Raw genomic sequence first — 71,799 nt, forward strand, 5'->3', positions numbered from 1 at the left:
TATGTGTGTATCTCTGTATCTTTTTTTCTGTCTCAGAAGACGGCATTCAAGCCAATATTTTTTATGAACTGGATACACAGCTTATCTAACATGCCTAATAGATGTTTTCTCTCTTGCTTGCCATTAGACTTCAAACACTGCATTTTATCTTCATCAGCCTCAAAACCACATTCGCCAGGAGAGCTGTTATCATAGCACCTCTGTGTTCCTGTTTGCTACAGTATGATTACTTGAAGGCAGACTAGCTGAAAACAGGTTCAAAAAAGAGAGAATTATTTCAGGTAGCCTCAGTATTCTCTATTTCGCTTACGTGCATTCATTTCTTTTGTTCATGGAATTGTTTACTTACTTTTTAACGCACTTTGGGGCACTTGGTGTTGTATATCACATAAGAGAAAAAAGGTTTTGTGACTATAATCATGACAGCCCAACGTCAGTGCCAGAGGCTGAAAGAGATCTAGCTTGCCTTCTTAACTGAAGACGAAATAAATCGAACTAGGTATTTCTCCATGTGTTTAGCTCCCTTCTTCTACACCAAGACTGTGGAGGACCGAGGAATCATATGCTCTCCTAAAGCATGCAGAAAATGTTTATTTGCTGCTTTACAAGGCCTGAACCAAAGCCTGCTGGACTCTTTCCAGTCCATTGAATTTTTTTTTTTAATTAAAGATGAGAGAATGTTTTTGGCAAATAACAAGTCTATTAAAAAAATGTAGTTTTGAAGAAGCAACTTGCAGAATCGAGTCCAACTTGGTAAACAAATTTAGCTGGGAAAGAAATAGAAAACATTCATAAGAACATAACCAAGACTTTCCATGTTTTTCTTTGGAAAAAATATATTTGTTCGACGTGTAACACTATTTAAAAGCTACAAAAAAGGGTCTAGGCTGGCTAGACCCTGTAGAAAAATCTCTCCTTTTTCTTTGGTTTTCCAGATTGGCCACTGAACAGATGCGTCCTATGTGAATTTCTCTTTTCCATCACATCTTCTCTGTTCATATCACTTTGCTTGCTTCTTGCTGCCTGCCTTCATCATTTCCAGTGCTCCTGCCCGGCACGGATTCAGCTGAACAGATTCTAAATTACTAATCTCCAAATTAATTGCAAGAAAAAGATGCCTCCATTGGCTGGCAGCAACCTCTTGCATTACAGCTTGTGCAATATAGCAAAGAAAACACACTCTGAAGTAGACTAGAGGTAAAATCTGTAACCGGTGTGAGATTTGCCAACGGGCCAAGGCATTATTTCCTCCTCACTATGTATAGGGAACAGTGAAGAGCCCAGACGAGCTAGTCTCTCACCCATAAGAGAGCCTTCAAAGTGGAATCCTTCAACCCTTCAATATTGCTGCCAGCTAAACCCATAGGATAGTATCCCAAGCCTCCGTCAGGCAGAATTCCCTCTGATCAAAGCAAATCAAATCAGTGAAGATGGTGTTTTGCATTGCTGTGTTGGCCTGTTGCTGATCCTGGAGGATGTGCAAAGAATATTACAGCCTGAGACCAGCATCAGACCCCGAGTTCTTGGTTTTCCAGGACATCCCCTTTCTGAGGTCCCCGGTCCAGCACCCAGGTGAGCTTTGCAGGGGGCTGGATGTGCGTTTCAGGGCAAGAGTACAGCTTTTGCAGGTGGGAAGGCTGGCGTGAAGACTGGCATCCTTCTCCCAGTCCAGATGCCGCACTCCTGGCAAGATCTATTGGCGATGCCCGCTCGCTGCTCCAGTGCCACGTGGAAGATGAGAGCACCAGCACAGCTCCCCACAGGGCGGGATGGCTTGTGCCGCAAACCGGGAGCAAGCTCTGGAGCCGGCTGCCCTGCTGGTTTTGATTGACTGCAGCTGCCTGTTTGCTCTCAGTGAGGTTGGTTCTCGAAAGCCTGTCCGTTTGACCTGTCTGCCTCCTTCCTGACGCTGAGCTTCTTCTCTGCTGCCTCATTTCCTCCCTGTGAGCCTAACAGAGGCAGCCTGAAATCTCTCTGCCCGTTGGGCTTCCAAGTGACTTTCCATCTATTTAATCTATCATTAAAACTTAATACAAGGACTTCCTTTCAGAAAAAAAACATCAAGGAATGGAGCATTCCTTTCCTTTTATGATGTTGCCTGATTTTTAGCAACTATGTCCAGATACTTGTTTGACAGCTATAAATCAGGAACTCAATCAAGTGTCCGTAACAACCATGTACAGGAGTTTCGCCGGGACATTGCTCTCTCTTTCTTTCCTTTTTTTCCTTCCACACAGCAGGAGTGACTGGCATAATAGTGGATATTGGAAATAAACTCTTGAGAAGTGGAAGGGCCATCATTAGTGCTAACAAAAGCAGCTTTTGAGGCTGAGCCAAGATCAAATAAATGAGAACTGGTAGGAGAATCTGTCGTGTTTATGAACAGCTTATGAATGTGAGGTTCAAGTTATCACTTTTTTTGAATCAACTAACTTTTCTGGTACTCTATATGGATGGGCCTAAGCTGAGGGTTTACCTTTGATTTAAGCAGAGGTACCTTTGTCCTTAATTATTGATTATCTCTCCTTGGGTCAAGCAAGAGGCAACCCCTAATTTACTTCCAAGCTCTTTAACTCTGATCATCACTGTCCTTTCCCTCCCCTTTTTCACAGCTCTCCCACACCCAGACTTCCCCAATGAAAGCACCAGCTTCACCCTAGAAGGACAAGGGAACAGCTATTTTCCTGTGAAAACGCAAGAGGAAAGAGCCGGACTGCTCTTTTCAAAAGGGGATTTGTCATGATATCCCTGCCTCCACAGCCAAAATGTGCACTGACCACAAGGACCCTACCTTCACCTTCATCCACGGAAGAATTTAAACGATCTTTCCATATTGGCAGGCGAACAACATTTCCTGAAGAGAAAAATAAATGTTAATTTCCAGGGGTAATTAACAGTCACTGAATGAGACTAAAGGGCTTTCATCAAAATTACCAATCAGCTCAAATTTGAAGAGATTCTCTCCTCCTCATTGCTTCTTCATCTCATTCAGCCAGTCCTGCTGAATTACTGCCTAATAGAGTCTCAGACATATTCATATCCTGTCAAATTCCCATCCTCCCAAGGAACTGTCCCTTTCAAATGGTAATACAGAGGGCGTATGATGTGCACTCGTTGCTATTTCGGATTTAACAGCTGGCTGCGTTGCACCAAGGGTAGCTGTGCAAACTTAAATAAGGGATGTGCGCGTGCGTGCGTGTGTGCACATGTGTGTGTGTAAACACCTACTCTTTGGCAAATGATACCTTTTGTCTTAAATCATGCTCTCTTTATAACTCTTTGCAAGCTAATTCTCTTTTTAGACCGCCACAGCTGCTGAGGAGAGAGCGTTACAGTTTCACAGCAACCAAGAGCACGGTCTCACCCCAGGACTAAGCTGTGCAAATCCTTTCTCAAACAAGTTCCTGCTCAGCAGATGACTCGGGCCATCATCAGTACTATGGTGCTGGTGGCCCTCGTCAAGACCTAAGGGTTTAAGAAAGGCTCTTTTCAGGCTATCCTCACCTTGGCCAAGTGCAGGGCAGCTCTGGGGGGTTACTCATTATTACGTGACTTTGAATGCTCTCAACGCAGCTCAGCACACACACATTGGGGTGTCTAGGTGGAGGGATGAACGGTCTCAGGGCTGGTCTCCACAGAGCAGCGTGAGGACAGAAAGCAGGAGTCCTCCCCAGTTAGTATAATATAGAGGGTTCCCTCCTGCTTTGTTAAATATTTTGGTCCTGAACCAAAGACCCATGGTGTTTGCAGGGACATTTCCACTAACTCCAGCTGGATCTGGCCCTGTAATATGGAAATGTTGGGCAAGCCCACGGTGACAACCAACAAGGAGAATTTCTAGTGAAACCTTTTTGTGTGCTGCACCAGGGCACTTCTGGAGACAGCGCTAGATGGGCACAGAGCATGACCTCCATTAACAATATATACTACATGAAAGCTAATAATTCTGGCTAAAGCATATTCAAAATAGAATGCTTGAAGCAAAACTAATGCATTATTCACTGCTTGTTGGGAATACAAGAACATAGAGATAGACATCTAAGCCTTGGGCCTTTTCTGAGATGTACTGTACATGGGTTCAGTGGGCTTATGGCAGCACAGTGACTCTCACTGCCATAGATTTTTCATTACTAATAGTATTTAAAATCTTGCCCAGTGATGAAATAAAACCAAAAATGTGTGTATATTTAACTTTGCTTGCTAGTCATATACAGCGATAAGAGATGTCTCTAATATTGTATTCATTTCCTTGGTGTAAAATGTGCCCTTCTTCCACCTTTATATTAAATCAGACAAGTATTTGGTGGAAGTCACAGGGTGAAATAGTGCAAAAATTCCCAATTTCTCAGTAGGTGGCTGAAAACAATTCTGAACAGAGCACCAACATGATAAACTCCGACATAACATGCAGGCCCTGCTTATGTCATGCTTCTCAAAAATAAAGATTGTAAAAGAAGGAGAAAAATATATTCTTTTATATACTCATGATACAGAAATAAAAATCTATGTGAAGCACTTCAACAGCCATCGTGAGAGTAGCATTGTACAAAAATCGGTTTGGGAATCACCTAATTGCATGTAGGCAAGCCTGCAATATAGACACCTGCCTCTGAACCAGTCGCTCTCTGGTCCTTTTGTGGTCAACAGAGAAACACAGACACTGGAGGGAGTGATTTATCTCTTCCTAAAGTAGATGTCTAAGAAAGGTCAAATGAATTGCATCCTAAAAGTGCCTATTTCTCTCCACTGACCATAAAGGTTGAAGAGTGACTAGCTCAGATGTAAATTAATACACTGTAGACATGTGGGTTGTTGAGAAGGTGGGGGATGCCGAAGTGCACCCCTGTGCCCCTGTCTGCCACAATGGAAAGGTCTGTAGAACAAAGACAGAAAACACCTCCTCCTCTTCCCCAAAGAGAGATTTCCAGCTTTTCATCAGATGAGAGATTTTTTCGTTCAAAGTGTTTTGCTGCACATCATCTGAAATTATTTTGTATGCCCAGACCTGTCCCACAATATCATGCCAGACAGATAAACTTATTTTGCGGGTGCTGCTGCAAAGAATCTCAGGCAGTTCCAGTAAGCAGGCCTGATTTACAGTGCTGGTAAAGCCTTCTTGGAGCCAGAAGCAGCTTGACTGGATCCCAGTCACAGTTTTACAAGGTATGCAAAATGGTTTTGAGGCCAGCTTCTGATCCCAGCTGATCTTTAAGTGGGACTGCCAACTGACTTCAGTGGCACATCTTTTTTATTGTAAATTTTCTTTAAGATCTCTTGGGGGGCTCACATGGGACCCACTTTCTGCTAGAAGATAGATTGAACAATAAAAACCAACATATTTATATGCATTACCATTATCCAAAATTCTCGCTTCCCATTAGCTTCCCTGTGCCTTATCCTTTTTAAAAAGCCACATGGAAATGTACCTGACTTACCTGTGGTATCTTTGCTTTTCTCAATAACTGCTTTCAGGATAACCAAATTACAATATGATTTCTAATGAATGCTCCTACATTTAATTGAAAAGATAAACAATTGTGAGAAGAGCATTACCTTAAGTCACTGTGCTTGATTTCAATATACTTGAGTTTATATTTTTCATGTTTGATCCCAGAAACATTGTCCAAAAAGCCAGCACTTGAAGTTCAGACAACCTTAGCAAAAGGAAATTTTTAAGCATAAAAGAAGGGCCAAAATATATTCATATCTGTTAGCATGTGCTCTTATTAAAAGTAATTTTTAAAATACAACTAGATCAGGCTGACAATCATCGCACCAAAAATCAGTGGGTACTATGTTCACATTACAAGCAACAAAGCTGAGCTGGGTGATTTATGATAATATCGCTAAAACCTCTTGATACATTTAGCAAGTGGTAATGGTAAAGGTTATAATTCCTCTGAGGGACAATAGTGATGAAATAAACCACGAGGGTCAAGTGGATTATGACCTCGTGAAAACTCAAATAATGGAGATGGAGCTTTATAAACTTCCTTATAATAGATAATGCCTTAAAGAATTTTAAAGCTGCTTAGTACTCAACTCAGACTTGCCACAGGCTTCCTACTGCCTATATGTTATCAGAAGAAAAACTGAAAATTACTTCTGTCACTGCGAATCTTGCACCTGCTCAGAACCCCCATTTTAGGTGCGACAAGCATTCTTGCCATGCTCCAAAAGTTTACCACGGGTAGTGTGTGTGTTCACCTGTCTATAAGTTCTCCCCACCCAGCCTTTGTAGTGTGGGTGCTTATGTAGAATTTGTGATTGCAATTTAAAGCTTGCAATATATCCTGGATTGCTATGCTAATAATCACACCTGGCAGCACTAATTTTGCTACTGTACGGTATTGTCACGGGATCAAAGTGTTCCTACAAGATCAAGTAACAGGGCAAGATGAATGATATTGCCAACTACTTTACATGCTTCACAAAAGCAAAGAGTTACAGCCCATTGGGATGCTTACCAGCGCCGGCAATACATAAAGTTAATGCAAATCCCCTCTATATGGTTACCTTAGCCAACCGACTGTAGAGCAAATCTATGTGGGAGTTCAGAAGTGCCACATGCCTGAATTCGTGTAGAGATTCAGGTGGAGGTGGAGCAGCCTCACGGGCACATGGTGACTATCCTGATCTATCTGAACATGTTTTCCCACACAAACACTATGAAAACAGTATATGGAATCAGACCCATAAAAGATGATGTCCATGTGTCACTTGACTAAGTTTGGGCCCCTTCATTTTCATTCTTGCTGTAGTTTGCCTCCTGCATGTCAACCCACCTCACCAGAGCAAGTTTTTCTTCTGGCATTGTACCAAGATACAAACTATTGAACTGGTAAATTCTGGAGGAGCTACATGGATAAAGCAGCCATGCTAAGGCATATCTGTATGGCTTTAAAAACTAATGCACAGAAAAAATTCCTCTGTCAGAAACACAGAGAGGTGTTTGAGGCCATGTTATCTCAACTTCAAAGACATGGAGGAAAAAGAGAGGCAAGAAGATGGCACAATGCTCCCCCACTTGTGTAACAACACTGACGATGGCAAGCCTGGGAGAGCATCGGTCTGAGATGTGAACAGAGCGATCAGCTGCCATTGACAGAGGGATTTTTGATTGATTTTAAATTAAGGTCACTGTCCCCGGGCCACAGCTAGATTTGATTATTTCTGTCACATTGTAGAAGGGTGAGAGAAACTTGTTTGCAACCAGTGACTCTCCCTCTTCAGTGACTCTGTGCATAATGATGTTTTTTCCAGTGGGCTTTGATGCTCCCAGCTTCCATGACGTGTCGCACATTGGTACAGCATTGCCACTGTCCCACTGAAATGAGTAGACGCCTTCTTCAAGAACTGAATTTCAAATTATGGGCTTACACTATTAAGAGCTTATGACGTCAGCACCAATGTCATCCTCTCTACTCCTTCCCAAGAGCGTGAAACAACAGGCTCATAATTCCATACCTGTACATATTCCACTCCATATGTGCTGTCACACAGTCCACACATGCTTTAATGAATATGTTTGACAACATCTTTTCCAGTTCTTGATGGAAAGGTGGTAACATAATCCAAGCACTCATGTAACAGTTGACAGTCCTGAAACACTAACCCCTCCATTCTTCCAAACCAGAAACTTTTTCCACTCTCAAATATGAAGGTTTAAAACCAGTTTTGCTGTTGTGCATTTCAGTGACCACCTCCTCCTCATGTTCCTGACCACTGTCCCAAGCAGCCCACTTGGTTGACAGCATTTCCAGCTGCCTCTCCACTTGCTTACAAGACTCCTCCACCTTACTGGGCTGGTACCTTCCAGAAGGCCACTCATCTCATCCCTTTTAGTACTCAATTCTATGCAATACGCATGTTAGGAAAGCGGTGAGCAGCACAAAATTAACCCAGACATGACATTAAATCTGAGAGGTGTATTCACTGCTGACAGGTAAATGGTGGCTACCAATGGACAGCTATGGGAGAGTGGAAGAGCAGTGCAAGCCCTGCCTTGGGCCATTTGTGGTGGAGGGACCTTTCTGAGCCAGCTGTGATTTGGTTGCCCTCTGTGGATTTCTTTCTTGTAAATTCATCCATTCTCCTCTCAAAACAACATCAGCTGCCTGCTGTCAGACGGCAAGGGGCTATGCAGTTGTGTTTGTGTGAAGAATCACATCCGTATGGTCAGGCAAACGATCCATCACTACCTTAATTTAATGGCCTCTGCTTCTCGTACTGGGAGTCAGGGCCAGCAGCCCCTGCTCGCTCTTTCCATGCCACTCGAGAGCTGAGAAACCTCCGTCACGCGTCCCCTCGGGTGCCGCTTGCCAGGCTGCATGTACCTAACTGGAAAGCCATTTCAAACCAAGGATCATCACTGCTAGTCTCCACCAAAGCTTTTCCTACGCTGCCATGACCTTTTTGAGATGATGAGACCAGAGCTCCAGCAGTATTCAAGGCACAGATGCACCATGGATTTACAGACCGGTGTAAAATTTGTTTTCCTCTCCATTGCTTTCCTACCAGGTCCTGACATTTGACTCTCTCATCCCTGGGCTCTCAACCTGGGGAAAGTGATGGCCAAAACTTTTCCATGATGATGGGCAAGAAAGAAATGATTGACTGCAACTGCACGGTTGTGCTGTTTGGAAAAAAAACCCCAACCAAACAAACAAAAAAACCAAACAGAAAACCAAACAAAAACCAAACAAAACAAAACAAAAAATCCAACTTGGAATAACAGTAGTGGATGTTAAATCCCGAGATGATACAAAATTCACTCTCAGGCAGCTTGACCTAAATTCCTATGGGCGAAGAGGAAGCCACATATTTGAAGCATTTGAAAGAAAACTAGACAAATGCCCATAAATTATCCTATGGGGGACATTCCTACTCTCTCTCGGAAGATGGATTAGGCAGATGACCTACTAAGTATTTTTTTTTTCCTTCTTTCACTAATTCCTACGATGTCATGAGTGTGCGTGTTTTACCCTTTCTTAAATCATAATCTGTTTGATCCAGCACCAGTCAAAGGTTTTGAAACACCCATTAAACCGCAAAAGGAAATCTCGAGCGGTTTGCTAATATCAACAGAAATCCAGATGGAATTACAATCATCTTTTATGTACATTCGAGGGCATATTATGTAATACTAGCCATGGATTTAGTTTAATGCACCGCCACCTTCCAATAAGCTGCTGCTGACATTAATAGCGATTTGAAACCTCTGAAAAACTCTTTTGGCCTTCAACGGAATCATTTTAAAGCCCAGAGTCTGTGGGCAAGGGGCTTGGGATATTCGGAGTCTTATGGGAAAATGGGAAAAGTCTTATGGGAAAATGGGGACAAGGGAGATCAAGGGTGTAGAAGACAGGGAAAAAGATTTAGAAAGCGGGGAAAGGGTCCGGGGATTAGGAAAAAAAAAAAAAAAAATTAAAGAAAAGGAAATTAGAAACGTGGTCAATCTGAGACAGCGGCAGAGGAGACAAGGTCGAGACTTTACGCGAGGAGCAGGGAGCAAAAAAAAAAAAAAAAAAAAATCCATGAGATGTATTAAAAAGGATGACGACGCTGCCCGCTGCAGCATCCTCCCGGGCCTTGGGGTTGTTCCCGAAAAGGCTGGGGCTGCTACCTGGTCCGTACTCCATGCATCCCTCGCCGGTGCGCCACCCACCCCCCCCCCGCCCCACGCCCCCACGGAGCCTCCGGCTCCGTGGGGGCGTGGGGCCGGGGGGGGGTGGGTGGCGCACCGGCGGGAGGGTGGAGCCAGCGGTGGTGGGCGGGGTCTAGGGTGGGCCAGCCCCGCCCCCCCGTCGCCCCGCCCGGCGCGGGGGGGAGCGGGACGCGGTACCGGGCAGGGCAGGGCGGCGCGTCCCCGGCGGCAGCGGCCGGGGTTGACAGAGGCGGGCGGCTGCTGCGGTCCCCATGGAGCCCAGCTAGGGGACTGCCGCACCCTCCAACGGAGGTAGGTGCCGCGGAGCGGCTGCGCACCGACAACCCCCGGGCGGGCGGAGCGGTGACAGGTTGGCCGGGGCGGCGGCGTTTTGCGGGAATCTCCCCCCCTTTCCCCCACTCCCACCCCCCCCCCCCCCCCCCACCCCGCTCCTTCCTTCCCACCCGCGACCGGGTTCTGCGGTACCGTGGGGAGGGCGGCGGCGCTTCCGCGGTTCTCCGCTTCGGCCCGTGACTATTGTTTCTGGTGGCGCCGAGCGGGCGTAGCGAGACCCCGGCGACGGCGGCGGCTTTGTGCGGGTTGTCCCGGCAGTGGGGCTGCGGCGGTGGGGGGGGGCGCGGAGGACCGAGGCGGGGAGAGGGACGGGGCGAGACCGTGACCACACGGGCAGAACCACCCCCCCCCCCGCCCCGCTTCCCCTTCTTCTTCCTCCTCCTCCTCCTCTGCTGCTGCCTGCGCAACTTCTCCAAAATCACGCCCGTGGGTGCGCGGGGAGGAGCGGCGTGTGCCGAGCCGAGGCATCGTCCCCCCACTCCCATCCCTCCGCGGCTCGTGGGTGCTGCCCCGCGGGGAAACAAAACACGGCGGGTCACAGCGGCTTTAAGCACCCGGGGCCGCGCTCTGGAAGAAGTATATTAAAAATGTAGGGTGGGTTTCAAGATGGGCGGTAGCGGGGACGATTTGTGGTCCCTCTCGCAGCCGGTCACAAGCGAGGAGGAGGAGGATTTACCCTTCCGAAGTTGGGGCAGAAAATTCCTCCCGCTGCCGCCCCGGCGAAGGCAGCCAGGAGAATGGAGTGTCACCTGCATCCCCCTTAATGGCTTTTTCTGGATGAGGCTGTCACGGGGCGTGGGTCATCTGTGTTCCGGGCGTGCGTGGCGGTGGGTGCCTCGGTGAAGTGTCGTGCCAGAGAAGTTCTGCATCCCTGCGGGGAGATGCTGCAGGGTGAGAGCGCCCTGTGCAGCAGTTGCAGGGCAGTTGTTTGCCTTGCCTCATTTTCTTTTTTTTTTTTTTTTTTTAGAGATTGGTTTGGCTTTGATTTAGTCCCTGTTGTTGATGTTAGTTTTCTCGCACGCCATTCTCCATCAGGAGTCTTTTTGAAAAAATAATGCTTAAAATGCAGGATACAAAACATAGTCTAGTGGGGATGTATTGTTAAAGAGGAAGGAGTATTTGGCTGTCCATTAATTCTTCAGGTGTTTTCCGTTTAAACTTGATGAGGAAATATTCTTATTTTTTTGAAGTAACCCTTCATGTTATTTATCACTAGCAAATTGGCTTAACGTTTAAAGTAAAGATCTCATCACAAACATGGTACTGATTGGAGTGTTTCAGGCACAACTCTAGTATAGGATGGAAAATCAGCACACTTCCATTTTTTTAATATGTAAATTTGGAAAAGCCTTTCCTTCCTTTTCATAACTCTGTGAGTGGCCCTGGTTAATCAGATGTAGCTCCAGTAACTAGTCCAGGAGGCTGCTGGTAGCCTGCACATTTTCCTGCGCAGCTCTGTTAGAGCAGCCTGTTCAATTAATGCTCCCTCACTACTTTGTCCTTGGCATCTCTAATGAATTTTGTAGCATTTCTGTGATAGGCTCCAATGGGACTCTTGTGGAGATACTGAAATCTCTTTTACCTTAAGAGATGATTAAAGCCCTATTTTGAGAGCGGATACCTGCTCGAATCAGCTCAAGAGTGATGCTGAGTTTCTGTCTGTACATTAAATTTTGGAGGTGCTCCAGTAGCCAGAGCTGTCCAGGTCAGACTGGGAATCACCTCAGTGATGGATTTTGCAGGGTCCTGATGGCTTCCTACCAAAAATGCAAGTGATAAGCTTTTGCAAGGCGTGTGGATTGCGCTGCAAGTATGGGCTGGAGGACGGAGCTAGTCATGTAGTGGGCATGATGTGCGCGATGAACAGGTCATGCTGAACACGCTACAACTTCGGGAAGCTGATGTTTGCTGTGCAGAGCCTGCAGCGGTGTGAATTACAGGGAAAAAATGCATTTGCATGTAACAAAGGCAGCTGGCTCATCTCCTGCATGAGGAACTGATTTTTTTTTTTTTTTTTTTTTTTTTTTTTTTTTTTTTTTTTTTTAGAAAATAAAAATCTGGCTCCCGTTTCTGCCTCTGCCGCAAATTGCCGGTGTAGCTTTGGGCAAATCATTTAATGTTTCCCTGCCCCTACTCTCCTCTTCTTTGCCCCTGACCCGCCAAGGGCTTGCCTATACTGTGCTGTCGGTTCAGACCCTCACTCACACCCTTTACCTTCCCCACCTGCCTTGCGCACACCAGCCTGAATCCCACCATAGGTGGTACCTCGCCGCTGCGAGGGGCTGCGGGTCGACGCTCGGATGCTGCTGCTGGAGCCAATAATACAGACGTAGCAGGCTCTCGCCGCGATTCATCGGTCTCTAATCCTCTATCCCTCTTCTAATCCAGTCATTCTCTGCCGCTAATCAAATCGCCCGGCATCGCTCGAGCGATGCTTGGCTGCGCGCTCGCCCTCGTGTCGGCCGGCCGACGTCAGGGCAGGGAAGTGGTGGCAGCAAACACGGGCTGAGTATCGCCCGGGACAGAGACCGCCTGTCACTTGAGGTTTGTAAAAATCTGTGGCACGAGAGAGAGAGCCCGGCGTGATTTAGAAATACAAATCGTAGCTAGAGGGTAAATCGCAACAACATCACAGGAAAATGGCCAGAAAATGGCACCTCGGGCGTTCCTGCGCAGCCAGCTGTGTGCACGTCGGGAGGGAACGGAGGTGGAAGGGTACAGCTCCCTCGGCGTAACAACAGCATTCTTATTTTAGCATGGAAGACAGCCAAAGATAAGGAGTGGTTGTCATCCGGCTGCTTGGAGGATTGAAAAAAAAGAAAAAAGAAAAAAAAGAAAAAGAAAAGCTGTGTGGAAATAGAAATATTTTGATGTAGGTACTAAAGGGGCTGGAAAAAAAGGCAGATAACCTTGCAAGTGATGGACTAGCCACATAAAGCTGGCAGTACAAGATTTTTCCCATAAAATCCAGAATGGTCCTAATTAAGCCCAGACCCTGTTAAATGACACATGGCTTTATTTATTTCAGATGTTTCTAGGTCCTAGAGATGGGGCCAAATGTGAAGAGTTTGATGTGGCAGATAGTTTAACCCCAATTACTTCTACATAAATCACGTGATTGTTACAGGAGCTGAGTACCTCTGATGGGTGTCCCAGAGCTACAGATAAAAATATCTATGTATTAAAAATAACAAACCAAAACAAAAAAAACCCAACAAAACAGAATAGGAAAAATCTGTGGCAGTGCAGACCAGGGTTTAGGGGAGAGGGTTGGCCATCTTCTCTGTGGGCAGGAGGATGGGGATGCAGGAACCGTGGCGGTGCAGCGTGCCCACCGGTCTGTGTGCACAGGCGGCTGAAATGGTGGCTTTGTAGAGCGGGCAGCTGGAGAAAGGGAAGCAAAATGGGAGCCAACAAGTATTCTCGTTATGAAACTGGGATGGATAGATGATTTATGGGGGTTCTTGCCTTTTTTTTTTTTTTTTTAAATATTATTTTATTTTGAGCGGAAGAGATCATTTGGCAGTGTGCGGTTCTAGCCACGAATGGCTTTGTTTTGAGATAAGGCTGTGCTGGGTTACACCTCCAGAAACAGCATCTATAGAAAAACAGTACAGTAAAACACTTTTCAGCATTGCTTGGGTTTCATAGACTGTCTTCAGGAAGAAAAAGTTTACTTTTTTTTTTTTTTCCCCAAAGCCCTAAGCCTAAACTCTCCCAGCAGACTCTAGATTTTGAAAGGGCGGTGGCTGTATGAGAGGTCCTAGGCTCCAGAGGATCATTATTAACCTGTCTTGGTTCTCCTTGGGAATTTCTGTCCCTGGGTTTGCAATATTGCCATTCCCAGGGCACCAAGCAGCTCTGTAAGCAGGCCACTCTGTGGAGGAGCTGCTCCGCTGGGTGATTTGATGTTCCTTGTTAGTTTTGGCTTTCCTTTTTTCTTATATATGTATATATATATACACATATATCTTTTTTCCCCAACAGGTCTATCCATGCTATCCTTTAATGTGCAGAGCTGTAATGTGGGGGGGGGTGGGCGAGTCTGTGGGGTCACGTCTGTGGGATTTTGCCAGTCCCATGGGTGGCCGGGTGTCCTGGGGGACCGCCGTGGCAGCTGCCGCTCCACACTCAGGTGCTGGTTTTGAGTGTGAGTGACTGGACCTCTCTGAGCTGGAGCTCTGTCCAGTACCCTTTTAGTTTTTCTAGTTAATAGGGTATGTAGTTGTTCGGAAATGCTTCTTCGCGGCATCAGATGTGGGACTAAATATTCTGAAGAATTAACCAAAGACCCTCTGACAGATCTCCTGTCCCCTTCAGCCTCCTCATTAAAAAAAAAAGTCCTTCAGCTTAGTGGCTTCCAGGTCCCTGTATTGCTTGCATTACCCTCAAAGTGGGTAGGGAGCAGCAGCCACTGTAGGCAGAAGGAAGGTGGCTGCTGTTGGCTTGAAGAGCAAGCTGTGCTTGGGTTTGGGTTCCCCACCGTCTCCCCCATGGCAGGCGCAAAGATCTCAGAACAAGCCCCGGGACTGACCACGTCCATAAATGTCATCTTTTCTTGTTATCTTTGAGCCAGTGATTGGGGATGAGCTCTGACAGACAAGAGAGGTGAAGGAAGTTTGCTGCAACACCTCACTGAGCTTCACTGGGGCTGCTGAGGGCAGTCACCCCCCCGAACATCCCAGTTTGTAGCTCCAAATTCAGTTGGTCAGGCCAGTTCAGAAGAGCAATCTCTCCTCCAGCATCTGCATGTGTGTCAACCTTTTAATTATTTCTTTGCTTTTATTGTGGCATGGAAACAAAGGCCTGGAGGAAGTGCGGTGGCCACTGGGAGGGCCAAGAGGACAAGGGCTCTGGCAGACAGCAAGCTCCTCATGGCAAAGCCAGGTTATTTGGAGGAGCGCGGGTCTTGCATTCCAGTGAAAAATAATTCATTAATGGCCAGAGAATAATCACTTTACTCCAAAAAGCCTCTCCAGCTGCATTGCACCAACTGTTCTTTTTCAGCCTCTGAATCCTTAATGACAGTAGCAGCTAATTTCTTTTTCTGTGTTTTTCTAGCTGCAGTGTCCTATTTTCTCTGAGTTTATTGAGAAAATAATAGAAGTCATTACAGAGCTACTTGTCACCTTTCAGAGAAGAAAACCTCTTGGTTGAAGGGCCAAGTTAGTTACTTGGTGACTGACTCAGACAATAGAAACTTTTTGTAGCTCATCAGTTATTCATCTCTGCTTAGCGAATCAACTAATTAGCTAGAGGAGTGTTACTTATAGTCCATGAATATCAGAAGATGGTGAATAACACCAGTCACAAACAGTACGACAATGGCACATGTGCATTCTGTTGCATGCAAGCAAAAATGCCAAAATATGGGATCAGGAATGGCAAAGTGAGAAACGTATATTCATTTAATTTTTTTTTAATTAGTTGTCTTTGAAAACTTATGTGACAATTCTGCACAAAAAGATCCTTGTCTTAAAAGAGTAATTAGATGGTTCTTTGGTTAAAGAAAAGACATGGAAGAGCATTGGACTAGATGATGCAGAAGGGCAATGAGAATGGAAGATGTGGAAAACTAAAGTGAAACGTGAAGTATTTTTGTGTGTGTATGATATGCATCTTTCTGGTTATTGGTGATGGAGTCCTTGCTGTAGAGCTGGATCCACACAAGGCCATTGCAAAGCAAAGAGGAAGAGCAGTGTGTTGGGTTTTAGTCAGGATTTTCCTAACCGAGCAGTCAGGCTTCACCATCAGAATAATAGATGCCCTCGTCTCTTGGCCTTGGTGATGGGGCTGGGGATCAGGAGGCAGCTCTCAGCCAGAGGGCTCTCTCCCCCACGGAAAGGTGGGGGAAGAGGGCTGCTGCCCGGTGCTGCCTCAGCCCTTGCTCTCCAGGCTGTGGGATGCCTGGCCTGGGGGACGGTTTTCCCCAAGCTCCCTGGTTCAGAGGGTTTCACCCAGAAAATGAGTGGAAGCATGGGTCTGTAGCTCCAGAGGGTCTCCTGGTTTGACAGCAAAGGGTCCCTTTGGCACGGAATACTGGAGAGAGCATGTAGTGTGTAGACATAACTAATTACATATATATACACACATATATACAGAGACAGGCACATGCAGACATGTTTGTACAAATGTATCCTAGAAGGAGGAGGGCACAGAAAGCCTTGTTGTAGCTGTGACTTGCTCTTCATTCATCTCTGGATAGAGTTACCTCTCACCATTTTGCTACAGGAGGACCTTTGTATGGTTAGGATGGATTCACAAGGCTCCTGTGATGGAAGAAACTGGGCTCTGCATTACAGCTCTTCCATGTTGTGCATGCAGGATACGTGAAAGGGTGTTGTTCTCTGGTAGGCCTGGTGATGCCAAGCTCAGTGTGTCACCTCTCCCCGCACCATTGTACCTAAGCAGGTGTTTGGTTTGCAGAAGACTGCTTGGCCACGCTCCAGTTGTGCTGGAACCAAAGTGATGTTGGTAGGTGGAAGAAAGCAGTCACAAGGACTTATATTTCCCGACTCATTGAAGGAATGCATCTGCCTTTGGTTTGGGTTTGCCATTCAGGTCCTTGGATGGTGGAGGGTTTTGTATGTTTTTGGGGGTTTTGTGTGTGTGTGTGTGTTTTGTTGTTGTTTTGGGGAATTTTGTTTGTTTGTTTTGATGCTCAGGTAGTAGCTTTCCCATATGTGTTTAGCCATGAAACCCTCACTTGTCTCTTAGGACACATCCTGGCTGTCACCATAGCTTTCTGTCTTCTAAAGGGGGTTATTCAATTGATGGGCCTAGGCCTGGATGCCATCAGATACTACAGAGAAGAAAGTGAAAGCAACGTATGACTGTGTGCCATGGATCCCCACGTTCACAGCATGTAACTACAGAGCTGTGCAGTGACCATCCCACAAAGTCACAGAATGGTTGGGGTTGGAAGAGACCTCTGGAGATCATCTAGTCCAACCCACCTCCTAAAGCAGGTTCATGTGGAGCAGATCGCACAGGAATGTGTCCAGGTGGGTTTGAATGTCTCCAGAGAAGGAGACTCCACAACCTCTCTGGGCAGCCTGTTCCAGGGCTCTGGCACCCTCAGAGTAAAGAAGTTTCTCCTCATATTCAGATGGAACCTCCTGTGCTTCAGTCTCTGCCCGTTGCCCCTCACCCTGTTGTTAGGCACCACTGAAATGAGTCTGGTCCCATCCTCTTGACACCCACTCTTGAGATATTTATAAACATTGATGAGATCCCTTCTCAGCCTTCTCTTAAACTGGGGAGCCCAGAACTGGATGCAGTTCTTCAGATGTGGCCTCACCAGGGCGGAGTAGAGGGGGAGGAGAACCTCCCTCAACTTGCTGGTCACACTCTTCCTAATGCACCCCAGGATACTGTTGGCCTTCTTGGCCACAAGGGCACATTGCTGGCTCATGGTCAACCTGTTGTCAACCAGGACTCCCAGGTCCCTCTCCGCAATGCAGCTTTCCAGCAGGTCAGCCCCTAACCTGTACTGGTGCCTGGGGTTATTCGTCCCCGGATGCAAGACCCTACACTTGCCCTGTCCAGGTCTCGCTGAATGGCAGCACAGCCTTCTGCTGTATCAGCCTTTCCGCCCAGTTTCGTGTCATCAGCAAACTTGCTGAGGGTGCACTCAGTCTCTTCATCCAGGTCATTGATGAACAGGTTGAACAGGACTGGACCTAATACTGACCCCTGGGGAATCCCACTAACTACAGGCCTCCAAACAGGCTCTGCACCGTTGATCACAACCCTCTGAGCTCTGCCATCCATCCAGTTCATGATCCATCTCACCGTGCATTCATCCAGCCCGCAATTCCTGAACTTGCCTATGAGGAGGTTGTGAGAGATGGTGTCAAAAGCCTTGCTGAAGTCAAGGTGGACAACATCCACTGCTCTCCCCTCGTCTACCCAGCCAGTCATACCAGCATAGACGGCTATCACATTGGTCCCCCAGAGTACAGCCTCCACCTGAAATGGTTAAGTCGAAAGAAGAGGTGGATGCCATCGATCGTGAACAGGCTCCAGACATCTTAGATTTGCTTTGGTTATTGGAGAGGCTGGTGAACACTCTCACATTTGCTTTCTAGTGGAACTGAAGAGCTCTTTTCTTTGAAGTGTAAAGGCCCAAATATTTTGGGACCTGGTGCTTCTGAAACCAGTTTCATTGAGAAGAGGTGCCACTGCATTTCCAAGGAGCTGAAGTTTTCAAGCTAGCAACCTTTTATTTTTAAAAAGGAAGAAGGTGTTTTTATTAGAGTTTCCTGTTTTGAACTCTTTGGTTAAAGCGTATGAAGTGGTCAGAGGTGAGAGAGTTACCATTTAGGTCAGGGTTGTCTTTTTGTATTTTCATATTAGTGTACATAGCGCACACATGAATTATTTTCATATTCATATTATGGTTTTTATTTGTGTAATTTTTTCCAGTTTTATTTAAGGCTGCTACTTTAAGGAAGACTAAATAAGGTTTCCTGTCAGGAATGGTTTAGATATATCTGGTCCTGCCTGGGGCAGAGGGATGGGTTGGGCGAGTTCTCAAGGTCCTTTTCAAGACCTTTTCTGTGGTTTTAGGCAGTTACCCAGCAAAAGAAATTTGTAGTAGGTTGTGCTGGTTATGCTGATAGGATTTTGCTATAGCATTTATCGTGGATATTTGTTTGAAAAGGAAATAATAGCTAATTGTAGCATAGTTACTGGTGGTGTGTTGGACAAACGTTTCTTAAAATTAAAGAGGAAAACAACTGATGTTACATTTTTAGACTAGCATCGTGATATGGCTATGATTAATTTTTCCAGGAGCTTTGTGTTTTTTATATCTGCGTAAGTGTATTAACATTTTAAAAGGTCAAAGGTAAGCTCTAAAATGGATGCCAAATTAAGATGGATGGGAGGAAAATGACATTTACTTCTTGTTACTGCACATTGTTTGAATTTGACCAAAGGCAAAAACAAAACAAAGAACAGCCCCCTCTCCCCCGCCTCCCCTTACACACATATGAATGCATGCATGCATGTGTGCATGCACAGACAGACAGACATGTTCCCACCACCTGCCTTCACTGCACACCTGGTCCGGGAAAACCTTATTCATCTAAGCAAATCATCATCCTAACAAAATCAGTAGTCCGATGTCTTCATTTCCAGACAGCTTAAGTATCCCTTTGCAAAACATCTCGTTTAACTAGTGTGAGCGGACTCTGTAAATAAAAGTAGCTAAAATATTTATATTAGGAAAATATGGCTAATGGGAACCATAACCACGTTATCATTTCCTGCCCTTGCTGGGTTTGAGATGATGACTTCATCAGGGAAGGGACTGTACCCTCATCCCTGTTCATGCGGTTCCTGGCACATCGAATCCTTCTGAAAACAGAAGATAAAATGTGGTGGGAACGATGCCTTTGCTTCTAGTGGGAACGGTGGCCAGTCCCAGATGAAAGCAAGGCTCTAGCGGAGCTGCCCTGTGAACATACCAGTGTACAACAACTTTGGTTTTGGAGAAGGCAGCAAAGCTCGAGAGGACTGAATCTGATTTGTGTCCATGGTTTCCACTCTTGCCCTGAAGCAACAATGGGGAGCTAGGCCAGCAATGCACCCCATGCCTCAGGAATCACAGCCACTGTCTCCTTTGAGGGACCCAGAGCCTGTCTTCGTGGATGTTGTTTCACAAAACAGATTCGCTCCCATGGCTTTATGACACTTCCTAATCCAAGTTTTTGTTAAGAAAAAATGGGGAAAAAAAATATATTCTTCAAGTCCTGCTTCTCAATGGTGTTTGGTGGCTCATCGGACAGGATTCAGGCTGCCTCCTGCATCGGCCTCCGGCTGCCTCAGGCCCCTGCTGCACCACGAAGCACATCCCGACCTCAGGCGGACCACAGAGGCTGCGCCAGGGTCCGTTCTGACTTTTGGTTGTTTTTTTAATAGACAACTGTAAATCAGCTGGTCACTTCATCCAGACCTGGGAACTCAGTACAGTTCTCCAGGTCCGTGGGCAGTTTTAGCATCCTCCTCGAAGCATGCGTGCACCTCCTTCCCACCTGAAACTCAACTGAAGTGTGCCCTGAAGGCCAGGAGAAGGCAGACGTTTTGGTGCAGGCAGCTGAACCCTCTCTCGCAGGGACAGAGGCAGCCCTGCCTCTGGGAGAGGAGCGAGCGTCTTGTGGTGCCTGGGGTACTGCCATCACGTTTCCCCTGAGGCTTCACCAACCCTGTTCTTCTGCAGCCTGATCGCTGTGGATTTGGTCTTTTTTTTTTTTTTTTTTTTTTAACGTTTTCATTAATTTTCCTGAGATCGGAACTGTCTCTTCCCAAAACCAGGGGCCAAATACCAACCTCATCACCTATCAGTTCAAAATAGCGTGGGTGTAAGAGGGGTGCAGCTTCAGCCTGGTATCATGATAACCAAGCAAAGGCAATGCTGCCGTTCCCATAGCCGTGCCCCCTCAGCATGCTTGGGCAGGCAACATGTCAGCCCCATGCCACAGGGGAGAGCTGGAAGATCCCCTTCAAGCTCCCAGGACTGTGGGCTGCCCAAAATACAGCCCCATAGTGGCTTCCTCGAGGGAGAAAGCTGCTGTGCTCAACCCGTGCCTTGTGCAAGGGCCCAAGGTGTGCCCAAGGTTAGAATAAGGGGATGGTCAAATCCTTCCCTCCTTCCCCCCAAAAGCAGCAAGCTCTCCTAAGCATCCTTTTCTGGGTGCTGAAAATGTGTGCCTGACAAAAAAAAAAAAAAAAAGGGAAGGGAAAAATGTCAAATGCTCAAATGCTTTGTTCCAATGTGAAAATGTATTTTTCATTTCAAACTGAATGGGTACTTTCAAGGCTTCACTGCCCTCCAAGTGGAACAAACAAAACAGTTTTATTTTTTCATTTTACCAAAAGAGAAAAAAATCAGTTCTTAAATTGCTCAGCCCAAACATTTCTTTTTAATTTTTTTTTTCCCCTCAGCCTGGCCACCATAGCAAACAATTTCATTATTTGCATAGCTCTAATTGCAGTGATTAAACAAACACAGCAAACGCTGACCCTTCACAGAGCCTCAGTTGCAACCCCACAGCCAACTCGGTCTGTATTTTGTCAGTGAAAAGGGAGATCGGAGCGGCTTTGTGCTGGAGTGAAAAGAAATTATCGACTTCTTTTTTATTTCAAACTGATAGGCTGTCAGTTTAGAGCAAGAATAATTTTACCTGTTCTCTTGCTGGCAAGCTGAGGGGTATCACCAAAATTGTGAACCTGGTGCAGTTTCAAAAGCATTTGGATTTTGAATGTCTTATTCATGTGTTATTTTTAAGTTGCAATCTCTGATGCTGTTATTAGAATCACGTGTAGGTTGATATTCTGTTAGTGATACCAATAGTAACATAAAGGACTGAGAAACAAACATCTACATTTTTATTTTTTTGTTGTGAAGATGGCAGGTGCCCAAAGACAGGGTTAAGGAGGATTTCATCTGGCTGCAGTTCCATCAAATAGGAACAAATAATTTTTTGGACATTTTTTAATGACATTTATTTATAGCAGGTAGCACACAGGCGGCTGCTATTTCTCAGCGTGCTGGAAGAATGTTCTCCAGATGGTGCTTACTGTTTATGCTTTTATTCACTTCGCTTGAACACAGCAGCACTCTACACAAAACATGGAAAATTGGAAAATAAAAACAATTATGTTTTTACAAAGTGCCATGTGATTTGCTGAAATGTCTTAGCTGACTGATGAGCGATGCGTGGAGGCAGCGTGGGGGATCGCGCCTGTCACAGAAACCCTGTGCCCGAGTCCCCAGACGGGTGACAGGAATCAGCCCAGTTTGAGAGGAACTCGCCCTTCCCTCCCCAAAAACTGGGTTTCAGCAGGACTGCTAATCCTGCCCTTCTGCCTGTGCCTCTTCTGCCTCCCCTTTTCCCCACAGAGGTTTGAGTACATGTAGAAAAGGGGTTATAATGGCAGTATTTTTGTCGGGTTTTCTGTGGCTGCGCTGCCCCAAGGTGGGAGAGACGCGAGGCAAAGCATTTCATAGGCCTCGCCTTCTAATCGCAGTGAAAAATAAAGTATTACGGCCTTTGGCTGGTCCAGCTGAAAGCAATAGCAGAAGTCAAAACTGGTATCCAAAGGGACTGGCATGGTCTGTGATTTCTGATCGTTACAGTGGTGGAAATACGTATCCAAATGGTGGGCACGCTATTGTAGGCTTTTGTTAGTCAGCTTCTGGAGGACTACTCACAAAAAATATTTCAAGCTCTAAATAAAAGACTGGAATCTGAAGAATTTTTTTCAATAGCAATACTTGGGAAAATTTGGAAATTAATTCTTTCAATTTAATTTTTTAAAGAGGCAATTATCAAAATGGATACCAACAAGCAGGAAAAAAGTATTTTTAATTTTAAAAAAATATATTTATCATATATACACACACTTATATATGTAAAAGAAATATTCCTGGCTCCTACTAAAAAAAAAAAAAAAAAAGAAAACAACAAACCCGCAGCACTTGAGGACAATTTTTCAAATAGCAAAAACCATATCAAGTTTAAACTTTCAAATGGAACACAATAATGATTTCTTTGTAAACCCAAGCCTTCAGATTCCTTTGAAATCTAGTTTAAAGCCAGCAATACTTTTAGTGAAATTAAATTTCGAGAAATTAATGTATAAACAGTCGTTCAACCAGTTTGGGGGATTTCTTCACTAAATGGGCAGCGCTGCACAGCGCTTCAGTTTCTTTCCCTTGCCCATGACCCAAGAGACAGCCCCTTTTCCAAGCAGAATTCTTGCTACATCAGCTCCATGCTGTTTATCTCTCGTTGCTCCCTTGGCAGTTATTATTTCTTAATGTGTTAATTGTAGTTCCTGGACCCTTGTGTGTGAGCATGTGTAATGTTCACAGTAATGATGCCGACATGTTCTCTAGTTCCTGGAACTGCAGAGAGAAAACGTTACATACAATCTGGGCACAGGGCATCCAGTAAGAGAAACCAATTACAAGAATTCAAATAGCATAAAAAGAATAAAGTGCATAACTGGGGAGAGTAGACATTGGGTTAAGGTGGGGGTTTTTTTGCATATTCATTTATGATTCCTTCTATCACTTTTGCTTTGTGTGATATATATATTTTTTAATTAAATCTTGAATTATGTCACTTGCTTTCCACCTTTTAGCAGTATTTCACAGTAAATTCATTCCTAATAGCAAGTAGTCAGGGGTAAGGAATGGCTTTGCTGAATGATGAGGACTGTTAATTATTAAAAAGAAACCTATGGATTTAAAACAAATTAGACCTCATTAAGCCTAGGTCTGTTTCCACACAGACTAGCTGACATGAAAAAGCCCATCTACGAGCACGGAAAATTGCACTTTTTAGCTGACATGTCCCCAGCAGAGATGCGCCTGGGCTGGCACGGGCTGCATTCGCTCTTCTGGTTTGTATCAGAGATCTGCAGTCTTCAATCTCAATTCAAAGCCCGTGGCTTTCCCGGGTCTTTCCCATTTTTCTTCCATCTCTTCTGTCACCCTCAGCCACCCCCTGTGGTGCCACCCAGGCCCACATGCACGTGGGAGACCCACCTCGCTGGGGGAGGTGGCTGCTGGCCACCAGCGGCCGGTGTCCACCTGGATGGATGGATGGGCAACCCAGCTCCTGGATGCTAAGCCCAACTGAACAGATGGGCTCCTCCGGGCTTGGCGAAAGGGGAAATATAGGAAAACTCCTTTTCTCTTCCTTTATTTTGGAGGGAAGGGAGATCTTTGAATGCTACTGTGGGGCTATTGCCATGGCCAGGCTGACAAACTCTGTAGGACAGATCTACTTATTTACAGAGATGGGATTTTTTTCATTTGTTTGTGTTGGTTTTTGTTTGTTTGGGTTTTTTTTGTTATCCAAACTTGGCTGACTCTTAAGTTGTTTGTACTCAGAGGCTTTCTTCACAGGAAATCCGAAGGTCTGCAGTGATTATTGGAGACCATACACTCAAAGCTACGTAGCTGTGGCATGTTTTAACCTGCTTTTCTGAAATTTTTTTGGGGCAACGAGTGAGTGCATCTGCCAGAGAATCCTAATAAGGAGAGTGAAAGGTGGCCTATAACAAGCATTTTAATTGTACATTCGCAGGGATGCCATGTATGGACTTCGCTGTCTGGCTGAGACATCCTCTAGATCTTCTCTGGCATTACAGGCAGTGACACACTCGTATCGGGAGAAGAAACGCCCATACTGCTGGCTGGAAATCAGCAATAACATTTTGACATCTGTGCAACAGTTTAAAATGAATTATTCAGCACATAGATCGTGCTATTTGAGCAGCCAGCACATCTCTGCCCATTTACCACTGTCAGTCCATGGTGGAGATATCAGTGATGCCAGTGGAACTGAGCACATGGGCTGGGGGTAGGTTTTGGCCCATAGCCTGGAACAGCATTTGACAGCACCCCTGCAGAATATGATAGGAATAATCTGCTTTGCCACCAGCAAAAGACCGAAAGACAATGCCAGTCTGTTTCTTCTCTTAGAGTGCTTTAAACATGTGCGGAAAAAAGACCTTAAGAATTAAAGAAATCATTAATTGTTTGACTGTTTAAGTTGTGCTTTAAAGAGTGAAACTTGCATGTGATTTTGATGAAATCAATGTATGGCAGATGACTCTCCAGAAGCCCTGAGCATCTGTTTGCCTACCGGGAGCAGACCCAGAGCACAAACTGGCAGCAGGTCCAGGCCAGTCTCCAGCTTCTGCCAAGTCAGAGGGTTAAAGTAAAGCAGTTGCTAATTCCTATCAGCAAACAAAATTCATGAGATTGACGATGTAAGCAGCATCCAGTTTGGGAAAAAACAAGCCAAACTGCTGTAAGAACGAGCTTTGAGGAACTGCAGATGGGGAACTGGGAGGAAACACAGATTAGCTAAACACCAGCAAAACCAGGACTGCTCAAAGCAGGCGTTCAAGAGAGAAGGTGGACGTTTATCATGTATTTAGCTTCCTAACTCAGCAAGGTCATCTGAATTAAAGCAGTGTATGCGTGGTGAGAGTCTAACATCTGTTATTTCATGGGACGCCTGTTCCCTGTGACTGCACATTGGATATAAATGCAGAACACAGTATGGAAATGTTCTGTACTGTGGGTTATTGTCCTTTCTTCACATTCCTTTATGGACTATGTTATAGCTGCCCTCTGATGCTTATCTAGCAGGCAAAAATTTGGGAGTATTTAAATAACACTGCAGTATGCAGCAGTATCACCTGCCCTTTGTTGTCTGTGTTCTTCAAGTGGCTAACCAAAAATCCAGCCTGCCCCAATTCCAACCCGCTCTTCAATTTACGTGTAATGAATAATACCCCACAGTGGAAGTAGCCCAGTGCTGTACTTGGAAAGGCAAGACATATTATCCAGGTAACTATAAAACAAATGGCTAGTATACATGAAAGTTCTTGCGCAAGAAAACACCTCTATTGAGAAAAGACACTTAAGCACATAATGAAAGTTAAGCAAATCCTTATGTCTCACTGAAGTCGGTAGAATTTAAGCGTATAGTTAAATCTTATGTGCAATAAGGGCATATGCTCTGATAATAACACCGTAGCTGTAAGATTTTTGAACCCCTGTGTGTGTGTGTATAGCTTTATTTTCAAAGTCCCCAGGAGCTTTGCAGTTAGCAGGAAGACGTAATCATGATAAATACCATGCAGCTCTGGATACTCAGGTGCAGTGCTTCAGCGGGAGGTGGGACCTGGCTTCCTCAGCCGGTCCCTGACAAGAGCAGCTCTGATGCTGCTGCAGCTGCTTGTGAGCTGGAGCTTGCGTCCTCGGCACAGGCGGCACCACCACAGTGTGGGTACACGTGTGTGTATGGCGTTTTCGTAGCAGCTGAAAGTCGGTTCTGGCTTTTGTGGGGCTGCTGCTGTCACCAAAGTGTCTGAACCTCCCTGCTGCCTTCGATCTGTTCACCGTCACTGCGCTCCCCTGGGGCCAGAGGTTATTATCACCTTTGGGCAGGGAGTAAGAAGACACACACAGAGATGCTGAGACGGATTCTGAAAGTTATTTTCATGTCCACGTATGCAGAGATGTCACCGTGGGCATTTTTCCAAACCTCCTGCCTGTGTAGTCTGGACCCTGTCTGCAGTTACAGGGCAGCTGATGCGCGGGGGCACAAGTGTGCATCTCCCCCATCCTGGAGCAGAGGCTTACACCTTGCTAGCATAGGGGTGCGGTGGGGTGGGGAGGGGTGTGTGCGCAGAAGACCAAAAAAAAGGGTGGAGGTTAAATAGCCAAAGTAATATATGTTCGAGGGTGAAGAAGGCTACCTGTTTTTATTGCCACTTGATGGGAAGGCTGCGTGTAGCTTGTGAGCATCCATTAATTAGTGATGCAATTTCTCTGTGCTGGTATCAATAAAACCTTAGTAAGTACATGATACCAGCCTGCAATTGCTTGCTTTTTTTCCACATCCCCTTGTGAGGATGTGTGGATATCGGTGCAGCTATGCACTGTATACATTGTATATGTGCTGTGGCTGCTTACATAAGACAGGGACAGCAAACTCATTTAGCAGCTAGTTACCTCCCATGTGATTTTTTTCCAAGCATTTATAAAAGGATCTTTAATATGCAGCACTCTCTCACGTGCACAAAATAACCGACGTTGTTTTTCTTCCTTTTGCTGAGACATACTAATTCTTAAAATGGCTCCTGAGCAGGCACTCCTAGGTGCCTGTAGCGACTGCAGCGTGATGGGTTAGCAACAACAACAACAACAACAACAACAACAGCAGCTCTCCTTCATTTCCTTTATATGCACATAGTGCAGCTTTCCAAACGGCGCATCAGACGCTGCCGGCTGGAAATTTCCAGGCCCGTTTCCTGCCCGGTGCATGCTCATAAAGGAAGATTGTCTGAACACTCCGTAGCTGCAGTACTGCAGAAAGTCAATAAAGAGCTGACCACCTCACCTCTATCAGAAGCAGTTGAGAAGCCTCGCCTCATCTGCCTTATTAAAACCACACTTGACTCCCGCAGAGAAACCTAGCTGGGAACCTGGAAGAGGAGGGATAAAAAAAGGAAGCTGAAATTGCAGTGAGTATTCTACAGCAAGGTCTTGCAGTAAGGTTAAAGAGTGCTTATTGTAAAATAAACCCAAAAGGCAGCTTCATTAAAGCAAGGAAAATGCCCGCATTTAATGCAATGAACTTCCGACTCTCCCACATACACTACGGCACAGAGATGAGATGATTAGTTGTTGCAGCAACGAGCAGATATAAGTAGCTCCCTAATGGATTTGTATTTTGAATTTAAATATGTATATGCATGTGTATGTGTGTGTCTATATACTTAATCTTTGCAAGAAAGGCATGATGTAGAAATAAATGCAAGAGGTAGAACTTATACTGCAAAATGTATTTTAGAATGTGTTTGAAAAGATGCTTTATTTTTTCTTTCCCTTATATAAGAGTAATTGATTGAATGTTTGCCAAGCTTTCAGTAGTATCCATTTGGGAATCCCCACCCCCACTTTCCCCAGGCCTCCCAGCTTTTTCTCACCTTAAAATGAAAAAAGAAAGAACTTTAACAGAAAGATCATTGCTTTAGCTTAATATTGTAAGATTTCAGAGATTGAATTTTCTGATAGTAATGAAATGAACCCTGAGTTGTGCCATGAATTTGATTGCAGTTAATTTGATTTTTGAGATGCTCAACAAAGCTAGCCCATTAGCTTTAACCTCACATACTTTGGATTTGTACAAAGTAGTATTTTTTTATATATATATGTGTATACATAATATGAAAATCTCTCTCTGGTGATGCAGTTGTTTGTAACAATTACTGTCAATGAGCAGTGACTAACTATAGCACTGCTGGAAGTGGTATCCGGTGTGTTGCTGACAAGTAATCCCACTACGTTTATTGCTTGGGTGGTACGGGGTTAGTTTTCCTTTTCACCAGGAAAAATACAGCTGGACAGGTAAACTTCGTCCTGCAGCTTTTTCCAGTTCTCACTGATCTTAATGAGGTTAGTCATATGAATAGGAGCGACTCTTGTCAGAAAGGATTTTTTTGCCGAACCTCACCATTTCTATTTATTTGATCTGCCTCTAGAGACTTCAGAGTGAAAGTGCTTCTCATGGTAGTATTTGCCAAGAGGCAACAACTGTGGAGTGGGGCATCTCTCGAGGTGGTCCCAGCATCTGCCCTTTTCTCTTTACACAGTTTATTCTTGGTCAGCAGTTAATAAGATGGTGGAATATGGCCTTTTATATATATATATGTATATATAAGTAATAGCAGCTTCAGATAAGAAAGTATTTGGTGATGTCAGAAAACTAATAACACTAGGCTACAGATAGCTGGGAATAGTGTTAAGGAGTTGATTGTGTGTGAGAAAAACAGGAGGGAGATTCTGCAACTCGTAGGAGATTGGTCACTATGAGAAAAAAAAACCCAACAGGGCATGCGGTTTCCAGAACAAGGGAGAAATGAGACCAGGGAGGGGGAAGATGAATGGCGGGGGCACACAAGTTGGGAGTGATGCTGAAAGTTTTCCAGGCGATGGGCAAAGGTTGAGCTGCAAAGGAGATAACTGCCGTGAGCTGCTCCTGGGAGGTCCTGTAAGCGGGGGAGTGCGAAATCTCAACAGAAGTCAGGGGATATATGACTTAGCGACGTGTGGGAGGGAAAGTGCCCATAGATGGGAAGAGGGTTGGACACATGGCTGGAGACAAGGCGTTTTGTCTGGATCCATGCCACCAAAGAACACCTCAGGCACTTGCGGAGCCAGGACCCAGGCTGCCTTCTTCCAGCTCCAGCAAACCTGCTGGAAGGTCATCTCCTGGCCCCGTTGCAGAGGGGCCCAGGGTAGCTCTGCTCCTCACTTGGGATGCTTCTGCCTGTATCCCATGGAGGGCTCCTGGCAGGCATGGCCAGCTGCCTACAGGAGCAACACAAGGGCAAGTGCTGGTCCCCTCTTGTCTGCCCAAAGCATGAGTGCATCTAGCCTAGGGAAGAGCTGGGCACCCGTGCCAGCAGTGACCCAACAGGTCCCGAGGGTGAGGAGCCGGGTATCAGGGAGCACCACGGCAGGGAGCTGCCCTCCTCTGGAAGGATGCTCGTGTGCCCACACCTTTGTAGCATCTTCTCAGGCCCTACCGAACCAGAGTCCAGGTGTCTCCCTTGCCTACTTAAAGGCAAGGGGAGGTTTTGTTACTCCTAATTTACTATTTTGTGGGCTTTGGGTTGTTTTTTCAATTCTTCTCTTTCCTTCATACTGCTTTTGGTGGACCAGTCTGAAGGCAAGGTGCCCAGTTATTTTGGCAGGAATTGGGCAAACCCATTCAGCAGCAGAGGAAGGGCAGGAAAAACATTAGCTAGAAAGCACTGACCTTCTCACCAAGGAGTCCTATAGTGGCAAATTTAGCACCAAAAATTGCGAGAGGGGGACAGAAACCCCATCTCCCCCTTCAGAGGATGCTGAGACACAGTGCCCTGGAAATGCTCAGGCAACGGAGACCATTAAAACATGTTCCTGGTGTGGGGCTGTGATGCTGACCATTTTGCCCCGTGGTGGACAGTGCTTGCTCTTCCATGGCGATCTGTATCCATAGGCTCCTTGCTGCCGGCCCGCACGGAGTGCAGCGGAGACGTGGGGTGGGCTGCCTTGCTGAAGGACCTGCTGCTGCAGGAGCCAGGTCTGCCTCCGTGTGCTGCCCAGGGAGCTGCTCCTTTCCCCACCACCTAGGCTGGGAACAGCACGAATCCTTGCCCAAAACGAAGATACAGCTTCCGTACTGCCACAAAGTTAGACTAATTCGGAGGCAGCGCGTCTGATGTTTCTCAGCCTAGTGCTAGCTAGAAAGGAAACAATTTTACACATCAGCAATTTCTTATGATTAATGATATTATCCTGCCTTAATTGAAAAATGAGTTGGTGCCCTTAAGAAAAAACTAGGCTGCAGGAATTAGTATCTAACCTCTTTATGATGAATATGTATTTTTACATGCTGCATATTACTGTCAGTGCTTTTAGAAATAATAGTGCTGTGTATTGTAATAAAAAATTGTCCCGTGTTGTTTGTAGTTGCGTGGCACCATTCTGTCTGGCTGACTTGGCTTTAAGAGCTTGAATGCTTGGGAAGAAGCGGTGTGAGGATGCCGAAATCCTTTTAAAGGGAATTTATGTACCAACAGGAGGATGATGTGTAGACTCCGAGCTCTGCTATCAGTTGTTATTGCTGAGAGACACTCGCGAGGAGTCGATGCCAGATGGAGCATTAGCGATTGCCGGCCTTGGTGCCTTTGTGGGAAGTTGGTCATAAAGTCGTCGGAGGCTCCTGTTTGTGGGATTTTTAAACATCAGTGAATTATTTTACGTAGTAAGGCAGTGGTCATTGGGGTGGGTTTACGCAGAGGTCTGTGTAAACCACTTTCTCTACCCAAACAAAGCTTGGGAAGGAGAGAGGGGTGATGCCGGGGGACAGGGAGGTGTGCCGGCAGCTGGGCTCTGCCGGGGCTTGCCAGGCAGTGTGTGGGAGTGAGGGGCTGTCGCCTACAACCACGGGCAGGCCCGGAGACGGGGCAAGTCGTGGCTTCAAGGCATCATGCTCTTTCCATGGGTCTGGCCCTGGGACTTTGTCTCATGCAAAGCAGCCCAAGGAAGCTTGGCGTAAAGACAGTGAGAAGGTCTGAGGCCTTGATACAGACATTTGGGGATGAAACAAAGTCAATAAAATCCCTTTTGGCTATATTGTTGTCGTGGCATTGTCTGTTTCTTGCAGGCTCCTTGGAGGACCATGGCTTCAGCAGCAGGCAGGGAGGGTGCCTCTGGTTCAAAGTGGAACCACGTACATGTGAAGGACGTGGATGTGACATGTTAAAAAGCACAAATGCCTTATTCCCCCAACCTAGAGCTCTTAAATGGCCTCATCTGCTTAAATATTGCTCACCCAGACATTTGGACATTGTGAATCAAATCTCCCTGGAAACATGCAGTGAAAAACAGATGCCTGTGGGATCGGGGTGCTTTCCTGTGCTCCTGGCCAGCGGGGTGCGAGGAGCCCCCCCTTCTCCTTCCCAGGAGAGGTGCGACAGGCAAGTAGCAAAAGAGCTGCAGGAGCTGGGCCATTCGGGGGAAGACAGCAAGAGGGTCCTGACTGGAAAAAAAATGATCTGGCAGTGCCATCCTCCTTGGGGGGCAACCTGCCTGTGGTTTGGGGCTGGGGAGGGAGGATGAGGGTCTGGAAAAGGAGCCAGGAGCATCCCCAGATGGGGGGACATGCTGGCTCTGCGGGGGGACGTGTGGGAGCAGCAGCAGGGAGGCTGTCCTTCCCCACGGCCTCTTGGCCATGGCCCTCCCATCTGTGCCCACCCAGAGAGGACCCCAGGACCCTCCCTAGCCCCTCTGGGGAGGCAGCAGTAGGTGGGCCAGGGGTCCAGGCAGGGCCTGCTGGCATTTTCCTGCTGCTGTGCCACAGCCCTGATCCCTTGTTGCTGCCTGCGTAGGCTGACCTTGGTGTGCACCCTCACACCCATTCTCCAGTGTCTCTAAATTTGTAGCAAAGGTCTTTTTAGCTACCTCTTCCTTTGTATTTCAGCCAGGGTCGCTATTAAAGCAGACAATGAGGAAGTCGGCATTAAAATGCTTCCTTCCATCTCTCTGTCCTTCCCCCCCTGTCAGCCCCATCCTCCTCGTCCCTGGAGGAAACGCTTGTCTCTGCCAAGATCCTGCCTCGCAAAAGTAAACAAAATGAAATTACAATTAAATGTTTTGATTTGCTGGGCCTGATATTCAGGAGCCGCACAACAGAGACTTATGAAAAGGATCTTCTATAGATAGCCAGTGTGAGGAAAAAAATAACCTCTCATGTCGGGTGTGTTTCAGATCCACGGGTCAGGGCAGCGTAGAAGGAGAACGGGATTTCTTTGCCAAACCTGAAGGTTCTTAGGAGGTTTATTTTGCATCATCTGTCAGCAGCTTTCTGCCTGGTATCTGCGGGTGACTGGCCTACTGCACAGTAAAGTCAGTATTTGAGGCTCTGTCTCTCTGTGTGTGTACATGTGCTGTTGTTGCTTGATGTTTTCAGACTGTACTGAAAGCCCTGAGAAGGAAATAGATGAGCTGAAACTTGTTTCCTTCGGGGCTATTCCAAATAATTCAGAGGAAGGCCTAAATGGAGGTGTAATCCCTGGGAGATGAGCTTCCTTGGACGCTTGCCAGTTTAGCAGGCTGGGTAATCTGCCCTGTCATCAAGATTTGCGGATTAGCTGTAGTGAAGCTAGTTGGCTTTGACATTTCATTAGGGAAGTTTTCTGTAGTTTTTCATCCCTGGTCTTTATGCTATAAAATATGGATGATGTAGGCCTGTTATCCTTACGCCTTTTAACATTCGTGCAAGTCGACACTGGGACTGCAAACATCTCTTATCCGCAGAGGATTTTTTAAATCATTGCTTGTTTATGAAAGACTAACTGGGTCAAAGGCTAATTTTGGAAAGGATCTGCTTTCCTGATGCTAACCAATAAATTTTCATCTGGGTAACGTAAGTTACTGAACTGTTATCTTCTGAAGAAGGGATAAAAGCAAACACTATTTATCCTATAATCTGCAAATATTTTGAAGAAGTGAACTGGAATATCAATAAACGAGCTTATCACCAAGGTCTCTGAAGAGCTCTAAAGGACATTTATTTAGAAATCAAAACGTTAAATTTAGACACAAGAACTGTGGAGACGAGGAGGGAGTATGTACAAGTGACAGCATTGTAAATTGCCTCGGGGGTTCAAGGGACCAGGGAAGGACACTGTGTCCTGAAGTCACTCCTTCCCAGAGATGTCTTTGCTGATAAGAGCTGGTTGTTGTTCCTGCTGACAATGATCGAGGGGGACAAGGCAAAGGATCACCCTGTGGGCTCCTGTGGCAGCATGCAGAAATGGGGATATGGTCTGGTTTATTCATCACGGCTAGACGTGCCCTCACTCTTCTGCCAGCCGCAGTGGATGGCTGCATGTCCTTGGAGCTTCGCTTGCCATCTCCATAATCCTCTCCTAACCCTTTTCAGGTGTCCCCCCAGAGGCTTGCTGCTGCAGGGGCCAGGGGACATGAGTTGTGTGAGCCGGCGGTGAAGGACGTGCCAAGGGGCAGCTCACAGGCTGTGCCGTGGAGGAGTGCTGCTGGCTGCCTGGGCTGCGGCATCGCCGCTTCTGTGGGTCTGTGTGCTGAAGGGCTGTCCCCATGGCTCTCAGTTCCCCTGGCGCTGCGGAGCCTGTGAAACGTGTGCCGCGGGACCGTGATTCTTTCATCCTCTTGAGGTGGCCATTTTGAAGTCTAACCTTAGTGCTATGGGGAGGAAGGGAAGAATGAGCAGGGCAGGTGAGACCCCACCTGGAGTCCTGTGTCCAGCTCTGGAGCCCTCAGCCCAGGAAAGACATGGACCTGTTGGAGAGGGGCCAGAGGAGGCCACAAAAATGATCAGAGGGCTGGAACAGCTCTGCTGTGAGGACAGGCTGAGAGAGTTGGGGCTGTTCAGCCTGGAGAAGAGGAGGCTCTGGGGAGACCTTATTGTGGCCTTTCAGTACTTAAAGGGACCTGTAAGAAAGATGGGGACAGATTTTTTAGCAGGGTCTGTTGCAACAGGACATGGGGTAATGATTTTAAACTAAAAGAGGAGAGATTCAGGCCAGACATGAGGAAGAAATGTTTTACAATGTGGGTGGTGAAACACTGCCCCAGGTTGCCCAGAGAGGTGGTGGATGCCCCATCCCTGGAGACATTCCAGGCCAGGCTGGACGGGGCTCTGAGCAACCTGATCTAGTTGCAGATGTCCCTGCTCAGTGCAGGGGGTTGGACTAGGTGAGCTTTGAAGGTCCCTGCCAAGCCAAACTGTTCGATGGTTCTATGACTTTTGGGGACGGCCAAGAGGGATGCATGGTACAAGGTGTGGAAGGGGGATTGGTGGGACTCCAGGCCTCACCTTGCTGAGGGCCACCCTTGTTCTTCTCTGGCCATGTTGCCTCCTCCCTTCTGCCTCTCTGTCCTTCACTGGTGCTACCTTGCAGCCTTCACTTCCCTGCTGGCCTCCTGCCCTTTGGATGCCCTGGGTAGCGGTGCGTGGGCTCAGGTTCCTGAAATCTGCTTCGACATGCTGCTTTGTACTTCTGTTGCAAAACCATAAGTGAAAAGCAGGGTTTAACCAAAAAATTGCTTACCATGCTCTACTCTGACTGAAAAATATAAATAGAGTTAACACAAATGTTGGATTGCATGTTTTAGGACTTAAGTGATTTGTCCATCAATTATGTCATTGTAAACTGAAGATGAAGTTACACCTTCGTAGATCTGGAATAATGTGGTTGCACTGAGCCTGTGTTGGTGCTTCTGCTTGAATTTATTTTAGTGAGAGTGGAGGGTACAATCAGCAGAAATGTCCTACGCGAAGGACTGGGCACCTTGCAGCTGGGATAAAGCAATGGTTCCTGTAGCATGTATCCCTGTGATCGAAAAGATGGAGAAATATTAAGAATATAAATGCGTGTGTGTGTGTACACATGTGGACATACACACACATGCCATTCCTTTAGAAGGTAAATATCAATTTTGATTAACTGAATATTGATGTAGCAATTTAGAAATAGCTTTCCAAGAGAAGGTGTCTGCACTGTTATATTTACCAGCATAATGAAATCAGACAACCTTTCAATCCATAAATCACAGTACAGTATTTGCCATTCCAATTTATATGACTGTACTGAGCAAGCAACACTATCCAAAGAATTTTATTAAATCAAAGTAATAAAATTGAAAATCTGTATTGACTCTTCTTTGGCTCTTTCAGGTTCTTTTACGTTTTGGCCTGAAAATATATTTTGTCTGTTTTTCTGACTCCATTTTATTTGCTTTAGTTACTTTATTTCTCAGATTGGAGGCTGTCTGTTAAATCATGGTAACCTTTTGTTGTAAAGCCTGGGACATTCTCCTTGGTGTTTAACAGCTGCAGTGTAACACACATCTTTGCTATTGTGCTGATTTGAGAATTTGAAGTGCAAAGTGGGTCTAAGCAGGCCACAGGAGTTTGTGGCTTCAAGGCAATGATAAGAAATTTCTTACTGGCTTAGTAAATGACAGCAAGCATTTAAAGTTGGTTTTCAGTGATCTCAGGATTCTTTTATTGCTTAAGAGTGGCTTCAGTGTAATATTCTTTCCTTCTAGAAGACAAAGCGCAAGGAGATTTGTATGTGGGAGTGACTGCAGACAGAAAGAATATTTTTCCTCAAGAGCCTTAAACATTGTCCTCAATATATTTTCACTCAGCACAAACTCAGCTCTTGCAATTTTAGCTGACAACAGTTTTGCAGATAATACCATAGAGATACACTGGGACTCCACTGCTGGGTGACCGCTTCCTTCAGACCTTCAATCCAGGTCAGACCTTCCCACCCAGACAGTGGGGAGCCCATGGAGGTCTGGAAATGAGAGCATGGGTCTGCCCAGGGACACCCGTTTGCATGACCAGGCTTTTCTGCAGTATGATCAAGACACCCCAATTCTTCTGCAGCTCTCAAAATTGTGGAAACAGATCACTTCCTCAGTTGTGGTCAGATTTTTTCATCCATCTTTGGCAACTATTTTAGAAAGACAGTAGACATCCCTCAATGAGTCTTATCTTTGCAAGCTAAGGGCACTGTACAGCAGCTCTTTATTGCCACTGTTTTCTGTATCTTCCCTAACAAACTCTATTTTCCACCCCGCAGGTGTTCTCTGCAGCTGACAGCAGCTCTAGGTTTTTCTTCTTCATTCCTCTCTTAATCTTCCCTACAACAGTTGTACATTTTTTTTTCTGATTTTTTTTTTTTTAAATGCCCAGAGTTCTCTGTGTGTTGTACCCTACACCATCTCACTTTTCACAACAGCACCATGTGTGTCTCCAGAACTGGATCTCCCGATCTCTCTGCCGGTGCCAGGTCTCCATGTGCTACCACTTCCTTCCATAGCAGCTACTCCTGGAAATAAATTATGAAGTGTGTCAGCGTAGTGGCCTCTCTTGGGAGGACGTGCGAAGGATGAGATGAATGGTGGTGTTCTGCTAGAAGGCGTTTGGTGACTGCTATCAAGCGGTCCTTTGATCTGGAGACAACTCAGAGGTCCTTGCAGTTCTGCAGTGCAGATGGCAGGAGCTTTACATCCTACCCTCCCCCCCCTCTTTTTGCCCCTTGCTTCATTTTTTGGGGCACACTCCTGGTGTCCGCAGGAGTGGTTTCTGAGCTGCTCGCAAAGGTATCTGCATTACTGGCGTTGATCCAATACAGCTCTCTGAAGCTGTTGCAACAAAAATCCCACCAAGTTGAATGTAGGGCTTTCACATCCTGCGGGACCTGATATTAAGGCTAAATGCATTTTTCTGTAAGGGCCAGTGACAGACTTCCAAGGTGCTCAAGGAGAAGGTGGTCATGCCAGCATGCACAAACCCCAAGCCAACATTTAGTTACTTCTAGTAGCCATATTTTAAAGGAAAGGGGTTCCAGTGATCTCAGATCATATGAAGAATGACGTGGCAACCTGATCTTTTGAATATGCTGAACAACACTTGTGTTCAGACACTTGTGCTCACTCATCAGAATGATGATCGTCTCTAGCTTAAAAATAGCTCATTTTTCCTTTATTTATCCCCCAAATTTACTCTCTGATGAAAACCATGCCTGTCACACGTTTGAAACAGATTTTCTTCACTGTGCGTATGGAGGAAGGTAAAGGAAGTGATAAATCTCTAAAAAACAGTATGATAAAATAAGTCCTCTCTAACTAAGGGTCCAGATACCGAGCCTTTTACTCCTTCAGGGTCTTGATCTGTGTCTGACCTCTCTGACTGTGAGACATCTTCTGCTGCAGCAGGGCTGAGAGTGCCAGAAGCTGCTTTCTTGCAATCAAACAGGAACCGCAAGGACTGAAGCTGTGGATCACCATAGCCAGTGAATAGCTGGTGCGCTGTGTGTTGGCAAGGAATAGATTTGGGGAATTGGGGGGAGAAAAAAAAATTAGAAAAAATCTGCCATGTTTGAAAAAACGAAATAAGAACTTGGGGAGTTTGAGAATTTGACTTCCCTTTTCTTGCCCCAAGTAATCTGAAGAAAATCTATCATCCTTCCTCCCTGTTTCTGACATGGGAAATATTTTATAGTTAGTTATTTCCCTCTGCTATCATCCAATCAATAACAGGATCAAACTACTGACTACACGCTCGTCCCTTTCCTCCCCGTGTTGCTGCTGTTTGAATCCAGGGAATAATTAACTGCAGATCACAGTGATGTGGCTCCTGTAACCTGATGTTTCCATCACACTGATACCCTACCCATGGACGGACAGCTGTTCAGCTTTGTGTCGTAGAGACTGTGGGGCATGTCAGGATGGGCGCCGAGCATCTCGTCCCGCTCCACGGCAGTGCCAAGCTCCGCTGGCTGCGGTTCGGCGCCAGAAATCGCAGCTATTTCCCCTCCTGCCCTCCTCCCTCCGCCAGAAGAAAGGCAAAAGAGGAGGAAGGCTTCTGTTCCTGGGGGATGAACCGCTCCGGCTGCGGCCGCAGGATGCAGAGCGGATGCTTTTTCTGCTTGCAGTCCTCCCCGCTCTGCCGCAGATGGGCTTCAGCTAAAATAAACCAATATTCCACGAACCTTTGAAGTGCGCTTGTCTTCTGAGTCACTTCCCTGTCACCCGAGGGGCAGCGTGATGCCGAGAGATGTTGTTCTCATGTCACATGGGCACTCTCAGACTGTCATCTTGCCGTGGCCATTCAGGCTCCCACGTCATTTCCCATGTGAATGGCAGCTTTGCTTTTCTGAAACAACATCTTCCTTTCTTCTGGCATTTTCCAAGACCATGGAAAGGCCAGCTAGGACCATTAGAAACACACAGAAACTGTGTTAGGTGCCTCTCCTGGCTTCCGAATGTCCACCCTGCTTTCTTCTGCCTGCAGATTATGTGTATCTTAGTGGAAGGATCTGGGAGCAATGCCATCAAAACAGGTTGCCTTCTCCATTGTCTTCCGTGACGGTCACTACATGGCAAAGAACCACGGCCTCTCGAGGCAAGCTGGCACACACAGCGGTGCTGCTCCACGTGCCTCAGGTGGACCACCATCATCAGGCATCACGTTCTTCTGTCGTTCTTGATTTTACATCATACCATTAAAGAAAATCCTGATGTTGTAATGTTGCTGTTGGTTTTTTTTTTTCTTTTCCTGAAATTGCCAATTACATGAAATAATTTGTGACAGGACCAAAAAAACCCAAACCAAACCAACCAAACAAACAAACCCAAAACCCCAAGCATCTTTGGAATGATATTACCCAGAGGTCTATTTGCTTCTTGAATCAGTCCAAAGACTTTAATTTGATAATGTTGGTATTTTTACCCTCCAAAAATACAATTCTTTTGGTTTTAATTAAATATTTTTTTCCTTTGCACTAGACTGATGCTAAACTGGCTTCACTAACTCTTCTTATGCTGTAAGTAGCAGTGACCTAGATAAACATGTTTAGAAATGCAACTACTGAAACTACAGTATGTTGCCTTTGTAAGACACAGCAAGAAAAAGACTAAAATAATTCTATACACTTATAAAGGTAGCAGATAGCATTGTATCCTTAAAAGCAGATTCATAGACCAATTTATTTTTTTTAGATTACCCATACAAATCTACATGAAGAAGTATTACTTAGGTTGGAGTCAGAAGCTTGAAAGTTACAAAGAGGCCTATGAAAGAAAAAGCTTTTTTCGTTTTGTGTGTGTCCTTCAGCAGCATAACAAGGCCCTTTTGAGAAAGAGGGGATAACTGTGTATTTAAGAATGCATCGCAATGCAGCCATGCAGAGTCAGGAGCACATAGGTAACCAGGAGAAGGTTGCATTTCTGTTCCCCTTGGTGCCTGAGCTTGCAGCTTCAGTGGCTTTTTTATGTAAAGGCTGGGCTCTAGTCCCAGCCAATCTCACTCGGTGCCCATAGCCCACCTAAAGCCAAGGCCTGGAGGAGACACCCGTCCTTCTCCACTGGCTGTATCAAGGACGTAGACATTGCCAAAGGGTAAACCCTTCCTAGGGCCCCCAAAAATGTGGTTAAGGGGCTGCTGCCCGTTGTTCCAGATGCACATTTTGTGTGTCTTTGTGTGTACGAGTGCTGCCCAGGATACAGCTACCTGAAAGGAGGTTGTAAGCGTTTTGGTCTCTTTTCCCAGGTGACAAGTGATAGGACAAGAGAAAATGGCCTAGGTTGCACCTGGGGAGGTTCAGGTTGGATATGAGGAAAAATTTCTTCACAGAAAGGGCTGTCAGGCATTGGAACAGGCTGCCCAGGGAAGTGGTGGAGTCACCATCCCTGGAGGGGTTTAAAAGACGCATAGATGAAGTTCTTAGAGACATGGTTTAGTGGTGGACTTGGCAGTGCTAGGTCAATGGCTGGACCTGTTGATCTTAGAGGTCTTTTCCAATCTTTTCTATTCTCCAGTAATAACTTTACTCTGCCATTGGAGTGCGCTCGCTCCAGCTACCTCATTAAGATCTGATTACACACAACTACTGCCGCTCTGAGAGTGAATGCTTTGGCCAGAACTTCTCTTCCTGCTAACTGCTGCCCAAGTCACGACCCATGTGGAGGCAATGGTGGGAACTCAGTGTTCAGCTGGGCACCGAGCGGCACCCGTGGCTGTGGCTGTGGGGAGCCAGGCTCTGGCAGGGCAGGCTGCGTGATGTCCCTCGCACCCCATAACTCGCTTGAGCCCAGACCTTTCCACTCCTTCTGGTTTTGCGGGTCTATTTTAGACATCAGCATGGGCCGTGTTTACACAAAGAAGAAATATACGCTATTGAGAACAATCGGATGATAAACAACCCTTAATTAGCGCCAAAGAGGCAATGGGACCTAATCCCTCAGTGCCTGTTTAGACAGCTGAACCCAAACAGCTGGCCCCCTGTGCCCTGCAACATGGTACCCGGTGCTGCTGCCGGGTTGGTGGCTTTGGTGCCACCACCACAGGGGATGGTGGGTTCCCATCACCCTCTGAGCTGCTCTTCTTCCCATCCCTTGGCCTCTGCCGGCCCACGCTGGCGGCTGAGTCCTGGCAAAAGTGTCATCCCAGAGCAGGGACCAAATCGTTCTTCATCACTGTAAGGACAGGACAGGGCTTACCAGGCTTTAGTCACGCTGAGTGACTTTGAGATCTTTGAAGATCCACCCCTTCTTTAATTAATCTTTTGTAGCAGCATGCTCTCCTGCTTACTCTGGTTAGCATTAAGCTATAACATTGCTAATGCTGGACAAAAAGTCAGTGGAGTCTATTGATTTTTCATGCTTTTGCAGCATGCTGCGGGAGCCTTTCCACTGGATGTAGAGGACAGCTGGGGGTGGCAAGATGGGTGTGCACCGGGACCCACTTCCCCCGGCCATGTACCCCATGAACCCGTGGGTGCAAGTACTGACTTTGCCAGCGGGGTCCGGCCAAGGGCCTTTGCCCAGCCAGAGGCAAACGCTTCACCCAGCAGCTGCCATCACTTGAGATGACTGGAGTTAACCTGCGTGAAGTGTTTTCTGGGAAGTGCACCACATGGAGATGGCCCTTTTAGTTGTACGAGGCAGCCAAGGAAATGCCGGTTGGTTGTTAACAGCTCGTCCCACCCCCCCCATTCTAAAAATTGTGGATGCTGAGTTTTGGGTGGCTCTGGCACCCTCTCAGTGTGGAGCACTTCTTGACAGAGAGCTCAGCTCCTGGTTTGTGGTCGCCTGCGCTGGTGGCTGCCCTTCCCGGTGCAGCTGTGGCCAGCAGCTGTCTGCTCAGTTTCTCAAACTATGGATCACGACACCTTTTTGGGGAAGATTCAGCTGGGTTGCAAAGGGTTTGCACTCTCCAGGGGAGATCTGTCTCCTCTGGTTTGGTCTGTGCTGTTCAGAGGGTTACCCAGCTCTGCCAGTGGTTTGGCATGTGAGCGCGTCCACCAACACGTGGTAAAAACAGGCTTTTCTTGGTTGCTGCCTTAGCTGTCTGGGCTTCTCTCGCAACCCCTGTTGCGGTGGGGCTCATTCCTGCTGTGCTTCTCATATTGCAGCTTCCCCTGATTTCCCTCAGTCACCATCCTGGGCAAAGACGAGCCAGCGGTGTCCCCGGGGAGCCCAGTGTCCTGGCACGCACTGCTTCGACACCTCACAGACTGCCCGTCCCTGCACATGGGGTGCCTGGGTAGGACAGCCCAGCTAGAGCCAGAGAGTCGCTTGGGGTGGTGTGGGGCAGGCCCACGTTTTGCATGGCAGGAGGAGCTGAAAGGTGCAGCAGCCTCTCCGTGTGGCAGCGGCCGAGCCCCCTGAGCAGGGGCCGAGTGTGGAGACCTGATGCTGACTGCCTTCCTAGAGGGGTGCTGGAGAGCTTTTGCAGGAGGAAAGGGCTGGGGGCACCCACCTTCCCCCTTTGCCAACAGCAAGCTCTTATATGAGCATGGTTGTTTTCTCTAACACCTCGCCAAGAAAATACTGAATGTTTTGTACTTCTTGGGTGCTCTTGCTGTTTCTGTCTCCAAGAAAGGGTATCGTTTTTGTAGCTGAGCTTGTCTACCGACATACGGATTTGCGTGAGGCAAGACGAGCATGCGCCATTTCTCAAGACATACAGGCTATAGGCAGTTTTTATTCCCTGAAATTATTATGTAGTTAAAACTATTTCCTCCTTGTTTTGCTAATCTCCCAAGCTTCCTTGTGCTCCCTCCTGGCTACCCTCAGGTACTTGCTGCCTCAGATGCTGCAGTAGTTCAAACTGTTGGTCTCCATCCCTGCTCCTCTGGCCAAACCCAGTGCACCCATCCTGGGACAGAAGGAGGGGGTCAACCACCCTGGGGACAAGGAGCTTAAGGGCTGGTGTGTGGGGATGGGAAGGGTTGGACAATCGTGGGTGGCACCCCAAGTCTGTCCCCATTTCAGGTGTCCCCGTCCTGGTGGGAACATGCGTTGTCATTGGTGTCCTTGCACTGGGTACGCAGGGTGAGGGAGAAGGACCATGCGTATCGCCCGTGGCGCTGGGGCAGGCGTGGCGTGGGATGGGTGGTGGAAGCCGGTACCTAAGGGAAGAGAGGGCTCGAAATGGTTAAGCCTGGGAGCAGCAGTGCCGTGGCAGATCCCCACCCCCAGTACTGTACGAGGAAATGCTTAGCTCCAGCTACATGAATGGCATGTCAGGAAAATATATCATTGCCTGAAACAGAATATACACAAAGAGGGAGAGACAAAAGTGCCCTCAGACCCCCCTCGCTCAGAGCTGCCTCCCAAAAGGGCTTCGATGGGGCTGACCTTCCCCTCAGCCTGCTCTTACGCTGCTCCTGTATTTGCATTAGCTCAGGAGACAAGGGGAGGCAGCCTCAGGTCCTGTTCTCCTGTTATTACAAGGATAAGCTAGGACACGGTACAGCCATGGAGGTTTTTATTGGTGGGTTGTTTAGCTTTCACAAAGGAAGAGCCTGTGAGAAGTATGTTTCTCAGCTGACATTTTCATGGCAGACAATCTTCTCAGCCTGCTGAGGTGGCCTGAAGAATCAAGAAGATTGACAGCAAAAAAATTTACTTCAGAGCTGCATCGGTCTGCTGGCAGGTTTTTTTTTTGGCTGTTAGTTTTCTTCTTTATTTTTTATTTCGTTTCCTTTGTTATTGTTGGTAAAGGAACAAAGCTACGCAGTCAGCTTTCTTCCTTCACAGTCTACGATCTGTGTACCAAAATTCAGTTCTTTGAAGAACAAACTGTGTGAGGTGTTAACACCAGGCTGCAGCCCCGTGTAGGCACGCAGGAACTCCGATATCCAAAGCTTCGCGGCTGCAGAGCAACGTCACCTCATCGGGAGGGCTGAGCCGTAGTCACGCTGTGGTGTGTGGTGCTAAACCGTGTCCTAAGGCTGAGCTGAACAGAAGAATACGAAATCCCCCAGTCAGATTTATTGGAGTGGCCCAGTGATATTCTCCAGGGAACCTAGGATCTATGGTGATGGATGACGCCAATCCATTAACATAGTAGTCTCATCTGGGAAAGATGTAATTGTTGTTCTGCATCCTTCAGTTTCCTTAAGTTTTTCTGAACACGTACTAGCACGCACCACAGTGGAAATTGCCGGTGAAAAATGCTGCAGTAAATATGTCAGGGACTCTATATCCTGCAGCAACACACTCCTCTTCTGGAACCACGCAGCCATCATTAAGGTAAGGGAGGTGATGATAACAAAATTTGGCGTACTGCATTGATCATGATGTATGTGCTTTCCAAAGGTTTGATGGAAAAGTATGGGCCAGACCGACCTTGTTTCCTCTTACAATAGGCCTCTGCGAAATATGTTCATGTCGACTGGTTCGTAGTATCAGGAAAATAATATTTAGTTTTACCTGCAATAGAAGTGCTTTTTTTGCAGCGCTAGTTGCCCTGCCTGCATTTCCTAAAATATGGCCCTTTTTGATGAGTGATCGGAATCTGGGTCCCTGATGACAAAGAGCATTATTGCTTTTTTGTGTAGTCTGGGCACACTTTGGAATAGTGTGACCTCTGTGCAGTACGAGCAGCGTGTCGGTCAGAGCTGGAATACCCGCCTGGGGAAGTCTCCTTTGAACTGGATGGAAGGTCTCTGTTCATATAGTGTCAAATTAGTAAAAATTTGGATGTTAACATTCACACTTAGGCGGACTGTAAGTGCACTGGCAGCAGAGAAACGTGGCAGACCTTGATGAAAGGGGACGAAAAGGCACACTGGAGGAACACAACTGCGAGTAGCGGCCAGCAGCTGGACTAAGAGGGACACCAGCCCCTGCCACCTCGATGAGTGTGTGTTTGTGCCCACTTGTCCTCACGAGCGATGGAAGATCTGGGTTGCCACTGTAACCGGAATCCAAGTTGAGCTCTGTGCTTCATGGTAATCATGTGCCAAAACAGTCATCTCTGCCCAGAAGACCTCATGGATGAGGCAAAAGGCATTAGAGAGGAAACCTTAGCAGGTTGTAAACGCGCGCATGTGTGTGTGTGCCTGTGGGGCATTTGTAGGTGTTACAAGTAACCTGGACCAGTTAATTGAACCTCAGTGCCACTGAGATGCAACGAGACAGAGTTCCAGTATTTTTCTGTTATTTACATGTTATTTGTGGTCAGAGGCATCTACATGTCACAGTTCAGCACAGGGGATCCTAGGGGGGCAAAATTGGTCTTTATGGGTGAAAACATTTTGAAAACTTGTGAGTTCTTATGACAGGCATCAGCACCATAAGGTTGCATCTCATGCTGGTGTTACCTTGAATTCAGTCAGAAGGCTGATATCTGGTGCATCATGACACAATGGAGAGAAGAGGTAATTTCTCTGCCCCTCAAAGTCAGACTAGGAAATGGTACAGGTGCTGGCGTGAAAGTGAGTGTGTAAAAGGATGCAAAATTCAAAGAAAAAATGCTGCAGTTTTCCTCACATCACAGGAGTCTTACATTTTTTCTGTATCTTTTAAACAAAATCCTTGCAGCTGCTGACAAATTTTGCAAGGACGAAAATAAGGGGCTGGTTTTGCTTGGAAGTTTCTTCCATCCACACATGGGTGGCACAAGAGTAGGGCATGTTTGAAATCTGATGTGGGCGTACTTTCTGCTGAGGATTAGTACCGTCATGTAGCTGATGATATGCTGGGCTCGGTTTATCAAAGTGGTGAGGTGGGAGAGAGGGAGAGTCAGTCTAATAAATCTGAAGCTATGACCATAAAACTTGATCTTGAAGTGGCAAGCTGAAGGAGCATTGGGTTACTCATGCCGGTAGGGAAGGATGAAGTATTAAATAGCCACATATTGCACTGAAGAAGGGAGGATTCCTCTACCCTTTTGCTCTCTGGGCAGCACCCCAGTACTCCTGCGCCTTCTTATCTGCCCATGCTCCCAAGTGAGATTCTGTCCCACAAGAGTACAGAAGCTGATGAGTCTGTTTTCGGTTCCCCATCTTTCTGGCCCATCCCTAAATCTTGTCATTTGGGACAATATCTGTGCCACTGAGAGACATCACAGGTACAGGCAGGCGATAGGTTTGCCCTTTCAGACCACTGTGGTAAACTGGGTGGCACGAGTGTGTATGGTTAATCACTTGAGGGGAGACCTTATCACTCCACAACTACCTGAAAGGAGGTTGTAGCATGGAGGGTGTTGGTCTCTTCTCCCAAGTAACATGGAATAGGACGAGAGGAAATGGCCTCAAGTTGCACCAGGAGAGGTTCAGATTGGATATGAGGAAAAAAATCTACTCACAGGAAGGGTTGTCAGGCATTGGAACAGGCTGCCCAGGTGGAGTCACCATCCCTGGAAGCGTTTAAAAGATGCGTAGATGAGGTTCTTAGGGACATGGTTTAGTGTCAGAGTTAGGTTATGGTTGGACTCAATGATCTTGAGGGTCTTTTCCAACCAAAATGATTCTGTGATTCTATGACCTGCACATCCTTACCTGTGGTGGGAACATTGATACCTCACCAAAAAGGATCTGCAAGCTGAAAGGTTCAGTTTTTCACTTGGTTTTGCTTTTCTTCTCATTATGTATTTATTTAAGCCAGACTATATTAGGACAACAGAGGTTATGTGAAAATTTGGCTTTCAATTGATTTGAGTTACAGCAGCATGGGGATTTGCTATTCTAACCCCCATGGCTTTAAAAGACATTCAGACTGGTTTCTCCTTCTTCTTCCTCTGTCTCAAGAAGGTCTAGAAGCAAGACAAGTTTAAGAGCAGTCCCCTCAACGATGCTGAGGTTAGCCCTACTCTGGCCTTGTCTGCACCAAGAAGTGTTTTTTAACTGGAACTGGCATGCTGTAAGAAGAGGATGGGAAAGGGTTTGCAGCACATCTGGGGGGCTGGGGCTCTTGAGGCACATGTGGTGGTGGTGGCACCTCACCTTGTGTATGGGTTCTGAGCTGGTGAAGCTGGTTTACCACTCAAGGGGTATTCTAGCCTGCTTTGCTTGTGTGGCTAGTTGTGAGGCAGCCAAAGCCATCAAAACCATGCTGGTGTAAAGGGACAAAGTCAGATGTTTCGCCTGCAAAAGTGCTGTAGCAGTTTAAAAACTGATTTTAACTTTACTTCACTAACTTGTCAGCTGAGACTTGGTAACTGCTGTGTGAGGGGATCCCATCCCTCGTAGCCAGGAGCAAGACAGATTCACATAAGCAAGAAGAGACGGGCAATGGATGTCGGCCTTTGCCACACCGATACCAATTCTCATCCGGATATTGTAAAAGATCAAATGAATGTAGTAAAAATATCTGAGCCTGGGATCAGTGGAGAGGGTCAGGACAAAATAGCGAGCTGAGTGTCTCTGAGTGGAGAACAAACCTCCGCTGAGGAACTAATGAAGCTTTGAAGTCGTTTCACTGACATCAAACTTGGAAATCCTTTGTAAAAACTGAGATGCTTTAAGGACTGTTGAATAAAGCACTTGACTGGGAAAGGAGCAAATATTTTATCAGGCTGACACTGAGTGCTTTTTGTTTTGGGTTTTGGGGGAAGTGGGGCTGGCAATTACATTTAATTGGTATCCTTTTCCTCTTGTTATCATTGGTGTATCGATTGCTGGGAAAACAAAATGCATGGGTTTTAAAATCTATTGTAAAGTAACGGCTCTCTTGTTTGTTTTGTTTAGCTCTGTGTTCTCAAAACAGCTCATTTTTCTTTGCTTTGCTGGCAAATATAATGTTTTGATTGAAAATGATACTAAATAATCAGTTAAATGGGATATTTAATGACAGGAAAAATTGTTTAAAATATTTTTTTCCCATAGGAAAATCATGCACTTTACTTTTCAAGCCTAAGAAATCTTTTAATGCTAGCTTGAGTCTGCATTCTCCCTACGATCTCACTCCAAAAGTGAACACGTGGGTTCACTGTGTGTGTGAAAACCATGGAGGTCAAGGTACAGTAAGTCTCAGGAGCTCCAATGCAAGAGATATCTCTAGAGTAAGTCCAGTTTTTCCCTGACGTCATTTTAGTCTAGACTTGCTAAGACTTGCACCCACTGCTGGTTTGCCTTCCTCATGGGAAGCTGACCTACTGTATGAGAAGCAAGCCTGGTAGGTGAGGGGAAAGCAGAGGAGATTGTCTGTCTGGACTTGAGAATGGCCTTTGACAATGTCTCCTGTAAGATCCTCATAGGCGACCTGTTGATGTTTGGCCTGGATGAGCAGACAGTGTAGTGGATTGGAAACTGGTTGAATCACTGGTCCCAGAAGGTGGTGATCAGTGGCACAAAGTCAAGTTGGAGGCTAGAGACTGATGGTGTAGCCAGAAGTCATGCTGGGTCCAGTCCTGTTCAACATCTTCATTAATGATCTGGATGATGGACAGTGTACACTTAGGAAGTTTGCTTATGACACAAAACTGGCAGGAGTGGCTGATACAGCAGACGGTCATGCTGCCATCCAGAGGGACATCAACAGGCATGAGAAATGGGCCAAGAGGAACCTCTTGAAGGTCAACAAGGAGAAGTGCAAAGTCTTGCACCTGGGGAGGAGCAACCCCAGGCACTGGTGCATGCCAGGGTCACCCAGCTGGAAAGCAGCTTGGCAGAAAAGGAGCTGGGTGTCCTGGTGGTCACCAGGTTGAACGTGGGCCAGCAATGTGTGCTTGCCGCAAAGAAGGTTAATGGTGCCCTGGCTTGCATCAGGAGGATGTTGCCAGCAGGCCGAGAGATGTGATCCTTCCCTCCTCAGCACTGGTGAGGCCACACCTGGAGTGCTGGGTCCAGCTCTGGCCCCCCCAGTGTAGAAGAGACATGGACATATTGGAGAGGGTCCAGAAAAGGGCCATGAAGGTGATGAAGAGACTGGAACATCCTCTCCTATGAGGACAGGCTGAGAGAACTGGGACTGTTCAGCCTGGAGAAGAGAATGCTCAGTGGGCTCTCAACAATGTACCCAAATGCCCGAAAGCAGGGTGTGAAGAGGACAGAGCCAGGCTTTTTTCAGTGGTGCGCAGTGGCAGGACCAGAGGCAATGCGCACAAACTGAAACACAGGCAGCTGAAACTCCTTTACACTGTGAGGGTGACCAAGCCCTGGCACAGGTTGCCCAGGGAGGTCGTGGAGTCTTCTTTCTTGGAGATAGTCAGAAGCTACCTGCACATGGTCCTGGGCAGCCGGCTGTAGGTGGCCCTGCTTGAGCAGGGTGTTTGGACCAGGTGACCTCCAGAGGTCCCTTTCGACCGCAGCCAGTCTGTGATTCTGTGATTCTGAGCAAGCAGCGGGGCATGATGGAGCTGAGAGGCGGGGAAAAGAGCACAGCAGGACTTTCCCGGGAGCAAGCAGCTCTTTTGGGGAGCTGCTGGTGAGATGTTTCCCTGGGCCCAGGTAGGTAACACCTGCCCACCTCAGGTGCTTGGGGCAGAGGCGTGATTGCTGGGTCCCTGACGCACCCATCCCAACACACCACTGCAGCTGCCAGTGTCTCCATCCCAAGGGTCTACGTCATGTTCTAGGAGGAGATGTCTGCACACTGCTGGCAGCATCAAGGGAAAGCCGATTTAAACAGATAGCTCTGCAGTCACAAAAGCGGTCGCTCTTTTTCCCTGTTTAAACAGAAATTTGGAGTGCGAAAGCTGCACCGAGCCTGCTGGGTCAAAGGGACATCACCAAACCGAGTGGCACGTGACTCAGCAGTAATTACAGCTGGCAAATTTACATTTGTCCTTCACGTGTCACATTTAATACATCAGATTTCTGTGCACAGTCTCTGCCTTGGAGTGCATGTTCAGCTTACTGCAGGCTAAGCAAGCTGCCGCTGTTTAGGTGTTTCTGTACTATGCCAAGGGAAAAAATAAACAATCATTTGAAAGGGTTTATTTTTGGAAGCTCACTGCAAGTTTCCTCCAAGTGTGACAGTTCAGAGACCCCAGGAACTGGGATGTGCTGCAGATATGAGAAACTCGAGCATTTGGGAATACCGAGATCAATCTCAAATAATTTCAAAATAACCTTGTTTTTATAGTGGCTGCTTATATGTAATACTATATATGGCATGTGCAGTGGTCCTTTTGAAATTAGGACACCATCAGTTAAGTGTTATATCCAGTTAGTGGAATAGTTCGTGAATGGAGCAGAGGAAGGGAAAAGGCATCTGGCAGTACGGCAGCACGTGCCATCTCCCTGACACTCAGGGTATGTCACAGTTCCCACTGCAAATGTAGGAGGGGTTTTTGTGAGGATTTCAAATTGGGTATAAAAATTCACTACAGGTTGAAATTTGACAGGCAAATGCGCTATTCCTTCCACAGCATTTATCGTTTGTCTTGTACATATTGCCCTTGGGAGTAAAGACACGGGTTTCAGGCCCGTGACAGGATTTTTTTTTTTCAATTGGTCTGATTTGTTTTTAAATGAGAAGAAAGTGAGTTCTCTCCTCCCTGGGATGGATTGTGAACTACAGGCTGTTGACAACAGCAATATAGTTAGCAAATATATGACTGTAAGGCGGCTCTTTGCAGGCGATTAGCCTGTGCAGTAGGCAGACTGCTGTGGTATTTCTCAGCCGAACTATTTAAAAGACCGAAGTATGATCAGCCAGCCAAGCCGCTGTGTTTGAGAACGATCGTGCTGTGTGCCGAAGCGGTGTGTACATATTGTCAATATCCCATCTATAACATGCCATTTTGCGCTGCCGTAATGATTTCCTTTCCCTCTCGTTCCCCCAGGGCTTAACAGCCTGGATGGGAGCCTTGACACAAATAAGTTTGCCTCCGGAAGGATCCTTAATGCAGCAGTGGAAAATGGAAGAGTACCTGTTGCATGGGCTGCGTCGGAGCCTTATTATTCCTCCGGCGTCTTCTGAAGTTGTCTGATGAGATGCTCTTAGTTTAACTGCTTCTCGGCAGCGTCCAGCTCATCCTCCGCGGCATAGCTCCCGTGGAGTGAGGAGTAACGCAGGGCAGCGTGTGGGTACGTGGGGATCAGGGGAGGTTGTGCAGAGGGATGGGGAGCAAAGGCTGGGGTGCCACCTTCCATACCGGTGGGGGTACCCTGGTGTAGCCCCTGCTCCTTGCTCTGGCCAGTACCAGAGGGAATCCTGCCTGTCTCTCCGGGGTCTTTCCCACCTTGGCCTCAGTCTCTTTTGAATGGTGTCTCCTAAATCTTAACAGGGAGTTGCTGGGTGTTTGAGCCAAGGGAATGAAGCGGGAGAGGGCAGGGCTAAACCGGGATGTTTCCTCAGTGTCCCTCAGAGTGGACAGAGAAGTGCATCCCCGGTGGTCCCCTTTGGTCATGACCAAGGGGGGACATTGAGTCCCCTTTCCAGAGACAATAGGATTGTTTTTGGGGTCCAACTGTGAGCCAGCAGGACAGCGAAGGGCTGGTTGCCTCAACCAATGTCCCGTGGGTCTCCTCTGCTCTGCCTGCGCTGTACCACAGAGGGGGTCACCATCAGCCCTCCTGCGAGCAGAGCAGGGACAGGTCCCACCAACCCTCCTGGTGCACTGCACCCATCCAAGGTGCGTGGGGGTATCAAACACAGCACCACAAATGGTGAAACAGGTGGGAGGAGGCTAATTACCATTAGCTGTTAGCCCGTTACTCCTCAGCCCTTTGGTGAATGAGGACTACACTAGTAAAAGGGTATGTGGCATAGCCAGGAGTGTCAGTTCCAGGTGCCTGAATACATGAATTGGTGTGAAACGTGAGAGGCAAACACTGCTGAAATCATCTGTCGTTTACATGTATGGGAGAGCTCACCTGTACATTGTGTAGTGATAGCTCCATGCACTTGGTATAGGAAAGCTTCACTTTATTCAAACATATTTTTTCCATTCTAGCAACAAAACACCAATAACAATATGGTAAAGCCTTTATTTGTGAAGGTGATTTATAGTTGCTTGGTCTGTGTCAGTATGTGTCCCCCGTTGCGTAGTTGCATATTTACTTCAGAAGGCTGGGTCAGGCTTCAGCCGCTGAGACGTCTGAGGAGGGGCAGGACCAACCCTGAGCTCCTTCAGAACCCACCTCTCAGCAGCGCGCAGGTGGGGTGCCTGGTTTCGTGGTGGGGTGAGGGAATGGGGCATGCTGCCCTGCGGTGGCGGGACAAGCCCAATGGGGACCGGGTTGCATTCTGCTGGGGTGCATGCCACCGGGGTGCTTGGTGGGTCTGCTGCCCTCCCGAAGGGCGGTGGGGCATCCCCACTGTTGGGGCCCTTGGTCATGAGCTTCTGCAGCGCAAAAATCAAACATGTTGCTTCTGGCAGGAGCATCGGTGGCAGCAAGAAGTGAGTTTTGGCAAAACACTGAAGTCCAAATCTGTCCATAATTTTGTCCCCGAGCTGTTCCATTAAGTCAAGATTTCAAATTTTGGGGTTTTTTTGATACTGTGTTTATACTGAAGGGAAACCCTGTTTTTTCCAGGAGATACTGAGCAGGGCATCCCACAAAGGGAGCGTCTGAGCCCCTTCCCGTGGTGTGCATGGTATAATCTGAATTCTGTGTAGATATGAGGTACAAGCCGTGGTACGGACGAGCACGCAGAGCATGGGGGTAGCTGCGTATGGCGCGGTGCTTCGGTCCCACGGGAAGGCATGCAGCAGCCCTGAGAAAAGTCTGTTGCGTGGCCATCGGCAGGAGATTAAAAAAAAAAAAATAAGCTAGAGTTATCACCACTCCTTTCATGGCATTTCTGTGTAGCTAACATACCATTTCCTGTACAGTTACACACATCATTGCCTGGTGCCATGAACTTAACTCTTATCAGCACCCCGGTGGGAAAGCATGCGTTATTTACAATAGGGCTCGTTTCAGTGTTGCAAGCTTCTTTTCAATTAAAACAAATAGCAAATTAAATATTAAATAGATAAGTAGGGAAAGTGAAATTAATTGATTTTCTGGCACTGAGGTATGGTAGACAGAGGAAGCTTAAGGCAATTTCACTGAATTATATTACCTTCATTTGTGTATATTAGGTACATGAAACTTGTTTTAAAAACTTGGTAACGCTGAATAATTTATGTGCAGTGAAGCATCAATCTTAAAAAAACACAGACAAAAGGACAAAAAGAAAAAAAGAAAAAAATAGAACCAAACCAACCCCAAACCCATCACATACTTCAGGTTTACTTTTCTTAAAGGAGAAATACAGTATAGCTATCACTGCTAATACCAACAGTGAAAATTTAGTCATCTCCAAGTTGACTTCTGGTTTTGTACTGTGTACTTGCTGTACATGGGAGTCCAGGAACTACAAAATACCTTTTTGGGCAACTTCAAACTGTCTCTTGATCCCGGATCCTGAAACATTTCCCCTTTCAAGGCTTGGGGACTTGGATCCTTATCACTCTGTCTGCTTACTGACCTTGACAATAGGTGTCAAGTGTAAAACACGTTTAGCAGCCCTGGGATTGCCTCTGGGGTGAAAGCACAAATTGCTTTACAGGATGCAGGGGCAGTTGTGCTGAAACTCCGCTGTACCTGGCAACTGGCTACCGGCAACCTGCAGCCTGCGAGCAGGATCGGCAAATATGTTTGTGTGTATATATATGTATATATATATATATATATAATGTGTCATATTTTTTTTCTGTAGCGATGCCACGTTCAACAGGCAGGTGCAACAGAAGGACAGGAAGGTACACTTCCACACAGGAAAGGTGGGGGGGAGAAAAAAACCCCACCCCAAGCCCATAAACCCGAGTCAAGGGCTGCTCCTCACCTTTCTCGTCTTGTCCTGTCCCTCGCGTGGTGGGGCCCTCCCGAGGCAGTGTAGGACCACGAGCTCAGTCATATATATTTACAGATCCCAGAATCATATAGGATTCAGCGTGGAAAACAATCATAGAGTCGTATTTGACTGTGCTTTAAAAAAAACCAAAACAGAACAAAAAAACAACGAACCAAGCGAAAAAAAAACCAAAACAAAACAAATGAACAAACAAAAAAAACAAGCCCACAGGCATTTCTTCAAGGTTTCTGATGGTGATAGATGAGCTCTTCTTCCCCTCATGTAGATATTTCCTCTGTCTCCAGCCCTGTTGCCTTTTAAAGCAGCAATGGGGGGATTTTATTATGTTTTATATTTCCATCTTCGGGGGTGACGTGCCTCTCTCTCCATGGGTCTGTACAGCATGCTAATCGCTCAAGTCTCTTAGGCAGCATAATTTTCATCTTAATTTTTCTATTTCTCAGCGCTAAATGAGCTTGCCAGGGGAACAAGGGGTCATTTCCTGTCCCCTCCAGATCATTAATTCTCTATGAAAACACCGCGATCTCACGCTTCTCCAGCAAACAGAAACATCGGGAAGAGCCAGCGTCATGTGCAAAATACGCGGCTGTGCTGCAGCAGCTGGAGGGAGCAAAGATGCTGGTGTGTGCTGCAGAGACCACAGGGGTTTAAAATGGTCTTTTTAAAAAGACAGAGAGATTATGTAAGAGCAGCAGAAAATGTCTTTTTAAATTCCTAAACAGAAACAACAAGGTCTGGGGTTTTTTTCAGCTTGAATCTGCTGAGCGGTCTCCTCGTTGCCTTTATTTTTGGAAACAATTGCTCTACTTCTTTCTTTTTTTTTTTTTTTTCCCAAACCAAGACTGTCACAATTTTTTTTTTAATATATATTGATACTTGTCACTTTTGGAATAAAGGATTTGATTTTTGCTCCCATTTTTCACTGCTTGGGCACCTCTGCCTGCCTGTAATCTGTCCCAGCCAAGGCTGGAAAAGGAAACAAACAAAAAAACCCCCTCAACCCGTATTTGCGAATGTTTTCTGCCGAACATTTCATAAGATGGGAAAAAATCTGGAATTATTCTCCTTAAGCCAGCAGCAGGAGGGGAAAAGAAATGACTCATCTGTTTACTTCTAAAAATCCTTTTCAAGAACTCAAATGCGCCTGATAAATTATTAGCATTTTACCCAGCCAGCCTCTGCTGTTAACTCCTGGCATTTCTGTAGTCTTGCGCTCGCCGTAGCATCTCGCTGCCAGCCCCGAGGATTTACAAGTCTCAGGAGAGACATGGGAGATTTCCCGCTTCCCTGCCTTGGCCATTTTTTAGCCTCCGTTTGTGGGATTTGTTTGGTTTGAGTGTTTTGGGTTGTTGTTGCGTTTGGTTTTTTTTTTTTGGTTTTTTCTCTCTCCCCTTTTCCCTGTCCCCTTTGTAGGTTTGTCGGTTCTACAAATATCAGTGCGAGCGAATCACTTCTGTAAGCGCCAGAGCCGGCGCAGCTCTTCGCCTGCTCTCAGACGCAGACGCATCCCCAGGCCGGCACTCCTCACCCCTCCGATCTGAGCGGGGTGCCGCCCTCCCTGTCACCCCAAGGCCGGGGGGCGCCTGCGGGATGCGGGGAAGCCCCTCGCTCCCGCCCGCCTGGGAGCTTGTAGGGAGCGGGATTCAGCCGCGCGCAGGTGGAAAATGTAAATTTGGGGTGCGCCAGTGCTTTCCCATGGTAACGGAGTTGAAACCGGACAAGTTTCCATGGTGATTATTACGAGGACAGGATGCGCCGCACACTTGGGGAGAGGCACGGGCGGCGCCAGGCCAGCCCCCCGCCAAAGTCTGCCGGCAGCAGCTCGTGGGGCGGAAATTACTTATCCTTCTAAATAAATGGATGCGCAGCGCCATTACTTTGCTGCTTTTTTATATTTCAGGGGGAGGGGAAGGTTAATCTTTTTATGAAACGGGCTGCAAATTTCACCGCGATCACGAATGGAAGCCATCTCTGCCCCTTTTTTAATTGCCATTTGCTTGGTTAATATAAAGGGTTGGGCTGTCAAAATACATTTGAAGTTGCTTTGATTTTTTTTGTTATTCTTTGGGTCTTTAATGAATCGGGTGCCTGGTTCACGCCGCTGCTCTGTGGCAGGGTGAGTGCCGGCGTTTGGTTTGGTTTGGCTTTAGGGTGAGTGCCGGCGTTTGGTTTGGTTTGGCTTTGCCTGGCCATGCTCCTTTCTCCCCCTGCACACGGCAGTTTCGGAGGTGTGTACGCCCCGTGCAGCGCTTTCCTGCTTGCCTTTGGTAAATCCCGCTGGGATGAGGAAGGGAGGAGTATTGTAGGGGAATTGAGTACCCTTCGCCAACGTTTCTTAGCTGTGATATTTTTAGAGATGTTTGTTTTGGGGGCTTTTGTTGAGCTAAACCAGCACGCTGTCACTGGGCTCTGCCCTGCACTGTCATTACGTGAAGCTTTGTTTAAAAACGTGAAACAGACGGCCCGAGCCCTTGTTTCAGGCTGCCTACGGTGGGGGGAGGAGGGTGTTTTTGGCTGCAGGCCTTTTAGATTATCTGTGTTTATGGCTAAATATAAGTTCCTCAAAACCCTTCGTACAACACTCACGGATACATATATCTCCAGCATCTCTGTATATACAGTACACTGTATCACGGAGCTGTTAGCCTGGAGCGTGGAAACATTTAACGGCTTTTCTTCGGTGATGGGGTCTTTAAAGGCAATTGCAAATATTATTTTAAGGAGGAGATTTATGCGGTGTCTAAAACACGTTTCTGGCTTGCAGGCCAAATTATGTCGGTGCCGATGCTCCTGGCAGCCCGGAGCCACCGCGGGTCCCGCTGACGGCGATGTAGAGGCGGTGCCGGCAGAGCCCGAGAAGCCCCGCGACATGGAGGAGCTGTACAAGGATGCCCCAAACCTGCCCATGGACGTCACCAGCTCGCCCTCGGCCATGGCCAACAACAAGCTGGAGAACGGCGTGGCCCAGCTGATCACGGCGGAGGCCTGGAACATCAATTCGGCCGACCTGATGAAGAAGGCCCTGTCCCCGCTGGTGACAGTCCCCGCGCCCTCCATCCTGACGCCGCCGGCTGAGTCGCAGAGCGGGGTGGCCCTGAAGGTGGCGGCCACCGTGCTGCAGCCCATCTGCCTGGGGGACAGCCCCGTCGTCCTGCCCATCCACCTGCAGGTCGCGGGCAGCGCCGCCCCGCAGATGCCGGCCACCAACGCCGCCACCCCCTATGTCATGACCACCCAGGGCCCCGTCCCGCTGCCCGTCCTCCTGGAGCAGCACGTCTTCCAGCACCTGAACTCCCCCCTGGTGCTGCCCCCGGGGGCCGCCTGTCCCGCCAGCCCCTTGCACACCGGCCTCTTCCCCGGGGCCGCCGCCCCCGTGGGGCAGCCCCAGCTCCTGGACCCCAAGCCCTCTGGCCAAGCCCAGGAGCCCGTCCTGCCCCCCGTCTTTCAGACGCCGGGGTTCGCCGCCGTCCTCCAGGACCTGTTTCCCTCGCAGGGCACCCTGGGCTCTGCCCCCTGCCAGCCGCCCCCCGACTACGCCGCCCTCCCACCCCAGGCCTTCAGCTCACCCCTCTCCCCGCTGGTGCCCCCTCCCACGCTGCTGGTGCCCTACCCCGTCATCGTGCCCCTGCCCGTCCCCGTCCCCATCCCCATCCCTGTCCCCATCCCCGTGCCCCATGGCGCCGAGGCCAAGGTGGCCCCTGACCCGCCCAAGCCACCGCTTTTCACCCCCCACTCCTGCAAGGGCACCCAGACCCCCCTGGAGAAGGAGGAGACCAAGCCCTTCGACCTCCTCCACCCGCGAGAGTTTCCCCAGCTGAGCCGCCACACCGTCATCAAGATGGGCGGCGAGAACGAGGCGCTGGACCTCTCCATGAAAGGGCCACCCGTGCCCCAGGCCGGCGAGGCCGCCCCGCCGCCTCCACCGCCGGAGGACGGGGCTCTGGACCTGTCCCTCGCCTCCTGCCGCAAGCCAGGGGGGCCTCACGGCGACGTGGCTGGCACCAGCCCCACCGCCACGGCCGAGGCCGGCGCCCACCCCACGCCGGACAAGCTCCCCGGCCCGGCTGCCCCCTTCGCCCCCTGCAAGCCCCAAGAGGCGTCGGGCAAGGCGGAGGGCAGGGGGGCGGGCGGTGGGGCGGCCGAGCTGCTGCGGCAGCCGCAGAAGTGGCTGGTGGAGCCGGCGGGCAGGGCGGGCTGCGAGCCCAAGGCCGGCAACAACATCGAGATCGTCAGCACCTCGCAGACAGCCAAAGTCATCGTGTCCGTCAAGGACGCCGTGCCCACCATCTTCTGCGGCAAGATCAAGGGCCTGTCGGGGGTCTCCACCAAAAACTTTTCCTTCAAAAGGGACCTGCCCCAGGACTCGGTGCTGCAGTGCTACGACGTGAAGAGCCCGCCCGAGCCCCGGGACAGCGCCGAGGCCCTCAGGAAACCCGTCAAAAACAGGAGCGTAAAGCTAAAGAAAATGAACTCGCCGGAGATACATATTCTTCCAATCAAGAAGCAACGGCTAGCTGCCTTTTTTCCAAGAAAGTAAATTATGGGTTTTTAGAATTTTAAGATTATTATGATGAGAGGAAGAAGAAAAAAATAATAAAAAAGATGCACTTGGTTTTAAACTCATTTAAAACTTTAAACTATCTTTGTAAGTTATTTTTGGGGAAGGGGGAGAGGATCGGATGTAGAGTCCCTATAAGCTGGGTTGGTGGTTTTTGTTCTGGTTTTTTTTTTAATTATTATTTTTATTTTTATTTTATTTTTGGTTTGGTTTGGTCTTTTTTTTTTTTTGGTTATTGAATTTTGACTTTTCATGGGAAACTGAATAAAAAGCAACCTATTTTTCAAGCAAATTGCACATTTTGCAGCTTTAATGGAGTAATGGATGAGTCAGAGGGGTAAGAGCTATTTTCACTGCCATGAAGTGCTTTGATGATGTAATTCTTCATAACAGTTGGAATGGAAATTTCAAAATAAATGTTTGTACGTGCTAATTTGCTGCGGCATTTTTTTTATCGTTTCTGAATCGCTTTCAGTGTATGGAGAAGGTTTAGCAAAAAGTCTGTAAGCCGGAAAGCGCCGCAGCTGACTTACGATGAACCTAAAAACGTTAGGAAAAAATAGCAGGCTAAGAAAAGTTATATAGCTCCCCCAGCACTGTTGGAGAGCACGTCGCGACAGCCGCTAACGATGCGCCCAAATGAGCTTCCGGAGAAGTGAGAGCGAGCGGTAGAGCACAGGGAGCACCTAACGCCACGTCCATTGCGAGAGACCCATGGGAAACTGTCTCAGAATTTTAAGTAATAATAACCATCGTTTAAAAGAGAAAAGCCTAAAAGTCAGGGGAATTCAGTTGCTGTGGAGGCAGGAGGGGAAGGGAAAGCTGTGTCATTTTTCCCAGCCTGAATACAGATATATGGAAAAGTTGTTTATTTTTAGTTCTCTAAGTTTCTTTGACAGCTGAAATCAATGCACTTGAAAGAGCAGAAAGATGTAACTTTATCACTCGGCAGTGTACAAGCCACCCACGTCAATGGAGAAATGTGAATGTACCATTAAAATAAAAGTTCTGGTAGGTTATGGTTTTGCACTTGTGTATGGAAATGAGCTCGAGGTGCATTATTCTATGTTGGCTTTTAAGTTCACACTGCTCACTAGTAAAAACCCATCCTGACAGAAGGACGAACATGAGAGCAAGAGAACAGTTTTTGGTGGGCCGCTGCCTTTTTGTGGCTGTACCTGCTAAGTAGAAAAACTATTTTTTATTATTTTCACATTACATGTTCCCACAGTCTAAGTAAAAAAAGCCATTGTAAACCCAGCAGCTGGATACCTACTGTGCCCTCCTTTACCTACCTGCAGCCCAGCTACTTCCAAGACTCCTCTTGGGCAGTTTTGGGAAGGTTTTTGCAGCCATTCATGCAATGAGAAGTTGCCCAGAGGAGCAGCTTCAGGGTCAGACATCTAATCTCATCCTCAGGCACTGGTGTCGTGCTGAAATCTGTTGAAATTTTTTATGTTAACAGACACAAATTCACTATTAAAAAATAATGCATCTGCATTAGAGAGTTGAGAAGGGCTCGCTGTCGCTCTTTTGCTGGGCCAAAGGATCGCTGCACTCTTGCTTCATATGAAAACGGGGGACTTTAACAAAAGCATAGCGTCAAATTCTGTCAAACTCATGGTTTTTAAGTATTTTTAAAGCCTGTTATTATTTCCAAAGCTGGCAGAACTGACAATGTTCAGAAGAGCGTAAAGTGTTGATGGATTCATTAATGTTTAGTCATCTGACTGGTTTGGGTTTTTTTTTTTGTTTGTTTTTTTCTTAATTGAAAATACTCTGCTACTTTGTTTTGCTCCTTCCAAGAAACTATGCTGATGAAATGTGTCATCTTCTGGTTAGTGCAGCGCAGGGGCTCAGGATTTCAACATCCTTTGGGATGGCTGTCCCAGTTGTCACCGCCCCATTCTTTCAGCTGGACCCCTTCCAGAGTATCAAAAACCTGAAAATGTTGGGGTTTTTTTCCCCAGGGCTACACCATATCATTTAAAAAGAAGGTGGTCACAACATTAGCTGCTGTCATTTTTATTTCACAGCGGACAGAAACAAGTTCAAAATAAGTTTCTGGGATTTTTTTTTTTTTTAAAGTATGTGTTTGCAGGCTGATGGTCACATCTGCTGCACTGGCCACCTCCATCCCCGCCGTCCCCGTGCGAGCCTCCTCCCCTGCAGCATCCCCAGCAGGCGGAGGGAGGGGGTCCGGCCGATGCGCGCCCCTCCAGCCGGCCGGGGACACCTGCCTTGGGGACAGCAGCTGCGGGTGACACAGGCTGCGGGTGCCCAGGCTTTCCCTCCTCCTTTGCTGGCTTTTACTGGGAGCTGTCAGTGCTCCCAGGTTAACCTCAATGCCCAGGCTGCCTCTCTGCACAGTGGTCTGGTTTAACTGAATTTAGACCACAAGCCCCAGAAACCCTGACAACAAATTAGGCTAAATCAGCTTTATGCCATTATAAAGCCAGACGAGCAGTGTCAAAACACCCGATGCCTACGGGCGACTAATTCAGTTTAAAGCTAACTGGTACCAGTTGCAAAGGCAGACCAGACGAGCAGCCACGTGGATGCACCTTCCCCCAGGCCATTACAAGAGTAACTGCAGCCTCCCCTCTCTGAAACAGGGCTGAGGAAAAACAGAACAGGCTCCGAATGTCCTGGTGGTCCCCTCTGCCCGCCCTGGACCAGCTCCCTTGGCCTTACATCTCCAGAAGGCCCAAGCCTCCTGGCACTGCTGGTCACAACTGATGTCCCCATTGCCATCAGGTGACGCAGGCTGGAGCCACCCCACTGGGAATGGATGGACAGAGCAGCCCGGGCTCACCCACCCCACCACTTGGCTTTTCCATTGCTGCAACGGCAATGGCAGGGGGGATGTTCTGAACAGCACCTTTCTGGGAAGGCTCAGGGCACCTCCTGCTCCCTCCCCTGCTACCCTTTCATGCAACCCTGGCCTTCAAGGCTGTGCCACAGGAAGAGGAGCCACACGCTGGCACCTCTCCTGGTGCTCAACTGTTGGGAAAATGACACTAAGTCGGGACCATTTGCCTCCCACCATCCCTCGTGTGAAGCACGAGTCCTACATCCCGTCAGCACGGGGGAGAAGCAGCCACAGAACAAGGTACTTAATTACACCAAGATTGAGCACTTCCACCTCCTCCTCCTCCTCGCCTCTAGCAGCAATTACAGATTTTGTATATTGGGCCATTAATTTTCTACAGGACTACATTTTAACTGCTTCTGAAACTTCTATATGAGGAGAAGGATGCAGAGCTGCACTCATGATATATGGAGCTTCCATTTCTGGTGGCTGTTAATGGAGACATTAATACCTCTTGTGAAGTTGAAGGGAAAGTCATTAAGCTGTAATGGTAGGAGGAAGATGTTTTACAATGATGGGTATATATGCAAGGTAGAGAGAGGAGAACAGTGCAGACAGACCCTCAAGGGCAACCCTTGTTGGCTCCAAGCCTTCTTAATGGTTTTAAACTAAAGGAGAGGAGATTCAGGCCAGACATAACGAAGAAATTTTTTACAGTGAGGGTGGTGAGACACTGGCCCAGGTTGCCCAGAGAGGTGGTGGATGCCCCATCCCTGGAGACATTCCAGGCCAGGCTGGACGGGGCTCTGAGCAACCTGATCTAGTTGCAGATGTCCCTGCTCAGTGCAGGGGGTTGGACTAGGTGACCTTTGAAGGTCCCTTCCAACCCAACCCATTCTATGATTCTGTGATTCCTTTGACTAGGACTTTGGGTGTGGGCTTTTATTAGGGGGCGGGTGAGATGGGAGAGGGTTGCGGGGTTGGGTTAGTTTCTCCTCTGCTCTCTTTTCCCCCATCAGGCAGGGGCTTTGCAGGAAGCTAGACACCAAATCTGAAGAGGGGAGCAGGGCTGCATGTCTCAGATGAAGGCCACGGTACATGGCAGCCTCAGGGGTGGGAGAGCTCGGATGCACCAGCCTGGAGCTTTCCTCCGTGGGGGCAGCCCCGCCACTGCGCTCAGCGCCCACAGGCAGCCCGTCCCCTTCCCCTGCGCCGCCCGAGGCACGGCCCCGGGACCAGGGGTGCACCGCTGAGGCTTCAACACCTGGAGTTAGCCGTTAGCAACAGGAATGAACCCAAAAGAAGAATGAGCAGCTTCTCGGCCACAGAACTTACCTACACCGGGCGGTGTTCAGGCTGAGAGAACAGAGAAGCGGTCAGGTAAGATGCGGACAATTATGAGTGCAAGAAAAAGGTAGAGAAGGAGATGGAAGCCACCTCCGGGCCTGTGAGCATCACGCCTTTATTAAAGTTAGCGAGCAGCCAGCCAGAGAACGAAAAGCAGCAAAGTTGCTGCCCCTTGGCCATGAGAAGATGACAGAGAAGAAGGTGTCAGCTTCAAAGACAATGCTCCGGGGCCACTTGGCTTGGTGAGAAGCAGGAGCAGGGGAGACTGTACATGGCATCAGGCACAGGCAGAGCACACGGCCGTGTGGCCGTCCTGCCCCTGCCCTGACACAGCAGGTGACGGAGGAGCAGCAGCAAACCCAGCCCCAGGGGAAGGAGAACACCAAAGGCATCTGCTTCTGTGTATCACAGGCGTGAAGCCACATGCACGACCCAGGCCCTCCTACCACCCATGCTGCTATCCGCTGTAAAACTGACACACCGATACATCTCCTTATCAGTGCCAACCTTTATTTTTTAAGGACTGACTTCTACCCTTCTTTTGCTCAGCCGCCCCCCAGAGCACTGGGATGATTGTCCCACCTTGCGCATCCTTACAGAAGTCTGGCCCACAGGGGCTCCCCGAGAAGCTTCACACACTTCTTGCATGCAAAAGCTTTCAGGGGAAACTGGCTGCCGAGCACCGAAGGGAGAGATTCGAAGAAGTCAGTGCCCCTTCAGTTGCACAGAGACAACTCAGGACAGCAATCTGACAACAATAAGCGACTTGTTAGCAGTCCTCATGAAGAATCTTAGGCAACGAAAACAGCATAAAACAACACTGCCTAATATCCTGGTGCCAGATGTTCTGGTTTCCTTTTGTGCTCAAGTTTATAAAACAAGCTGAAGGGCTCAAAGACCTTGTTTTCCTCTGCCTGGGATCGGTTCCTGCCCTCCCGAATGCAGCCAGCCTGCCACCATGACATTAACGATGTTAATTTGTGCGTTTCGCTTTTCCACTCACCTTTCACTTTTTGTCCAACGCTTCTCTCTCCTCTTATCTAAAGTTGCATTTCTCCTAGACTAAACCACATACTCTTAAATGCTGCAGTTTGCAATTCAGAGTACTCTGGGGCAGTCCTACACACACAAGCAAATCCCCTAATTTTAGTGCAGAAAACATATTTTCCACAGTTGTTAAAATCCTGGTAACACAGCCCTGCTAGGAAAATCCATTCTCTTGTTGAAGCATCTGAAACATTTCTTCCTGTTTGGGGAGAAAAATTACTAACAGCTAAAATATTTAGCACTGCTTTGTGCCCATATACCTCCTAGAATAAGAGCATAACATCCTGGTACCGAAATTATTAGGATACTTTCAAAATAAGAGGAGAAAATTAAAAGAGCAAATGGCAGGGTACAATATAATCAAATATCTGGAAGGGAACACTATTTTTCAGGTAGAACATTAGTTTTCACTGTTAAAAAGTGCATGTTTCCAGTGAAGTGCTGGTAACAGACACATCGCATCCCCACGTCAGTCTGAGCCTGGCCCCCCCCTTGCTCCCGGGATTACTAATGTTCCTTAGCCCGCAGCTGTCTCAAAATGGTCACATTTTCTGCATTGTTTCAACATCATCCTTCCCACCACATCCTTGTCAATGGAGTTCCCATCTTTCTTTGCTTAAAAACGGAAGACAGGCAACATTTTTTCCTACTCTGGCATCTCGCAGACCAAGGGTGCGTCACTGTGACACAAAACAAGGAGGTCCTTCTTTCTGGAGCTTATCTACTGGAAGAAACCCCCTAGAAGTCCCATTAGTAAGCACTAATTTTTGAGGCTTCTAATATACAAGTAATTTCTTGCTCATTGAGGAAAAAAACCAAACTACCTGTGTTCACAGTTATAAAGGTACAGAGTGTATTTTTCATCCTTCAAGCAAATGTTTCAAATTAAGTACCTTGAAAGCTTGGTCCAGAGTGCACGGCTCAGCAGAAGCGATGCCTGTCCTTCAGAGACCCTTCACAGCTCAACCATGATGGCACGAAGCCCCCACACTCGCTCTTAGAGCCTGGTGATGCACATGCCATGCTCACCTAGCACCACCAATATTCATGTAAGGGGTGGTCAGAGTGGGGTTAAAAAAAGACTAATATTGAAATGCTGGTTGTCCGCATCTTGTCACTTTAAATGAGATACATGCAACAGTGCTCGAACTGTGCAATGAGGACCTAAGAGAGCAGAAATATTCTCCATGGATAACTTTTTGGGCTAGATATTCTGGACATCGGGAGTTTCGAGCAAGACGCCTTGTGTGGGTGACCATGGGACCTGGCCAGCATTTCTTGCTTGGTACAATGTACCCCTCAACATTTCCTTCTGAACGCCAACTAGGTCTTTCAATGAAGGACTCAAGTAAGGGGATCGTTCCATCTTATTTCAAACAGACAGCACTTTATGTAGGGGACTAGCTCACATGCTGAAGTCAAGAGAGATGGGTATCAAGGCTCCCATAATACGTAATTGAAATCTAGTAAATAAAACCAATAGAATCAGCTATTCATCTCCTTGTAAAGCAGACGTTGGTATCTGGTCAGATCACTCATACCCTCAGACCTCCATGGACTACAGTAAGAGAGAATCTAGACAACTATGACATAAAAACATGAAGTTATATGAAATTAAACGCAATCCCATATTCCTAGGTTTTGGCTCCTCAATTGGTTTGGCTTTAAAAGAAATCACATCAAGAGGGAGTTGGTAGCAGCACCTTGTTCAATTAGGAAGAAACAACTTAGGACAGAGAGAGGATGCCCCAAGAATTGGGTAGGAAATTACAAAGACTCAGCCCATGTTTTCAGGTGATATCATATCGAGATAAAATATTTCACATCCCTGACGTGGTTCAAAATGTTCATCTCTAACTTTCCTCTTTAAAATCCCAGCTCAACACAAAGATACTAGTTATGACTCAATCGTCAGTGCATCCAAATCTGAAATAGTTTAAGTTAGTATATCCACCTGGCTTTCTCTTTTCCATTACTTCATTCTTCATACATTTTCCTTCCCATGTTTATTGCACGCAAACCCTATCACTCATCCCAGGCTTCCATTTCTGTTTTCTTTCAAAACATTTAAACTTTCCCCAACCTGTTCATTTCCTGTAGCCAAACACCACCCAGGCAAAGACAGTTTACAACTAATATGCTATGGTGAATGCAAAGATGTATGAACCTAGTGCTCCATTTGGGTGAGCTAGTCCCGTGGAAAAAAAAAACCAAAAAACCAAACCAAACAAACAAACAACAAACCACAACAAAACAAAAAACCAAGGAGCTGACAGCATTCAGTTAAAAAAGCCCACAACAAACCAACAAAGGCCCCCAACCCCCCACCACTGCCTATTGAGCCTAATAAGCAGTATGTCCCAAGTACATTATAATGACATATCTCGTACCTAACCCCTAAAGCACAAATCAAGGGCAGACTACAACTGAGCATTTATTTATTAACTTCTCCCTCCCCACTATTTTGTTATTAGCAGCACAGGGACTTACAAAAAGAGAAAGACAGACTGACGAACAGAAAAGCACTTTGTAGGCCACACTTTGAGTAATGCTGCCCAGGCGAGAGGCCTCTGTCCCTAACAGCACCACCAACATTCCCAGGCAAGCAGAGAAATCTGTAGCAACGGCCAGTCTGTATATCAGACATCAAGCAAGCAAGCTGCAGAGGACTTTTCTTATTTTTCAAAACACACAGGAGTAGGAAGCACAAGCAAAGCTCTTTCCCTCAAAAGAGAGGGTCTCCAACAAGAGGAAGACCTGCTTGGCAGCACTGGTTGAGAGAGAGAGAAGTTGAAGGAAGAAGAGTTCAGACCTGTTTGAAAACCCCCCTCTTAGGGATCTGGACAGCATTAGCACAATTGCTTGGGGAAACAGAGTGCCTCTAGAACTGCTGAAAAAAACCCAAAAAAGCTAAATACGAGAAGGGGAGAAATCTAGTAAAACTACGGTCTCTTGCATTTGATCACCAGACTTCCTAAGGTGCGTCACCATTCATTAAGATTTTTCCCAGTGCTTTGCCAATTGCCTCAGCTTCCACCTGGGAGGGTTGACGAGTCTTTGTCTTCCCAGTTCTTGACCTCAGTGCTGAGACTGCCAATGCAGGGTAATGGCAATTACCATGGTGGTTTTGTGGTGTATTCATTTCCTTCCAGCTGTCAGAACTAGAAGGGAGCCATTGGCAGAGAGGGTTTCTGCCAGCTTCGAGCCGTGCATCTGTTCGCATTTGTCTGTTCACACAACACAGGATGCGACCTCCCTTTCCTCTTGTGCTGGCATCTGTTTGCTGGTACCGCTCGTCCCGGGAGGGCTTTGATTTTGGAGGCTGAAAAGTGAGTCTCTGTGGATGAAAATGTCTTCACATATTTTCAAGAAAAGAAGTAGACGTGTGCAGCCTTCGCTATCAGCATTACACAATTCCCCTGTAGATAACAAAAGCTGAAATAAAACTAGCAGTGGTCCATAACGCTACAAGGAGAAGCTGCTCATGCAGGACTCCTCAGCTTGTCAGCGGGACGGGGAGATTCTGGAGCTGGTGGAAACTAATTCTTATTCAAATGGGACAAATTACAGCTAATCAAAATGATCTGCTAGGACAGGGATGGATGATTCATGTAAGTGGAGGATTTAAAAGCTTATTGGACAACTGTAATGGCATATTTCAAGTAGATGTAAGACTCCTACCATCTACACAGCCACAGTAGTCTGAATGTATTTAGGACAAACTGTCAGAAGAGAAAGTTCTAAAATATATGTATATTGCTACTTCTAAAAAAACAGCCTCTGAAGTTTTCACTGTAAAAAAAAAAAGTCTCAGTTGCAGACTCAAAACATGGTGAGTTTACAACAGACTGTTCAGATTTTAAGAGAAAGTCTCAAAATGGCTTTGTGTGACCTTCGAAACCACGGAAGCACTGACGGGGAACACGATCCCAGGATCACTGGCTAGTTAGTAAGCTGTACAGAGCAGAAGTATAATCAAGGCTGAAGAAAAAAAAAGCAACAACCATTTCACCACAGAAATGGATGTGAAAACAGCTTCTGCCTCCCTGCATCCCTCTTAGGCACTGCCAAACGAGCACTTTTTACTCACTCCAATAGTTGTACATGTAATTAAAAAAAGAGAGGAGGAATATACGACCTTTGAAATTGATCTCAAGGGGGTCTTTTTTTTTTTTTTTTTTCTCTCTTTAAACTAAGCCAGCCTAACTTTGTGTAGCTTTGATTCAGCAGAAATAGCAGCAGAAAGATGAAGATGCCTGTAACTTTTAGAACAGGTTCACTCATCTAATGTCAGAATTAAATACCCGTTTTACTCTATTATATAACTAGCTAGCCAATCAAATTAAAAAAAAAAAAACCTGCTATCCACTTTTTAAATGTGTTTAATAACACGATACTGCATTAAACTAGGCCATACTCTATAGGGGATAAAAGTAAGACTGGGGAGAATGTGGGCCTACTGCTGAATGAGATGGGGGAGCTCATTACACAGGAGGTGGAAAAGGCTGAAGTACTGAATGTCTGCTTTGCCTCAGCCTTTACCAGCAAGACCAGCCTTCAAGAATCCCAGGTCCAGAGACCAGGAGAAAGGCTGGAGCAAGAAGGATGGACCCTTGGTGGAAAAGGATCAGGGCAGGGAATACTTCGGCAAAAAGGACACACCTAAGTCCAAGGGGCCTGATGGGATGCACCCGTGAGTACTGAGAGAGCTGGCAGATGACATTGCAAGACCAGTCTCCATAATTTTTGATCAATTGTGGTGAATGGGAGAAGTGTTTGAAGACTGGAGGAAAGTAGATGTCACACCTATCTTGAAGGGCAAGGAGGAGGACCCAGGGAAATACAAACCAGTCAGCCACACCTCAATCCCTGAGAAGGTGATGGAGCAGCTGATGCTGGAAACCATTTTCAAGCACATGAACAAGATGATCAGGACTAGTCAGCATGGCTTCACCAAGGGGAGGTCATGCTTGAACAACTCGAAAAACTTCTATGATAAAATGACTGGCCTCGTGGGTGAGAGCAGTGGATATTGTCCACCTGGATTTGAGGAAGGCCTTTGACATTGTCTCCCGTAAGATCCTCACAGTCAAGCTGCTGATGCACAGGTTGGATGAGCAGTGAGATGGTTTGGAAACTGATTGAAAGGCCAGGCCCAGAGGATGATGTCAGTGGCACAAAGTCAAGCTGGAGGCCAGTGGTGTACCTCAGAGGTCAATACTTGGTCCAGTCCTGTTTAGTGTCTTCATTCCCTCAGGAAGTTTGCTTATGACTGGCGGGAGTTGCTGGTACCTCAGAGGGTCATGCTGCCATCCAGAGGGACATCAACAGGCAGGAGAAATGGGCAGACAGGAACCTCATGTAGTTCTACAAGAAGTGCAAATTCTTCCACCTGGGGGGAACTGCAGTCACCAGTTTGTGCTGGGGGCCACCAAGCGGGGAAGCAGCTTGGCAGAAAAGGAGCTGGGATCTCTTGGTGGACACTAAGTTGAACATGAGCCAGCAATGTGTCCTTGCCACAAAGAAGGCTAAGGGTGCCCTGGCCTGCATGAGCAGGAGCGTTGCCAGCAGGCTGAGGGAGATGATTGTTCTCCTCTCAGCACTGGTGAGGCCACACGTGGAGTGCTGGGTCCAGCTCTGGCCTCCCCAGTACAAGAGAGGCACGGACATACTTAAGAGCCACTAAGAAGATAAAGGGACTGCAGCGTCTCTCCTATGAGGACAGGCTGAGAGAGCTGGGACTGTTCAGCCCAGAGGAGAGAAGGCTCAGAGGAATCTCACCAATGCATAGACACACCTGACAGGAGGGTGCAAAGAAGACAGATCCAGGCTCCGTGCAGTGTTCCCTCTGAAACACCTTTTCACTGTGAGGGTGGTGGAGCTCTGGCACAGGGAGGCTGTGCAGTCACCATCCTTGGAGATATTCAAAAGCCATCTGGCCATGGACCTGGGTAACTGACTGTAGGTAGACCTGCTTGAGCAGGGGAGTTGAGTCAGATGACTTCCAGGTCCCTTTCAAACCTCAACTAGTCCTTGATTCTGTGATGCACTCCTCAACTCTTACTTAGAACAGGGCAGACACAAGACAAACCTAGAAACACAAAAAGCTGTAGATACAGCTCTAGATACTGTATTTAATTTCAAACCCCTCACGTCTACGCTGAGCAGTATTTTTGGTTTTCCCTGTAGCATTGCTTTCTATAGAGTCATCACTTCCAGTTATTATTTGAAGTCTATTATAAAAAAAGCTTTAAAAAATCTTATTGTTTCAGAGTAATTGGTATAGAGAACCATGCATACAAGTTTCATAAGTGGTCTAGACAAAAACACCATTCAGATTTAAGATAATCTTTGATAATGCAGAACAGGAAAAAAAAACCCAGAACAACAGTCAGCTCAAACTGAAAACAGAACAGATAAATAGTGTAACACAAGTTATCTTAAAACAGTGACTATCACAGAATCACAGAATGTTAGGGATTGGAAGGGACCTCAAAAGATCATCCAGTCCAATCCCCCTGCCAGAGCAGGAACACCTAGATGAGGTTACACAGGAATGTGTCCAGGTGGGTTTTGAATGTCTCCAGAGAAGGAGACTCCACAACCTCCCTGGGCAGCCTGTTCCAGCGTTCTGTCGCCCTCACTGAGAAGTTTCTTCTCATATTTAAGTGGAACCTCTTGTGTTCCAGTTTGTACCCATTGCCCCTTGTCTTATCATCAGCCTCTGCTTCAAGTTGGCGGGACAGAGGCTGCTCTAACTCATTGGTTCTGGATGTCAGGCCATTTAAATTCAAAATTATTTACATTATAGATTCACATACACATACTTATGAATAGACTTCCATTAGCTACTGGTATGTAAATGAAAACATGATCCTAAGTTGGCCCACTGGAATAATACATGAATAGGAATAGATGACTGGAGCCCTCTGAGTTAAGCAGGAAGACAAATTATTAATTGAACAGTGTACCCATATTTCAGTGCTCTGAATTTCACCTCCAATTAAAGGAAAGACAAGCACAAAGAACCGTGGTGAAGTTTGAATGCAGGTTCAACCTTCAAGATTTTAGTTATCCTTACTCAGGGCTTTGTTTTTCCATTACAGGAATACTTGAGATACTCAAATGTAGAATTTTGGTATCACATTCAAGGCGTACACAATCACATCCACAGACTCACAAAAAACTGTTACAGAGTTACAGAGAAGGTTAACATTGCTTTTGAGCAAATTATATCCCTGAGTGACTGGAAAGGAAGAAGAGTTTCTACAAATACCATGAGTATTCAGATGAGCATCTCTGCCCACGCCTAACACCTGAAGTAAAAAAAATGGTGTGCCTTTATTAAAAGCAACAAAAAAAAGGGGAAGATGCTCCATCCTTTTAGCCCACATTGAGAACACGATGTTGCTGTCTTTCACTGTCGTTCCTGAAAGAGTCCTAGAATGTGTACACAGCCACAACAAACTTGTTAGGAGTGCAGTCATGTCAACCGCAACATGCAGTCACTGCCACACAGCGCTCTTCAGCTTCAATACTGCACAGGTCTTCTGTGACAGGCACTGTCAGAGCTGCGAGTCCTTCCAGGCACTAGCATTTTAATTGCAAATAGATGAGATCTTAAGATGCACTGAGGAGTTATGACACTGTCTCACAAGGCGACTGAAAGATGTAGAACCAGATAAGCAGATGAATCCCTGTTGATAGAACAGCAACTCAAGAGAAACAAAGAGAATAAATCGTGTTGTCTTCTGTATCAAATATACACCAAAAAGATATTTAGTATCTTTTGAGAGAGATCAGATGCAAAAAGCCTCTGGACTACGGTTACTACCAACTTCAAGTTCCATAATGCGCCTGTGAAGGATTTAAGGTTACCACTAACCCAATTTAAGTTACTTCTCAAGCACAAGCTGATCACTGTGAACAGCCACTGGAACAACAGACATCTGTATCACAGAAATAAGCAAGCATGAGGTATATGAAGTTCAAACCTACTGCCATTAACTGCTTTGATTTAAAATACTTCAGGTCTTCATCTGAAGACCTGGCAAACAGTTTTTAACAGTCTCTTCCCCTCAGTGATTACATGAGAATTCTGTAAGCTGTAGGTGGAAAAATGCTATATGCAAAACTAAATAGTTGAATGTACTCCCAAGTTGTTATTTTAAAAGTCCAGATCAACTCAAGTCCAAATATTAATTGCTTCAGATAAACCACGTTGGAATGATTTTACTCTTTTGATTAAAAGTCCCTTACATCAGATGTTTACATGAACTGTCAAGAACTGCCGAATGCCAGATAAGATAGCTACCCTTGCCTACGCAAACAGGGCTCGCACATATACACAACGTCAAACAAAACGGACAGTTACAACAATGAACAAACTATTTTATTTTTGTTGATAGATAAGGACACCCCATTGAAAATAAAGAATAAAAAATACATTCCGCTACAACGCCTGGAATGCTTGAATCTCACGCTACAGCACACAGTGAAATTCTGGTATTGCAGCATCACAGGAATCCTTGTGCACAGAAAGCCTTGAACAAATATTTATACCCATAATAGTGCCACGTACAAAAATTTCATTCCATAAAGGCCAAACAGAAAATTTAAACATCTTTGTTTTTCTTATGCCAATGGCAATATAAAAAATGAAAACCGTTTTCAGTCAATTACTTCCACTTAAATCGCGTGAGATCCTTTTACACTGAAGAGCTCCGAAATTCAGCATAATAAAGTGTGGAAGAAGTAAGGTATAAACAATATACTGAATGTGTGGGGAGTGATGTTTTCCTCAATATATAACTAACTTTCATACAGTTACACCAACAGACAAGTCAGTATTTTCCTAACACAAATAAAATATTCTGTTTCTCCAATCAATGTGCTGACCTTTTCTTACTATAAAGAGCATGCTTGTATTATTCATCTAAGCATACATGCACCACAAAAGATATGCAAAATAAATTCATATAGATAACCTTTAGTGTCAAATGATGTAATAATAAAAACAATTCTCAACGTCCAAATGACTTGCTAAATTAAAATTGCATTGTAGTCACTTGAACTAACAAAATACTTGGACACTTGTGAGCCATGAAATTTATTATTTTGCAGCAGTATCTCTGCTGAAACCTGAGGAGTATCACACTATTGGTAAAGCAAGGCATTTTCAGAACAGGAATTTGTAAAAAATACATTTATACTATACGCTTTCATATAAAAAGGCAGTAAGAAATATAATAAAAGCTACCATTTTAGGACTACACCTTTCCTAGCAAATAGTTTTTATCCCTTGTACTATTACAAACAGTACATTCAGTTTCCTACACAGAAAGTAC

The 71,799-nt window shown here is 46.8% G+C and overlaps 1 protein-coding gene across 1 annotated transcript; it reads left to right on the forward strand.

Annotated features, from left to right (window-relative positions):
* The first annotated feature begins 9,856 nt into the window (after nt 1-9,856).
* On the forward strand, nt 9,857-57,664 carry RAI2 (retinoic acid induced 2). The gene is made up of 2 exons (XM_065650879.1): nt 9,857-9,958; nt 55,453-57,664. Exon 2 carries the CDS (start codon nt 55,558-55,560, stop codon nt 57,223-57,225), a length of 1,668 nt encoding a protein of 555 aa, XP_065506951.1. The 5' UTR covers nt 9,857-9,958; nt 55,453-55,557; the 3' UTR covers nt 57,226-57,664.
* The last annotated feature ends 14,135 nt before the right edge of the window (nt 57,665-71,799 follow it).

Source organism: Caloenas nicobarica, chromosome 1, assembly GCF_036013445.1.
Source record: "Caloenas nicobarica isolate bCalNic1 chromosome 1, bCalNic1.hap1, whole genome shotgun sequence".
NCBI lineage: Eukaryota > Metazoa > Chordata > Aves > Columbiformes > Columbidae > Caloenas > Caloenas nicobarica.

Bases quoted from the DNA above. Each gene is read 5' to 3' on its own strand.
- RAI2 (XM_065650879.1), top strand. From the start codon at position 55,558: ATGGAGGAGCTGTACAAGGATGCCCCAAACCTGCCCATGGACGTCACC.